This window comes from Lissotriton vulgaris, chromosome 2_1 (assembly GCF_964263255.1).
Source record: "Lissotriton vulgaris chromosome 2_1, aLisVul1.2, whole genome shotgun sequence".
NCBI lineage: Eukaryota > Metazoa > Chordata > Amphibia > Caudata > Salamandridae > Lissotriton > Lissotriton vulgaris.
This window is the reverse complement of record NC_141687.1, coordinates 1,280,397,998-1,280,470,086: the sequence shown is the minus strand read 5'-3', so window position 1 is coordinate 1,280,470,086 and position 72,089 is coordinate 1,280,397,998. Positions and strand designations below refer to the sequence as shown.

At 48.0% G+C, this 72,089-nt stretch overlaps 1 protein-coding gene across 1 annotated transcript; it reads left to right on the top strand.

Annotated features, from left to right (window-relative positions):
- The first annotated feature begins 37,252 nt into the window (after positions 1-37,252).
- On the top strand, positions 37,253-44,537 carry LOC147732500 (uncharacterized). Its single transcript, XM_086954270.1, has 3 exons — positions 37,253-37,602; positions 43,158-43,250; positions 43,850-44,537. Exons 1-3 carry the CDS (start codon positions 37,253-37,255, stop codon positions 44,535-44,537), a joined length of 1,131 nt encoding a protein of 376 aa, XP_086810396.1.
- Positions 44,538-72,089: the final 27,552 nt, after the last annotated feature.

Here is a 72,089-nt window from a genome sequence, read left to right as displayed (position 1 = left end):
GGGCTGAGCAAAACAAAGTGCTCAGGAACCAGTTGCATCTGGTTCGCCTCTTGTCTGTACCTTTGGAGACAAAGGATTGCTGTGTATAAAAAGAGGCTGTGACCTCATGTTAAATGTTCTTGTGTTCCTACTTGAATCTACCAGGGGCTTGCTGCTGCTGGGGCCATTGAAAGTGATTCAGGTGAGACGTCCCCGAATATGCTTTGAGAAACCTTTAAGGTGGTCTTTAGAGGTCATTGTATAGTAGAAAGGGTGAAAATATGTTTAACTTAAAAAAACCTTTAGAAGTAGAAGTGAAAACTGCAAATGAGCAACATAGGCTTATGGGCTCCCTGAGGGCCATGCAAAAGACGACCTAACTGAAAGTCCAGATCAATCTTCTGGCAATGGAGAAATCATTCTTAGTAAGATACAGACACATCAAGAGCTCTCAGGGAATAATATGCGGCTCTCTGACATGAAGAGTTAGTTCCTGAAGAAGTAGTGATTATGTGATGTGTCTCGATGGGGTCTCTCCCGAAAGGTGACCCAGCAAACAGAGCGGTAATAGAAGAAGAACTAATCACTTTGGAAGAAGTCTTGAAGGCGCTATCTGGCATGTGCACTTATAGCACAGTGGGAAAGGATGGCGTAACTATTACAAGCAGTTTAAATCTGAGCTGGCCCAAAGCCTAGTGACACTGTTTTATTCTGTCCTGCACTCTTGGACGATCACGCCGTCATAGGCCAGGCAAACCTGCTAATAATTTGAGGTTTATCATCCTACCGCTCTCTTAAATACTGAAGCAAAAACTGTTACAAAAGTGCTGACTAGAAGGCTGAAGTCACATCTCAGTATCTTATAGAACCTGATGTGTCAGGTTTTATACCACAGAGGCAGACTGCAGACAACATTTGATTGAAAAAACAAACTTCAGGAGGATCCCCTTGGCTATCCTTTCAATAGATGCTTTGTTAGAGTCAAGTGAGTGTTTCTTTTCCAGATGTTGGAGGCAATAGTCTTGCACTCCACTATGATTTCGTGGATACTGTTAGCTATAAGAAACCCACATAGAAAGTGCTGGTCAATGGATGCCCCCTTGCATCGCAATCAAGCCATTTGCAGGCATAAGTAAGAACACCCAGATGCAGAGGGAGTGCTTTTTAGGAGTGAGCGGAATAAAATACACCTGTTTGCAGACAATGTCCTACTCATGCTAGTGGAACCAGCACACTCAACACTCAGGGTCAGAGTGATTCTGGAAACTTACTAGAAGCTGGCTGGCTTTCAAGTGCATCTCAAAAAGTCAGAGAAGCTGGGTGGGAGCATATCCCGGTAGGTTAAAGAAAGACTCTCAGCGGTGACTAACTTGCATTGGGCCTATGCTAAAATTTAATTTTTGGGTATATACATAGTGCCTTCACATGGATTTCTATATACATCAAACCGACCTCTGCTGCTCAGTGCCATTACTAATAGTCTACATAATGGTGCAACTTATTCATCTCTTGGTTGGTCAGAATAGCACCGGTTAAGCAGAACGGACTGCCTAGGTTGCCCTACCTTTTTTGGAGCTTCTGGTGAGAAGAGATATAGTAGCCCGTCAGAAAGCTTTTGACACGTTGAAATGGGCAGGTTGGAAAGCAGAGGTGTCAAGGAAAATCCAGAAAGTGAACAGATACATAGTGGGCTGGAACTGCCGGACATTAAGGAATATTATCAGAAATCAAAGCTCTGAATTCTATTTGCTTGGTCACTATATGAAACTAAGCACCACTTGACTCAGAAATCTTAGTGTACATTCTAAAAGTGTGACATTTGATTATGAGAAAGCCCAAGCTGACCACCTTCCCCTCCCCGTACACATCACTTGCAGGCAATTTGGATTTTATTAAAACTGAATGCGATTTCTGAATTTGCAGGCCCCAAATGGAATTTATCCAGGGAATTACAAAGAAGGATTTTGAGGGGTGGACAGAAGATAATGCAGGATGTTGAGGGACTTGTTTTAAGTCTCTCAACATCCTTCATTAAGTCTTTAATCAGTGTAAACAGAAGTATAAGCTGCAGGAAACTAACCTACGAAATATTTCCAGCACTACGCCCTCCACCCTGAGAATACAGGGGTGTCAACCAGACCTTTAACACCCTTGGATAAACTCTTCCCTACTTAGGAAGGTCCCAAAGGACTTATAACTAATATTTACCATATATTTAACAGTGGTTTATATGAGGAAGTGGCAGGTTGCTTTAGGTACACACATTTCTGTTAACCAATGGCAAAAGCTTTTAGGTTCAATACACTCTCTCCATAAAAGCGTGAAGAATGGAGAACGTTGTATGAAATATTGATGGGTTGGTATGTCACACTGAGAAGTTGAAATATATTTATGGTAAGACAGATGGGCTCTGCTGGCAGGGTGTGGGCATATGGGAAATATGCTGCATTTATGGTGGGCTTCCCTGGACTAACAATAAGAATATTTTCTGGAAAGAAATCCTCAGCTGTATGAAGGGGTGGTGTGATATCCACTACGACCAGTGACCATTACACTTGACATCAGATCGCCTGAGATCAGATTCTTGCAAAATTTGGATTGGAGATGGATAACAAATATTACTTTGGCAGCAAAACAACTTATAGCACTCAAATGAAAACTCACAATTATTCCAACTATGCAAGAATGGGTGGGCAAGCCCTGGATGTTGCTAGGCATGGAAAAGCTAACCTATAGGCTTAATGTTATGTTATGTTATGTTAATATAAATTTATTAAGCGCTCGTACGCCCGGGGGCTTCATGGCACTATAGGAAGGGAACACAACACAACAGTTAAAAGTGAAATACAACTCAGCAATAGGCCTGCAAGAACAGCCAGGTTTTAAGAGAATGTCTGAAGCTAAGAAGGTCTCCACTCAATTTCAGTTGTAAGGGAAGCGAGTTCCAAAAGGTGGCTGCAAGATGGTCGAAGCAGCTGCCACCAAGACGCTTCCTTTTGTAAGATGGAACAATCAATAAAGATTTTTGAGCAGAGCGAAGAATTAAAGATGGGTTATATCTAGAGACAAGATCTTTTATAAACTTCGGGGCTGAGTTTTGTAAGGTTTTAAAAATAATACACCCGGTTTTAAATGCAATTTGCTGCGCAACAGGTAGCCAGTGTAGTTGTTTCAAACCAGGTCTAATAGATTGCCACTTTGTAAGTCCCAGAATAAGCCTGGCGGCTTGATTCTGGGCCAACTGAAGTCGTTTTAACTCTCCCGCTTGGAGCCCCAAGTAGAGACTGTTAGAAAAATCCAGTCGGGATAGGACAAGGGCAATTATGACCTGGGTGAGAGCGGCCTGCGTAAGAAAGTGAGCTATTTTCCTTATTTTTTTAAGTTGAAAGAAACTGGACGACACTACAGTACCTACTTGTCTTTTCAAAGAAAGGTCCTTACTAATTGTTACTCCCAAGCTTTTAACTGAGGACGATCTCGTAGGTGGGGCCCCCATGCTAGAAGGCCAAAAGCATGGGCTCCAACTTAGTTCACTTTGCCCAGGCAAGACCAATTCAGTCTTGCCTGGGTTAAGTTTCAGATGGTTACGACTCATCCATCCCTGAATGTGTGTCATGGTGTTATAAAATTCTTCCACAGAGTCCTTGGTATTCAAAGGGAAGATGAGTTGTAGATCGTCCGCGTAGTTAAAGATAGTAACTTTAGCATTTCTTAGGGAGTACAGTAGTGGGCGCAGGTACAAATTAAAAAGCAGAGGTGACAAAGATGAGCCCTGGGGTACTCCGCATGTGGTGGAAATAGTGGAAGCTGTAAAAGGGCCCAATCTTACTGATTGAGTGCGGCCTGTGATAAAGGAGTGGATCCAGCTCAAAGCGGGCCCCCTTGAGGCCAGCTTGTTCGACACGGTTGACCAGAATGGTATAGTCAACCGTGTCGAATGCTGCCGAAAGATCGAGTAGTACCAGGGCCTGGTGGATTCCTTTATCCGCATTCCGCCTCAAAGTATTTTGTACCGCCAATATGACAGCTTCTGTTGAGTGACACGAACGGAAGCCTGCCTGATTGGGTTCAAGATATTCCGTTTGTTCTATGAAATTAGACACGTTTGCACAGACGTGGGCTTCCAGTAACTTAGAGCTATAAGGCAACAGTGATATTATAGGCCTATAGTTTAACGGATCAAGCGGATCTGCTCCCACTTTCTTGATCAGAGGGATAAGCAAGGCCTTCTTAAGGCTGTTGTGAACTTTACCCTGTAAAAGTGATCCATTTAGCAATTTAGCATTTAGCATTTAATGAACAGACATATAGTTATAAAGAGATGTGGCATCCTCAGGTTAGCTACCTGAAAGAAAAGGACTTTCTGTACGGCTGTCCCAAATCTCTAAAGCCCCTCTGATTCACTACCTAGATAAGAGGACTAGATTGTGAAAACCAATCAGTTTAATAAGGGATAGATCATGTGTTCTGTTTCATAGTGGAAAGTATATGTGGTCAATGGGCTCTGTGTGGATATCTACCTGGATAGGAAGGGAGGAATAATGGTTAAGGGAAAATGTGGCTCACAGATTTTGTTGTGAGCCGATTTCTCAACTGTGGCTGGCTGGCCCTGTTGGGTTGCTGTTATCTCAAAATCATTAACATTTTGGAGAACAATGAATTGGGGGAAATTGCCAATTGTACTATTAATGAAGATAGTGTGCTATCTCACAATGAAGAAGAGTTGAGATGCGTTAGTGAAAAAGCAGCAAGTCGTGTGTGTGATGCATATGTTGGGGCGGGGACCCCTTAAATATTACACCCCAAAAGACACCTCAGCAACATGCCCACAGATGGGTGGTATGAGGACGGGGTTCAATCTCAATTTCACGAGACAATGTGTCTCAAGATAAGGTGCAAAACAGCATACAAAAAAACTGTCAATTAAGGAAGGACAGACTCAGTAATTGGGTTCTAGGACAGAATTGGAAAATACAGAAAGATTTTATTTTAAAACATTTCTAAAGGTACAATACCAAAATCACAAAAGGCAGATTAATAAAGTAATTGCCTTGAAGGAAGTTAGCAACAGGGCAATAAAGAGTTATAGGAAAAATAAACAAATATTCTAAGTTCCAAATGAGCAGTAAAATCAGAAAGAAATCAGACAGCATACCAAGTTGCATCAGAAAGGTCTCCGGCTCATCCCCAAATTCAAGAATTTAAATGGGAAATCTTTTCATTGAATATAATAGAAACTGCAGATTCCTCATGATGTGAGCAAATGAATTACAATTTCAGCAAATCAGAGCATAGACATAATAGGCATCATCCTTACTACCTAAGCACTATCTCGCTACATGAATCTTGATTTAGCCCCATTGATGCTACTGTCATCAGGAAAAGGCACAGCAAACTAGTTACAAAACAACAGTGAACTATTATGAATAAATGTAATGCAGCAAACAGGTGCACCATCCAAGGAAAGCTCAAAACCTTCTGACTACTGTTCATAAGTGTAACTACAGTGCCATTGTACCCCTTCCTCGATGGCTGAAGCCTACGTAAATTTAATTGTGAAATCAAGCACACCAGCTGCCATATCGATGGAACAAATTGTCACTGCCACGAGTCAAGCTAGTGCCATGTTAAAACTAAAAGACATTATTACACATCAGTCTTGGAACCGGCACACTTGACCTCTTACCATTAACAGTAAATACCAGAAGTTTAGAAATTTCAAATATTAACTATCTGTGATGCAAGATTGTGTTATCCTGAGAGTTTTGAGAATTGGTATTACGGAGAGTCTACTACAATAGATAATTGAAGTGGCCTATGAAGGACATAGTGGAATCATTGCCACAAAACAAGCTCTCTGAATCTGGTTTCTCATCTCAATGAGAGAGTTAAAAGAGAATTTAAGGCCTGTTATCTAAGCAACTGCCTTTCATAGAAAACCACTCAACACACTTTAAACATGTCAGAGTTACCAAAGTACATATGGGAAATCATTTCCATTAACAACTTCAGCCCTCTTGACAATGGACACCACCTGATGTTGATTGTTGATGAATACTCATTTTTTACATTTATAGAACATCTCTCATCTATCACTCAAGAAAGAGTCATTGGGAGATTAAATGGCATCTTCGTGTCATGGGATGCTCCTGCGATCTGAAAATCTGACAATTGCCCACTTTTCAACAGTCGAGAATTCAAAGACTTTCTCAGTTATCTTAATGTGAAGCATCAGAAGAGCACACCTCTTTAGCCAATGGCCTTGTCAAATGTTTAATAAGTACTCTCAAGAAAGCTGTTCAGTTTGCTGTATTGGAAAAGCTTGAACTTAAAACTGTCTTGAATTTTACTCTTCAAGCTTACCATTCGAACCCTCACTCAACCATAGGTGAAAGCCCTGCAACCTTGATGTTCTGGGGAGCCATGACGACCATGTTACCTCAATGGACCAACAGAAGAGCAAGTACTGAGGAAGAAACCGGTATAAAAGACTTGTATTCTTAAAGAAAAATGCAGGCCTATGTCGACGAGCCCTGACATGTAAAAGAGGTTACCTTTACTACAAGAGATCGAGTGCCAGTCGATCAGCTTGGAAAATGTTGATCTGATGCTCCCTTCGATGCTGAGCCGTTTCATGTTGTGACCAGCAAAGAACACATGGTGGCTGCCTAACTTCTTGGGAAGTCCATTACGCAAAATTCCTTGCATTTCCGGCATGTGGCTTATCACTTGTCATGCACTGATGTCAATGTAGAAACTGGGTCTGAAAGGATCATTGAAGACCCCTGACTGCTGTTGTTCCTACATCACCAACGCAGATACTGGGCACTTCGACTGCCTGTCCCCAGTTTCTGAAGACACAGTCACGACGTGTGATCAGAGTGCCATGAATACTCAGTGAAAAGAAATATGATTGTATATACTTAGCAATGATGGTGCCTTTTTGGCTCCTGATGGTCTCCGTAGAACTGTGACATAAGTGTTAGAGCGTAGTGAAGTGGATGCAGGTTTAGAATGTAGAATTTGCAATTGCATGCAGATGAATAAAGACATTTTATTATTTTTTTTTTTTTTTTTTTTTTTGGAAAACCTTTATTTTTGAGAACACAGTACACAGCGTCAGCCTACAACCACTGCGGGCCGGCCGCTATGACAACATACAACCATTCCGGGGAACCTTGCGATGCAACAAGTAAAAGGTAAAAACACTACTATGGATTAGCAAGGAGTCACAGGAAAAGGATAGAGAGGGTTTCATTTTATGTTTTTGACGAATCACCCTAAAGTCAGACAGGGTGGCCGAGCGGGCGAGCCACGTGAAGGAGATCTACCAATTATACATCGCTAACAAAGGATTGGCGTGAATCGTTTACAGTAAGGACACACAAGCACAGGAATAGATGTCGCCCCAATTGGCGCCCGCCCAGTCAATATATCACAACAGGATTTACAATCTAGATTGCCTGCAGTATGATAGGATATGGAAGGGTTCATTATATAGCAACTAGAAAGGATCCGAGGACACATAAGAGGGACACTCGTTACATGGGAAAAGTCATGACAGGATATGCGCCCTCAGACGATAGTGGAAAAAGGAAGGAAAAGCAAGTTCTGTAAGCATTCAATGAAGATGCAGTAAATCAAAATCTTAATAATGGAATCAATAAACCATGTGATACAGACTTAGACGCAAACCACAAAGAACATCCCGTGAGGAACCAAACCCAACCTCCCGTCTGACCCGAGATATATAGAAAGAGAGAGAAAATAAGAGTGAAGATAAGAAGAAGGCCATAGAAACAAAAAGAGAAAGTAAAAACCCAAACCCCCCACCCTGCACGTCGAAGAGGCTACGGCCCACCCCCCCCTACTAACGTGCCTGTCGCCCCAAGAGAACCCACATAAGGAATAGAGAGTAAGAAAAGACTAATCTAATCTGAAACTCTCATCGAGAAAGAAAAAGGGAAGGGAAAGTGGGGAGGAGCCCACTAAATACCAAATCTCCCGAACTCCGCCAGCCGAAGAGCATCACCCCCCCCATACACAGTAGCAAGGATAGGTTCATGATTACCGGAGGGGGGCCAAATCCAATGTACCCAAGAATCCCCAATCAGCATTACACTGTACCATCCCATACATGAATAATCACAATAAGCTAGAATCACAACTCGAGATGAGAAGGGATATTGCTGTAGCATATGCAGAGGAAGCGCCAAAGTCCGAGACTCCACTAGACAGTCCAACACCGTGCAGAAAAACAGAGAACAATACCAGAAAGTATGAATTAAAGTGGGGAAAAAGGAGCACGTTCAATACAGACAGCATATCAAAACGCAGTTCAGTCCGGGTCTCCATCGTCCATCTGAGCGAAACCAACGAGGGAACATCTTCAGCCCTGTCCTGAACGGCAAAGCCCCGTCAGGGCTGGCCATCGCTCCGGGCACTCCCCGGATAGAGCAATAGGGCAAAATGGCCGCTCCAGATCAGAAGAAAACAAAGGAGACGGATAAGGGCGTCCCCGGTCACCATCAGGTCCAGCAACAAGTCTGTGGAGCATCCTCGCCAGTCCCCGACAGCACACACTCCACCACCGCAGAAAAACGGCACCGAAGGCAAGTAACTCAGGGGAGGGCAGGGACTGGAAGATCGATGTACAGAGCTCTTGTGGGGACAGAGTCGCTGTTCTCAAAGTGGGGGGCAACACTGTATCAGGATCCACGCCAAGGAGAAAACCAACAACAATGTTGCCAGGGACACTGCGCACCTCAGCCCTCTCATGCTGTAACTGTGTAACTCTGCCAGGATACATTGGGGGCAGCAGGGGGCCGGCCGGCCCCGGTCGCGTTGCACCAGAGGACGCTCCCTCGATCTTCTCCAGTAGTGTTTGAGCGTTACGTCGCCATATTGTCCCCATGTCCACAAGGGCGTTAAGGATATCCCCATATGTCGGAGTGTTCCGAGATAGCAGCAGATCCGCTGCATGCGGCGCTGCCCTGGGGTCCGCCCCCAGTCCGGACGCAGACAGGGCAGCGCGCGACAGGAGTGGTGAAGCAGCCCTCTCCTCGTCCCTAGGGACGAGCACCATTGTTGCCCCTTAGGAAGTCTGTAATAAGGAGAGGGGGGCGATCTCGCTATAGAGAGAGCAAGCGGTTAGAGCTCCAGTGAAATGCAGCTCACAGCAAGGGGTTCGCCATGATCAAGAATCGCCTCACCGCCTTCCTCAATGCGGGCGTGAAGCAGTCGGGAATCGCCCCAAGATGGCGATTGTCCAGGCGGTGGGCAGCGGAGCGGGGGGAAGCGCTGCGTGGATGGCTATAACTACACACAGACACGCACCTCAGCAAAGGGGAGTCACTCTGCACCGGGAGAGATATACGCTGGTCATTTCAGCGGTCGCCATGCTCCCGTAGTCAACTGCACCTCCCCCTCTCCTCTGCCGGCCAGGTCCTGCGTTGTCCTGCGGTGGCGATCGGCACAGCTATCCGGGCAGCTCCGGAGGTCGGCGAACTCAGCGAGTTCCGCTCCAAATTAGACGGCGGAGGTCGCAAAAGAAAGCAGCCCGCTTCTGGGCATTCTTTCCCTCAATTCAAACACGGTGTGAGATCGGATAAAGGACAGGATAGTGCTGCAAGGCAGACGGCTTGCGGAGCCGGGAGCTCACACGTCCGTCCCGTCCGCCATCTTGGCTCCTCCCCCGAATAAAGACATTTTAAACTAAGCTCTGTGTATGGTGTAGTCATTAGCAGGTACCCTGCCTGGGGAGGATGCTACAAACACAAGAACGTGCTTGTAGCACGACATCTACTAGTTGGACAGAGTGTTAAGCCACCAGTGCTGTAATTGACTGCCCAGTAGTAAACATTGTAAGTGCACATCCACTGAAAAATAATCAGATGGGAGCATTACAGAAGAGAGAGTTTTAGGTGCCACTGAGGGCAACATCCGTGGTGTTGCAAATATGATCAATTACAGAGGAACCATAGTAATTAGTCATACCCTACCACATGGGATGCCTAACTCTGTCCCCTATTGGGCATATGACATATGGTGCTCATGCATTTATTTATTTACAGCAATGGTATCTCCGTTTCCAGCAGTCATGAGTTGGTCAGCTTCTATGCGTGGGCACGCCACAGCCCAGTCATAGCTCTAGCCAGCAACCGCAACACGGCGCCTTGGATGTGGGTGGGGTCCTGGACCCAGGCTCCAGTAAACCCTGTCACAGCCAGGTCTCCAGGCGTCGCACACCTCGTGTGTACCACTCAGATCCACCTGTTCCCTACGCAGTCAATATTGCATTAAGATTGCTCTTTCTGGCACGTGCTTGTTGATTTGTGAGCGTGTTATTTTTGAAAGGATGGTTTGATGAATGGAAGAACGAGTAGATAAATGAATGTATAAATGCAAGGATGAGGTGACAAAAATGTACTTTATGTACTCTATATGATGTGCGATTTAGTTCTTAAGTTCGCCAGTATCATGAAAAAGCACTTTCAGTTAGAAGACCTGTTGTCTTGGACAAAGCTTTTTCCTTTTCTTGGGTGGTAAATGTCTTAACAACAAAATGTCTTTACAACAAATGTGTTAGTGCAGCACCTATCTACGTAGAATATGTTTGGAGACCGTAAAAAACCAAGGACTGCAGGACATTAAAAAGCAATGTTCTTTTCTGCACTGCCAGTCCATAAAAGGAGATTCAATGTCATAAGAGTGAGGGGATTGGCGCATAGAGGCAGCAGTCCTTAGGGAAAAGGGCAGACCCGCAGAAAAGGCTAAAACGTTACATTCACAACAATAACAAACCAGGGGGGCTTGTTTACAAGCCCCTGTGCCGCCGCTGTGTCACTTTTAACACAACTTAAAGTGAGGTGCGGGCGGCACAAAGGGCTTGTAAATAAGCCCCCAGCTCTCACTTTCCTTCCCTTAGTAAAGAATGTTTACTGCATCAGTAAACTACTGAGGGGCATATTAACAAGGCGGCGCTATAAAATTATTGCTGCTTTTGCGGCCGTTTTCGGCCGAAAAGCGGCGATAATTTTATCGCCTTATCAGCAAAGACAGCTATTGCGTGTTTTGCTGACTTAGCGCCCGTTTCCAGCACGCCTAACTTTGCATCGCTAATGAGATGCAAAGTAGGCGTGGCTGTGAAACAAACCAGGGAAAATATTGCGAAGGCAGCTTCGCGATATTAACAAGGAAGGGTAGCGATTATTTAAATAGCGTTAAGTATGCCTTAACGCAGGAATTTAACGTCTGTAAAATTACTGACTAAGGCATACTTAACATGGGGGGGATTCTGTGGGTAAGACCACAGACCCTATCATTTAGGATATCGTCGTTTTCCACCATGGAAAACGGCGATATCCACACTATCTCTGGATTTTTTATCACCTTGGCGATGCGCGTTGTTGATAACGCGCTAAACGGGCAATAAATTCCAGAGATAGTCGGCGATAAATATGGAAGCGCTAAGCGCGCTTTGCGATGTTTATTGCCGGCCCTTGTTAATATGCCCCCTGAGTGACGAAATATGAACACGAGAACACCCTGCGGTGTGCTTCAGGCAGTAAAGTGCCTGGTTGACATTGCACAGCAGCGGTCAGTTGGAGCAGGTCACATGACAAGGCACCGGGCTCCCCAGCTGTCTCTTGTCACTTGGGCATCTAGGATTGAGTGCCAGGCCTGACCTTATATATGGTCCATTCAGATTTCACTAGCCATGGGGCTTTAACCAAGTTTGATGCTCTCATCTTTTGGGGCTAGAACCAACTTTGGTGAAGCACTTACATTAGTTTTCGTCCATAAATGTAATTATTTGCTTCACTCAAAGATATGCTGTGAAAATTGAACATCAAAAAAGCAACAATCATAACATTTGTTTAGACTCTATCAATTGAAAAAACATGAATGGCTTGAGAACACCATGTGCTCCAATATAAGAAGTGACTCATCTACAATAATTGCAAAAATTGCCAAGGTGATCTTTGGTTGTCATTGTGGTTGGTGAAATCAGTGTATGCGGTGTATTATTTAGTGGTTGTTTGGATTGGATGATGAGTGGAATGCAAATCTTTTAACGATGCGACCCTGCAAGGGATCATGCATCTGTAGTGCTTAATTGGAGCCTTCGGTTTCAGGTGGGGCCTACTGGCAATATTGTTTTAATCATCAGACTTTTACATAGAAGAAGAAAACAAAAAAAAAGCAGCAAAGGGGAAAGGAAGCAGAGTAAATACCCTGAAAATGAGTGAAAAATGGAGCCAGCAAGGATGAAAAATAACCTGCAAGAGTGAGTTAAAGGGGCAGGGAGTGTATGCTCGTGGAAGTAAGAGGCTTGAGACAAAACAGCCTTGGTATTCGAAAACTGAGAAAAACAAGCATTGGCAAAGCCAATGGGTCTCACCTAAGGTGGAGCTATTGACTTTGGAAATGTATTTTAACCATTATGTACACCAGTGTGGCTGGTGTTTAACATGGCTAAAAGTTACTGGCATGGAATGGCGTGGAGTAGATTGGGGTAGAGCGCAATGGGGTAGGTCGGGCAGAGTGGAGTGGGGTAGATTGGCATAGAGCAGATTGGTGCGAAGTAGGGTGAATTAGGGTTAATTGGAGTGGGGTGGAGTGGAATGGGGTAGTTTGGAGTGGGGGAGTTTGCTTGAGTGGTGTGGTATATAGGAGTGGGGTAGATTGAATTGAAGTAGATTGGGGTGGTGTAGGGTAGACGGGTAAGTAAATTGGGTTAGGTTAGAGTGGGGTAGATTGGAGTGGGGCATATTGGAGTTGGTAGATTGGGGTAGAGTGGAGTAGGATATAGTAGAGTGTAGTGGGGTAGATTTGAGTGGAGTAGATTAGAGTGGAGTGGGTAGGAGTAGATTGGTGTGGAGAAGATTGGGGTTGAGTGGGGTAGATTTGAGTGGAGTGGGAGATTGGATTGAGATAGATAGGTCTGGGGTACTTTGGAGCAGGTAGATTGTAGTGGAGTAGATTGAAGTGGAGTTGGATAGAGTGGTGTGGAGTAGATTGGAGTGGGGTAGATTGGGTTAGGGTGGGGTAGATTGAGTGGAGTACATTAGGGTAGACTAAGTGGGGTAGATTGCGGTAAGGTAGTTTGGGATGGAGTGGGGTAGGGCAAATTGGGAAGGGATGGAGTGGGGTGGATTGGAGTGAAAAGGGTTAGATTGGACTGGATTGGGGCAGATTTGGGTAGCATGTGGTAGAGTGAAGTAAAATGAAGTGGAGTGGATTGGGTAGAGTGGAATGGATTGTGGTAGATTGGGGTAGAATGGAATGAGGCACATTGGGGTGGAGTGGGGTAGATTGGAGTGGAGTGGAGTTGAATAGATTGGAGTGGTGTTGAGACTGGATTGAAGTGAAATAGACTGGGGTAGAGTGTAGAGGTGTAGATTATGGTGGTGTGGAGTGGGGTAGATTGGTTGGATTAGGGTAGGGTAAATTGGAATTGATTGGCATAGATTAGAGTGGGGTAGATTGAAGAGGGATGATTTGGAGTGGGGTGGGTCGGAGCAGGCAGTTTGGAGTGGGCTAGATTGGAATAGGTGGTATAGATTAGAGTGGAGTGGGGTAGACCTGAGTGGAGTGGGGGTAGATTGAAGTGGAGTGGATTGGATCAGGGATGTGTGGGGGTGGTGTCGAGTAGAGTGGGGTAGAGTTAGGTGGGATAGATTGGAGTGGAATAGATTGGGGTGGAGTAGATAGGGACAGATTAGAGTGGGGCAGATTGAGGTGCGGTAGATTGGAGTAGGGTAGACATGGGGTTGAGTGAGTTAGACTGGAGTGGTTTGGTTTTGATTTGGGTGGAGTGCGGTAGTTTGGGGCGGGTAGATTGGAGTGAAGTAGAGGGGGGTAGATTTGGCTAGAATGGAGTGGGGTAGATTGTGGTAGACTGGAATGGGGCAGATTGTGATGTAGTGGGGTATATTGAAATGGAGTGGATAGATTAGAGTGGGGAGGAGTTGTATTGTAGTGGGGTAGATTGGATTGTACTGGAGTGGATTGGAGTAGATCGGAATGGGGTAGATTGGGTTAGAGGATGGTAGATTGAAATTGTCAGGCCTTGAACTCGTGAAGCGCCTACAGCACAGCGACCAGAACGATGTCTGACTGGAAGTGGAAGGCTTATCAACCTTGCCAGCGTAGGAAACGTTGTACGTGATTCTATCATATCAAGAATTTTTCGTGCAGAGCGGCTGCTCTGCAGGTCTATGGATTTGTGTTTGACAGCCCAGGATTTCCTTTCTCGTGTCCGCTGCCGGTGACACGGACATTTCTTTTGTCTGGTGGATGCAAGGGTTTTCTTTTGTTTCCCTTGGAGAGAAGCTGCATTACTGCCGGAGGGATGGCTCGTGTGGAGAGCATTCTGTTCTCTGTTGCCCAGGACCCTTCTGCTTGCGACCGCAACAGGAGGTTTGCTTTGGGTGTTTATTCCTGAGAAGCTGGAGCGCGGAGGTGCGCTGGCTTCTATTTTACTGTTTGCTACCCGGAGGCTCTCGGCATTCCGGTAAAGATCTGTTTCCCGCATTCTCAACATTCCCGACGGGTGCGGGGTTCCCTCTCAGTTTTTTCCTTGCCTGTGGATGTCTGAGGGAATCCTCTGTGCTATCGTCTAAGGATCATTTTCAGACATTCTACAGAGCCGTGGATACCCAGGTCTGGGGTTCACTGCTGCAAGAACAGTTGAGGTACCGTTTTTTTCATTGTTTCTTTTTACGTGACTTTGTGCCTATTCCTCTGCTGTTTCCAAGAGGATTGTGGTCTCTGAAGTTCGTGACTGTCGAAAGAAATTCTACTGAATTTCTCCTGGTTATCTCAGCTCAGTTTATTTTTTCATTTGTGATCTGGAGTTGGCTTTTCACCTCATCTATTCCTTTTTTGTTGCTGCATGACTTAGGGTATGTATGAGCCTTAATGTTTGTGGTGTATTCCAAGGGTGGCAATTGAATAAATCACTGATGTATTTGTGTTTGGTTTATAGGGTGCCTACAGAACTGTTCCAGGGTGAGAGAATCATCTTACTACTGAGAAGTTTTCTTATCGTCAGCACAGAAGTGTTCAAGGTATAGGAGTGTTATTAGTGAGACCACATTGACAGTAGTCAGTCTGGTATGCAATACTAATTCCATGTTCCTCTCCCTCGCTTGATCGCCTCACTACTCTGGATATATTTCAGTCAGAGTTGGGTATGTCAGGAGGTGGACCCCTTTGAGCATCGTACAGATCCCGAGGAGTTCCTGTGGTCATTACAGAATCAGGTACCCACGAATATACACTCCTCCTGGTCTGGGCAATTCTCAAAGATGGCATCTCTGGATGATGTGTTACAGGCTTTGGTATTAGTTCAGCAGAAATTGGCCACTTCCCGAGCTTAGACAGCTGCTTTATGTGAGAGTGTCGACAGACAAGCTAGAAATCCATCTGATGTGTCCACAGTTACCCCACAGATACAAGTGACGGTTCCCCCTCCCATTCCTTTTGCCAATCCAGAGAGGTATTCAGACAACCATCACAAAATTCAAGCTTTTCTGACCCAGATAGCGCTTCACTTTTGGCTGCAAACCTGCCTCTTTTCCCACTAATCTTTCTAGGGTGGCTTTTGCCATATCGTATCTGACGGGAGACGCTGCCAATTGGGCGGTTCCTTTAGTCAGAAAGGACGATCCATTGCTCATGGATTGGACAGCGTTTAGGAAGGAGTTTGAGGGAGTATTTGATCACCGGGCTACAACTTTTAGTGCTGACAGAGAATTGTTGGAACTTCGGCAGGGTAAAAAAGACCTGGTTTCTTACATTTTTCTTTAAACAAACTTTATTGCCATTTTTTCAAATCAGTAGTATACATACATACATACATAAGGTCCTCCAGCATGTCCAGCCCAGCCGGGCATCATGTCTCCCCTCCATACCTCCTCCCTCTCCATGATTGCCTGCCGCACTATGCGGAGCAAGCTGTTTGTGATTCTCAGCCACGTTAACAACTTAACAATTCCCCCCCCCTCCATTCCCCCCCCCACCCCCCTCCCCTGCTGCTGCCGACCAACCTGCTAAGTTGCCTCTCTCTGTATACATGGTCTGGGTCTCATTCATAGCTGTCTGTGCCATGTGTCGTGCTCATGGAACCCACCATGTACGTGGATGTTAGGATGCTATGGCCCGCTCATGCCTCCCCCTCATTACCACCTTGATCCAATCCCCCAGGGCTAGCCAGTTGAGATCCCACCTGTGGCGTGCTACAGGACTCCTGGTCCTCATTCTTCAGGTCGTCCTCTCCAGTCGCCCTATGCCTCTCATTGCATTCCGAAGCAGTATTCTATGTTCACAGCTTGCCTACTTCACTAGCTCCCTTTTCCAGTTGCCCACCCCCGGTCCTGCCGGGGCCTTCCACTTGCTGGTGAGTTCACGTTTTGCCAGTATATATGCCAGATCTTGGAACCTGGCCATGACCTTGGTTTTAGCGGAGTGGGGGAATAGGTTGAGCAGCACATGACTGGGGGTGCATGGGATCTCCTTCTCAATAACGCACGCTGTCTCCCGAACCACTTCTTACCAGTATCCCTCTATCTTAGGGCAACTCAACACCATAGGAATGTAACTAGCCCCTACCTCCTGGCAGCGGGGGCAGCTCGCATCCTTCCAATTAAAATAGCGGGTAATTCAGTCAGGTGTAATATATGCCTATGCAGAGTGTAAAAACTGATTAATTGGAATCGTGCATTGCGGGATACTTTGGTGGCCCGGAGCAGCGTATTCTCCCAGTCCTTATCCGTTAAAGGACTCCCAATGTCTGCCTCCCATTTATCTTTCAGGCTCTCCTGTGGCCCTGTGGAGTCCCGCTGAATGGCTCTATAGATACAAGAGACCGCTTTAATGACACCCCCTGCTAGACTTGTGTATTCGCATGTAGAGTGTGTTGGTGGTTCTGTTGCCCCCTGATCCCAGTGCCTGCGCATAGCCCCAGTGACCGCCCCACATAACAGGAAATGGCCCTGTGGAATGTCCAAATTTGCTTGGAAGGCCTCGAATGTGAGAAGCTCCCTGTCACTGTATAGGTCTCCTATATTAGTGACTCCCGCTTGTGCCCATTCCTCCAACCCTCTCCACTGACCCCCATGCGGGAGCGCCTCCAATAACGCCATGGACATCTCTGGGGAGTAAGGTGAGTAGTTTTGGTTTTCTGAAGACATCTGACCCAGCAATGTCTTATTACCCTGTGTTCAGAGGAGTTAATTGTGCGCTGTTTAATGGTGCCCATGAGTGTACTCGGGACATCTGTTCTATTCCGGATGAAGGGGGGTGTCCTCCTGTCCCGATCTAGACTTCCTGCCACCCAATATGTGAAGCGTTGGAGCTGTCCCGCTAGATAATAATTCTCCATATCCTGCACCGCTAGGCCCCCATCTGCTTGTGCTCTGCGCAACACAACCAACGCCACTCGCTCCCTCGCTTGATCGCCTCACTACTCTGGATATATTTCAGTCAGAGTTGGGTATGTCAGGAGGTGGACCCCTTTGAGCATCGTACAGATCCCGAGGAGTTCCTGTGGTCATTACAGAATCAGGTACCCACGAATATACACTCCTCCTGGTCTGGGCAATTCTCAAAGATGGCATCTCTGGATGATGTGTTACATGCTTTGGTATTAGTTCAGCAGAAATTGGCCACTTCCCGAGCATAGACAGCTGCTTTATGTGAGAGTGTCGACAGACAAGCTAGAAATCCATCTGATGTGTCCACAGTTACCCCACAGATACAAGTGACGGTTCCCCCTCCCATTCCTTTTGCCAATCCAGAGAGGTATTCAGACAACCATCACAAAATTCAAGCTTTTCTGACCCAGATAGCGCTTCACTTTTGGCTGCAAACCTGCCTCTTTTTCCACTAATCTTTCTAGGGTGGCTTTTGCCATATCGTATCTGACGGGAGACGCTGCCAATTGGGCGGTTCCTTTAGTCAGAAAGGACAATCCATTGCTCATGGATTGGACAGCGTTTAGGAAGGAGTTTGAGGGAGTATTTGATCACCGGGCTACCACTTTTAGTGCTGACAGAGAATTGTTGGAACTTCGGCAGGGTAAAAAAGACCTGGTTTCTTACATTTTTTTTAAACAAACTTTATTGCCATTTTTTCAAATCAGTAGTATACATACATAGATACATAAGGTCCTCCAGCATGTCCAGCCCAGCCGGGCATCATGTCTCCCCTCCATACCTCCTCCCTCTCCATGATTGCCTGCCGCACTATGCGGAGCAAGCTGTATGTGATTCTCAGCCACGTTAACAACTTAACAATTCCCCCCCCTCCATTCCCCCCCCCACCCACCCTCCTCCCCTGCTGCTGCCGACCAACCTGCTAAGTTGCCTCTCTCTGTATACATGGTCTGGGTCTCATTCATAGCTGTCTGTGCCATGTGTCGTGCTCATGGAACCCACCATGTACGTGGATGTTAGGATGCTATGGCCCGCTCATGCCTCCCCCTCATTCCCACCTTGATCCAATCCCCCAGGGCTAGCCAGTTGAGATCCCACCTGTGGCGTGCTACAGGACTCCTGGTCCTCATTCTTCAGGTCGTCCTCTCCAGTCGCCCTATGCCTCTCATTGCATTCCGAAGCAGTATTCTATGTTCACAGCTTGCCTACTTCACTAGCTCCCTTTTCCAGTTGCCCACCCACGGTCCTGCCGAGGCCTTCCACTTGCTGGTGAGTTCGCGTTGTGCCAGTATATATGCCAGATCTTGGAACCTGGCCATGACCTTGGTTTTAGCGGAGTGGGGGAATAGGTTGAGCAGCACATGACTGGGGGTGCATGGGATCTCCTTCTCAATAACGCACGCTGTCTCCCGAACCACTTCTTACCAGTATCCCTCTATCTTAGGGCAACTCAACACCATAGGAATGTAACTAGCCCCTACCTCCTGGAAGCGGGGGCAGCTCGCATCCTTCCAATTAAAATAGCGGTTAATTCAGTCAGGTGTAATATATGCCTATGCAGAGTGTAAAAACGGATTAATTGGAATCGTGCATTGCGGGATACCTTGGTGGCCCGGAGCAGCGTATTCTCCCAGTCCTTATCCGTTAAAGGACTCCCAATGTCTGCCTCCCATTTATCTTTCAGGCTCTCCTGTGGCCCTGTGGAGTCCCGCTGAATGGCTCTATAGATACAAGAGACCGCTTTAATGACACCCCCTGCTAGACTTGTGTATTCGCATGTAGAGTGTGTTGGTGGTTCTGTTGCCCCCTGATCCCAGTGCCTGCGCATAAACCCAGTGACCGCCGCACATAACAGGAAATGGCCCTGTGGAATGTCCAAATTTGCTTGGAAGGCCTCGAATGTGAGAAGCTCCCTGTCACTGTATAAGTCTCCTATCTTAGTGACTCCCGCTTGTGCCCATTCCTCCAACCCTCTCCACTGACCCCCATGCGGGAGCGCCTCCAATAACGCCATGGACATCTCTGGGGAGTAAGGTGAGTAGTTTTGGTTTTCTGAAGACATCTGACCCAGCAATTTCTTATTACCCTGTGTTCAGAGGAGTTAATTGTGCGCTGTTTAATGGTGCCCATGAGTGTACTCGGGACATCTGTTCTATTCTGGATGAATGGGGGTGTCCTCCTGTCCCGATCTAGACTTCCTGCCACCCAATGTGTGAAGCGTTGGAGCTGTCCCGCTAGATAATAATTCTCCATATCCGGCACCGCTAGGCCCCCATCTGCTTGTGCTCTGCGCAACACAACCAACGCCACTCGCTCCCTCGCTTGATCGCCTCACTACTCTGGATATATTTCAGTCAGAATTGGGTATGTCAGGAGGTGGACCCCTTTGAGCATCGTACAGATCCCGAGGAGTTCCTGTGGTCATTACAGAATCAGGTACCCACGAATATACACTCCTCCTGGTCTGGGCAATTCTCAAAGATGGCATCTCTGGATGATGTGTTACAGGCTTTGGTATTAGTTCAGCAGAAATTGGCCACTTCCCGAGCTTAGACAGCTGGTTTATGTGAGAATGTCGACAGACAAGCTAGAAATCCATCTGATGTGTCCACAGTTACCCCACAGATACAAGTGACGGTTCCCCCTCCCATTCCTTTTGCCAATCCAGAGAGGTATTCAGACAACCATCACAAAATTCAAGCTTTTCTGACCCAGATAGCGCTTCACTTTTGGCTGCAAACCTGCCTCTTTTCCCACTAATCTTTCTAGGGTGGCTTTTGCCATATCGTATCTGACGGGAGACGCTGCCAATTGGGCGGTTCCTTTAGTCAGAAAGGACGATCCATTGCTCATGGATTGGACAGCGTTTAGGAAGGAGTTTGAGGGAGTATTTGATCGCCGGGCTACCACTTTTAGTGCTGACAGAGAATTGTTGGAACTTTGGCAGGGTAAAAAAGACCTGGTTTCTTACATATTTTTTAAACAAACTTTATTGCCATTTGTTCAAATCAGTAGTATACATACATAGATACATAAGGTCCTCCAGCATGTCCAGCCCAGCCGGGCATCATGTCTCCCCTCCATACCTCCTCCCTCTCCATGATTGCCTGCCGCACTATGCGGAGCAAGCTGTATGTGATTCTCAGCCACGTTAACAACTTAACAATTCCCCCCCCTCCATTCCCCCCCCCCCCACCCCCCTCCCCTGCTGCTGCCGACCAACCTGCTAAGTTGCCTCTCTCTGTATACATGGTCTGGGTCTCATTCATAGCTGTCTGTGCCATGTGTCGTGCTCATGGAACCCACCATGTACGTGGATGTTAGGATGCTATGGCCCGCTCATGCCTCCCCCTCATTACCACCTTGATCCAATCCCCCAGGGCTAGCCAGTTGAGATCCCACCTGTGGCGTGCTACAGGACTCCTGGTCCTCATTCTTCAGGTCGTCCTCGCCAGTCGCCCTATGCCTCTCTTTGCATTCCGAAGCAGTATTCTATGTTCACAGCTTGCCTACTTAACTAGCTCCCTTTTCCAGTTGCCCACCCCCGGTCCTGCCGGGGCCTTCCACTTGCTGGTGAGTTCGCGTTTTGCCAGTATATATGCCAGATCTTGGAACCTGGCCATGACCTTGGTTTTAGCGGAGAGGGGGAATAGGTTGAGCAGCACATGACTGGGGGTGCATGGGATCTCCTTCTCAATAACGCACGCTGTCTCCCGAACCACTTCTTACCAGTATCCCTCTATCTTAGGGCAACTCAACACCATAGGAATGTAACTAGCCCCTACCTCCTGGCAGCGGGGGCAGCTCGCATCCTTCCAATTAAAATAGCGGTTAATTCAGTCAGGTGTAATATATGCCTATGCACAGTGTAAAAACGGATTAATTGGAATCGTGCATTGCGGGATACCTTGGTGGCCCGGAGCAGTGTATTCTCCCAGTCCTTATCCGTTATAGGACTCCCAATGTCTGCCTCCCATTTATCTTTCAGGCTCTCCTCCTGTCCCGATCTAGACTTCCTGCCACCCAATGTGTGAAGCGTTGGAGCTGTCCCGCTAGATAATAATTCTCCATATCCGGCACCGCTAGGCCCCCATCTGCTTGTGCTCTGCGCAACACAACCAACGCCACTCTGTGCCTGCTGGGACCCCAAATAAAAGTGGCCAGAAGAGAGTCGAGTGATCGGAACCATGTCTTGGGGATCCACACTGGGAGCGTGGTAAACAAATATAACAATTGGGGTAGCGCCACCCTTTTCAGCAATGACATTCGCCCCGCCACTGACAGGGGCAACGTCCCCCAAAACGCCATACTGCCTTTTAGTGATCGGAGACCCTCCCCCTATATTTCCCTCCTGGACATCAGAGAGATCATGAAACACTCTGACCCCCAGGTATCTAAAACAACGTGCTTCCCACTAGAGGTCCCCCAGGCCCGCAGGCGGCAGAGCCTCCCTTGCTATCAGAAAAAGTTGTGACTTCTGCCAGTTGACGCAGAGTCCAGATAGTGTTCAAAACTCATCCAGCATGTGCTGGGCTCTCTCCAACACCGTGACTGAGTCCTTCAGGAAAAGCAGTAAGTCATCCGCATATAATACGATGTGGTGCGTCTGCTCTGCCAGCCTAATCCCCTCATACGGAGTCCCCGATCTTGCCACATACGCCATTGGTTCTATCGCCAGCGCGAAGAGAAGGGGGGAGAGGGGACACCCCTGCCATTTATTTATTTATTTATTTATTTATGCAATTTTTAAAGCGCTGCAATTACCCATGGGTGTCTCAGCGCTGTGAGCTAAGTCTAGTCCCAGTATTTTAAAGATTTTAGTGCAGTAATTTTATGTTGGCCGTTGCTAATGAGTCACTGAGAAAACAACCATGTCTTTAGTTGTTTTCTGAAGATGATCAGTGTAGGACTGGTTTTTATTTTAAGAGGAAGAGAATTCCATAGCTTTGCAGCTGCAATGGTGAAACGTCTGTCTCCCCAGTTAACTTTCCTTGTTCTGGGGATTTGAATCAGGGGAGCAGTATTCAAACGTAAATTTCTGGGGGTTGGAAGAGGCTTGAGGGAGTCACTGAGAAATTTTGGTCCTATATTATTTACTGCCTTGTAAACAATGCATAAGGCCTTAAACTTGGTTTGACTCCTGACCGGGAGCCAGTGCAGTTGAGCCAGGTGTTTGGAAACAGAGGTGAATTTTGGAATGCCCAATAGTATTCTTGCCAAGGCGTTCTGAATCATTTGGAGTTTTGAAATAACTTTCTCTTGCGCACTGAGGAGGAGGGCATTACAATAGTCGGTGCGAGAAAACACCAACGTTGAAATTAGGGTTTTGCCTGTAGTGGTGGGAAGATAAGGCAGAAGTTTCTTAATTTTTCGTAAAATGTTAAAAGATGATGAGACAACGGAGTTCACATGGTGATGAAAAAGGAGTTTGTCGTCAAATATTACTCCTAAGTTTCTAACTTTGCTGACCGGTTCAGGTGGAGTGCCCATTTCATCTGGCCACCATGAGGGAGACCAAACAGGCTGAACCTTACCAAACAACATTAATTCGGTTTTTGAAGAGTTCAATTTAAGACAGTTGGAGGCCATCCAACTGCTGATGGCCCGCATGCCATCCTTGAAGTTTGCCGCTATGGTGGAACCGTTTTTATGTATGGATAGTACCAACTGTGTATCGTCAGCATATGTGGTTTGGTTGATGTTGTATGCTTTTATTACCCTCGCCAAGTCCGAAACATAGATATTAAAGAGAGTCGGACTTAGCGAGGAACCTTGTGGGACACCACAGGGGAGGGTAAACGTCGGAGAGGTGAATGAGCCCAACTTAACTGCCTGTTTGCAGTCGGCCAGGAAGGATGCAATGAGGTCCTTGGCCTTGTGTTTGATACCAATGGCCTCGACACGGCCGATCAGAGTAGAGTGATCGACCGTGTCGAAAGCCGCCGATAGGTCCAGCAGAATCAGGACAGCCTGTCCATCATTGTCCATTGTTGTTCTTATTTCATCAGCGGCCTTAATCAGAGCAGTTTCAGTTCCATGTCCTTGTCGGAAACCGAACTGTGTATCATCTAATAGGTCATTGTTTTGAATATAGTCAGACAGTTGTTCGTTCATGACAGATTCAAAGATCTTAGCTGGAAATGGCAATGATGCAATAGGACGGTAGCTGGAGGGCATGGATGGATCAAGCGTTGGTTTCTTTAGGAGTGGTTTGATTATGATGTTCTTCCAGATATTGGGATATGTCCCAGTTGAAAACATGATGTTACAGATGTGTGTCAATGGTACAGTAATGGTATCTGAGACGGTGTGTAATATGGAAGGGTGGCAAGGGTCCAGAGGGGAGCCCGACTTGATTGCCGGGATAAGCTTGTGAATACGTTGAGGATCTACCTTGGTGAATTCCGTAAGTGTTGATGAATTCGGGTTTGATTGCATGTTCGTGGATGAAATGCCATGAAGGTTGGGAGTGAAATCGTTGAATATGGATGTCACCTTGTCAGAAAAAAACTCAGCTAATGTGTTGCATAGAGTTTGTGATGATTCAATCGGTGGATTTGTGGGTTCTGCAAGGTGGTTGACAACTTCAAACAGTTTTTTCGTGCTGCATTTTGCCTGGTTTATTTGGGTGGTATAGTAGATGTTTTTTCCTATGGCTATTTTCTGCTTATAGACTAGGAGTGCAGCTTTGTATGTTGTTTTATCTGATGGATTGTAGTGTTTGCGCCAGTGACGTTCTAGATTGCGGCAATGTTGACGCCATGTGCCCCTCTCCACCCTGTATTGCATGGAAATGGTGCGGCCCGTACGTACCCACGCCACTGGGTCCTTTCATAGTAATTTGACCCATTGGATGAATCCCTGCCCCAACCCCATCCTCGCCAGGACTGCATATAAGAAATCCCACTCAAGACTATCGAACGCTTTCTCGATATCAATGGCGAAAATTGCCCCCTCCGGCGCCTCCACCGCACCCTGTTATAACACCGCGAACAGCCATCCAATGAGGGTGGTGTTTCTGCTAGGGATGAATATAGATGATTCCCGCTCGGTCGGCATGCACCAAGGAGGTCATATGTGGCAGTATCTTACTGAGAATATTTAAATCGAGATTTAGTATCGATAGTGGTCGATATGCAGAGCACTCTGTCGGGTTCTTAACAGGCTTGAGCAGGGGAACCATTACCGCCTCTCTCGTTGTGTGTGGCAACCTCCCACTCTCCCACATGTCCGCGTATAGTTCCACTAACCTGGGAGCCAGCTCCACCAAGTATGTGGCATAGAACTCCTGGGGCAGTCCATCTGTGCCCGGAGTTTTCCCTCGCGTCATAGCTTTGACTGCCCCCTGATCTCCTGTTCCGTAATTGCTGCTCCTAGTAACTCCGCCTCCTCTGCTTCCAGTGTATGGAGCGGAAGAGGTGCCAAGTATTCTGCGATTCTGTCTATGTCACGGTTGCCTGTATTTCTATATAGGCGGGCGTAGTACTCCCTTAACCTGAAACTAATCTCCTCTTGTGTATGTAATGGGCGCTCTCCCTGGGCATGTATAATCAGTATAGTACTTCCCCGCCGGGACGGGATTAGCAAGCCCTGCCAGTAATCGCCCAGCTTTATCCCGCTCATCATGTGTCCTATCCATATATTTCTGGAATTCAAACCATCGTAGACGCTCTACCTGCACTGCACCTCCTCCTTAGCCTCCAGGAGTTCCTGCTTCAGTTCCGGGTGCTCCGGCCGCCTCTTCTCTATGTCCCTGAGTGCCTCCTCTGCTCCTACGTAGTGTCCTACGTACCCCAATAAATGTAGTCATGCATCTCCCCCTGATCACAGCCTTGAAGGCCTCCCATTCCGTAATTCTAGAGTCAGTGGTGCCCGTATTGTCAACAAAATATTGTATGATGTGTTCCCTAGTCTCCTGTTAAAAGACCTGGTCTTCGAGTGCTTCCGGTTTGAGGCGCCATGTGGGGATGGGTTGCAGAATCTTTCCCCCCATATCGAATCATGAGTGGGTTATGGTTCGAGACCGTTCTGGTCAGGTACTCTGTCCCCCCAGCTGAGTGTAGAGGCCCGGCGTGCTTAAAAAGGTGTCTAGTCAGACGTGTAAATCGTAGGTGTGGGATAAGTGCGAGTAGTCCCTATCTGTCGGATGTGCTCTGTGCCAGGCATCCACGAGCCCCCAGCGAGCCTGCCAGTCTCTAAAAGCCCGAGCCACTGCATGTACTGGAGATTCCCGAAGAGGTGGGTGCGATCGGTCCATCTCGGGATCTGCAACACAATTAAAATCCCCCCCTTTTAAAACCGCCCCAGCCATGTACGATGCCAGAGTCCATGCCAGCTGCTCCAGAAACCTAACGTGATCCACATTCGGGCCATATACATTAACCAGGGTGACATCCTGCCCGTCAAGCCTTCCGGCGACAACCACGTATCTTCCCTCTGGATCTATTTTATGCTCAATAGGTTGGAAGGGGACTCCCGCCCGCACCCAGATCAGGACTCCCCAGGCAAATTATTATATTATTCTGAGTTTTGTATAGCGCCTGGTTACCAATAGGCATCCCCGCGCTTATCAGAAAATAACACAGCTACAAGAATGCAAGGATTAAACAGAGAACAAAAAAGTTTTTAAAAGTTTACGAAACCTGAAGAGACTGGCTTCGGAGCGCTGTTGTAAGGGCAGTGAGTTCCACAAGGAGGCCAGTATGACGTGTAAAACGTGTAAAACGCCTGCCCTCTCCAGCGCATGCGCAATGCCTCACCCTCCTTGTCCAATGTGTGAGTCTCCTGGAGCACCGCTATTTGCACCCCTCTCCTATTTAGTTGTGAGAATATGTTATACCTTTTACTCATGGAGTGCATGCCCCTAACATTCCACAACATTATAGTATAGGTGTTCTGCGTCTGCTGCATGAGTACCCATGTTTACCCCCTTGGATGACCGGAGACCCAGAACCTCCTTGCGTAACATGCAAGCATCTCTTACAGAGTAGCCTGCCTTGGCCTCTCCCCCCATCGACAGCAGCATCCCTCCCTGTTAACCATAATACCAGTCCCTTCCTAAAATTAAAAGAATCATCCCAACTCCCCCTCCCCAGGACTAGTGAGAACATCTCCCCCATCCATACTGCGCACTTCCGTGCTCAAACAAACAAGGTTCAGAGGTGGTGGTTAGACCAAAGTCCACCTGGAGGATTGCTGTCCTCTCTGCCCATCCGGATCCCCCCCCCCACCAGGCTTACATATCTCAGGTAGGCATCAGGAAACCCCCCCCAAGTGAGGTTCAGGGCTATATTACCAACAGCCCCCTTTTCGCCCCCGAACATAGTCCCGGGCATACTTGCGCTCGAGGTCCATCTCCACATCAGGTCATCTGCTAGTCTGGGAGTCACATGTGGCAGGATCTAGCTGGTGTCTCCAACCGAACTCAAGCTGGCTTCTGAGTCTGAGGCGACAGTGATTCCCGGGCGTCTGCCGCACTCAGAGAGGCCACAGCGGCGATCGCACTGGCCCTAGCTCGGTTCGCCTCCTCCGCCGTCAGGTGGGTCTTTGAAGCTGGCCCTCTGTCAGAGGAGCGCTGCAAGGCTTTGTCAGCTGGGCCATTTGCTCCTCCTTGTTGTCCTCTGGGATCTTGTTCCTCAATCCAGCCCCATACATCTTGGTGGGTGGTAAAGAAGGCAGTCCCTCCATTATGCACTATGCGTAGTTTGGCCGGGAAAACCATAGAGTAGGACACCTCCATCAGGCGCAGTTTTCGCTTGACCATCATAAAGGATGCTCTTTGTTGTTGCACCTCCCGTGAAAAGTCTGGGATGATCCGTACCACACGGTTGTCAATTTTAAGCTGCCCCTTAAGGAGCGCCTGCCCCAGCACATGATCTTTATCCTTGTAGAACAAGAGACGGGCCACCACTGGCCTTAGTGGCCTGCCAGGTTGCGGGGCTTGAGCTGGAATCCTGTGCGCCCGTTCTAGGGCATAGAATATGGACAACCCCTCCACTGCAACTTCCGTTTGCAGCCAGCGCTCAAGGTACGCCACCATTTTGTTCCCTTTGACCTTTTCAGGAAGGTCGTGACTCTAATGTTATTACGGCTGGCTCTATTTTCCGCATCCTCAGCTCGCTGTTTCAGTATCTGTACTATTTTCTCTATGGCTGTGAGTTTGCTTGTCGTCACCGTGACTGGTGGCCGCAAGCTCTCTATCTCCGCTTCTGTGGCCATGACACGGTACGCCAGTTTTCCATGGTCCGCTCGGAGGAGGCCCAAGTCCTCCCTGATGGTGTCTATCTTAGTTTCCACCACCAGATGAGAGCGTTCTATGGCCTGCAGAATATCATGGAGGGAGAGTTCTTCTTGGGACATCCCCCCTTCTTTCCTGGGCCCCAGGCGTGAATTAGAGTCTCCGCGGTCCTCGCTCGCCCCCTCTTGCTGCTCAGTGTCCCGCCTCTTGGTGTTCCGGCCCATGACGCTCTCAAGTCCGAAATTCTCACTCCCGGCTTGAGCTATGACAGGATGATGGTGGTTGCAGTCCTACTTGCTACCCCTGCAGGGTGAGTGGAGACTGGCCACTCGAAGGCACACTCCTGTCGTCATGCGATAGTCAAGCCACAGTCCCGTCCACAGCAGAATTTAGTGCCGGTGCAATAACAATGTTCGTATGCCATGTCCGCTCCCAACCCCTCCGCTTTTGGACCTCCACCTCCGACCCCGCCTTCCCCGTGTCTCTGACAGATGTGAAGTCCCAGCCACTACCACTGGAGCACCCACAGCTCAGAAGATCCACAAACAGTTGGCCCGTGGTCCAGGTTGCCCATTCACGCTGCCCCAGCTCCTCTGACTAGTGTCAAAAGTCACGGCAGCCACACCGTCCACCACCCATGCTCGGTCCACTGTCCGTCGACTCTGGGCACTATCTGTATCTCAAGCTCCGCTGTGTCTAGTCCGAGAAGCTATGTGGCCAGCGACCCTGCTCCAACTCCTGCTCACTCCACCAGCCACAACACAGCAGTACCAGCAGTAGAGGTTGCACTCTGGGCACTTCTCCTGCCTGGCACTTCACTACCCCACCATAGCCGTTGTCCCGCCGCTCCGCCCAGCAATTGCCCCTCTGCGTCGGCCCGTCTCTTCACTGTCCCTGGGCGTCCAGGATCACCCCTGGACACCTGGCCTTCGCTGTCGTGCCCCGCCGTGAATCCGTCTTCAGCCCCAGTAATGGCCAGCACAAGTGTCTCTCGTAGCCCTGCCCCCTACATTGCGATCTCGCTGCGTTCAGTTCCGTGGAGGGGGCCTCACAAGGCAGCTCGTAGACAGTCCCTCTGCCCCCACAATACCTCTCTCAGCCAGGGGCCGCTGTCGCCGCGGCAGTCCGACCGCAGGCCTTGCCCAGCACCAGAGTCCTCCGGTACTTGCTCCTCACACTCTTCTGCTTCCCGCTGCGTGGAGCTATATCCTCCGCCCCGCAGCGCTGCCTCCTCTCTCATCACTCAGCGCGGCTGTTCGCCCTCCCCCCGATCCCTCCACCATGGGGGGGGCACCAGCCGACGTGTGTTGCCGGCTGCACCAGCCGTATTGGGGATCAGAGTCTGTGCCGCAGCCGCTGCCCTCTAAGCCCTGTTCCCGCTTCTGGGCACTCCCCAGGTCCCAGGGTCCACTGCAGCTCCTCCCCGCGCCTCCTCCTTACCAGCAGTAGTTTCTGCTCCTGCCACCGCTGATATCACACGTCCCGCTCCCAGGGCATCAGTGTAGGGCAATCACTCTGCAGGCCTCGAGCCCCTCTGTACTCCAGGAGCCATTAGGACCGCACGGCCGCCATTTTATTCAGTCCGCAGGTCTCCGGGCCCACCTAGGCTCCTTCATGTGCCCCCTCCACACCAGTGACCGTCTCGGCCCCCGCCTCTGCCCTGGTCACCTTTCTAGCCTCCAAAATTGCAGCACAGGCCGGCCCCCAAGCAGGTACACAGCTCTTCTGTACACCAGGAACCGTCACTGCCGCGCCGCCGCCATCTTGCGCTGTCCGCAGCCTCGCCGGCTCATCAGCCTCTATGTCTCCTGGAGAGAGCTATCTACCCCCCCTCAGCAAATGCCCCCGCCGCTCCGATGCTTCCGACACCCCCGGGGCCTGTCTCCTTGGTCGTTGCTCCTCGGTAGCCGGCAGGATGGTACCAGAGAGGGGATCACTGGCGGGAGCTCCGATTCAGGCTCCCGTCTCCATCGACGTCAGACCACGCCCCTCACCTGGTTTCTTACATGACGGCGTTTAACCGTCTAGTGGCAGAAACCTCCTGGCTGGAGGAGAAAAGTATGTCGCTTTATTATCAAGGTCTGGGGGAGGAAATGAAGGACGTCCTGGCTCAAATCCGTTCTCAACCCACTACGTGTACCGATCTTATCAATCTAACTCTACGGTTAGACCATCGAATGGCAGAGAGGGGAGGAGAATGTAGGAGAGTAGAGAAGGTGTGGGCTGGAAGGGAGCAGGAAGGCCATTCTTCTTTTCTCCCTAAGGAAGCTGGTGCTAAACCTATGGATGTGGGAGAAATACGGCCCCTGTTATCCAAAACGGAAAGGAAGAGTCGCAGGGCACAGGGTCTCTGTATGTATTGTGGAAAGAAGGGGCACTACATAAGGGACTGCCCTGCAAAACCCAAGAAAAGAAATACGTATTATTCTGGGAAAAAGGTAGCTATCATAACGGTAGGATCCACAGAGAACAGTGATCTTCCAGATTTAGAGAAAAATCCAGACTCTCCATTAAAGATATGGAGATTGCCTTCTTTAGCGGTTACCGAGGTCAAAAGCACTGAGTCACACATAGTGCTAACAATGATCCTTAGGACAGGACAACGGGAATTTCAGGTGCGGACCATGATCGATTCAGGGGCCAATGGAAACTTTATTGACTATGGTCTGGTACAAAGACTGGGATTGACAAGGGTACCAAGCATAAAGCCCGAGCCAGTATTAGCAGTAGATGGCACGTCGCTTTAATCAGGTCCTATCACAGAACATACGGAGGTGATGGAATTGGTTCTCAGCTGGGATCCTAAGGATCACGTGGAAGACATCAGGTTAAACATCATATAAGCACCTCAATACGAGGTCATATTGGGCATGCCATGGATATGGTGACATAACCCGACCATGGATTGGAGACAAAAAAACATTAGTTTTCAATCACCAGAATGTTTTGTTGACTGCATGAAAGACAACCGTTCAACACTTTGGCTCTGGCACAGATCTATCAGATATCTACGGCAGCAGAAAAAAAGGTTGATATACCTGTGGAATATTCCCTGTACAGAGGTGTTCAGTGAAGTCAAGGCCAAGGCATTGCCACCGCATCGCGAATATGATTGTCGGATAGACTTAGTGGATGGGGCAGTCATTCCATCATGTAGGGTCTATGCCCTATCAGAACCCAAAACTATACACCTGCAGGAATACTTTCATCATTTTGTCGCCATTGGTGTTATCAGACCTTCTCGATCCCTTGCCGCCTCTCCTCTTTTCTTTACGGCGAAGGCCAATGGCGAGTTGAAAGCTTGCATTGATTACCGCGTGTTGAACCGTAATACTATGAGAAACCGATACCTGCTTCCACTCATTCCAGTGCTGTTGGACCAGGTGAGGGAAGCCTCAAACTACACCTGTCTCGATCTGAGAGGGGCCAATCACTTGGTTCATATTCTCGAAGGGGATGAGTGGAAGACGGCATACAAAATGCGGTATGTGCTGTTCGAATACTTGGTAATGCCGTTCGGGCTATGCAACCCCCAGGCGGCATTCCAATATTTCCTCAATGATGTACTCAAGGACTACATAGATTGTATAGCGATCGTGTACATCGATGATATCCTGGTCTTTTCCGTCTCACAGGAAGAACACATCAGCCATGTGGCCTTGATCCTCAAAAGACTACAAGAAAATAGCTTATTTTGTAAATTAAGCAAATGTGAATTCAGTTTGACCGAGGTTGAGTTCTTAGGGGTCGTGTTGAGTCCTAAAGGGTTTAGAATGGCTGAGAGAAAAGTGAAAGCAGTGCAGAACTGGCCTGTTCAAAAGAGTGTGAGAGAGGTACAATGTTTTCTAGGGTTCGTCAATTACTATCGGAGATTCAACTCTCATTTTTCTCAGTTGGCTGCTCCAGTGACCCGATTATTGAGGAAAGGAATGCCTATTCTCTGGAACACCGAAGCCATGGAGGCTTTTACTCAACTAAAGAAAGCCTTCTGTACCGCTCCCATCTTGTGACACCCGCAAATTGACATTCTGTTTAACGTAGAAGCAGATGCGTCTGATGTAGCAGTGGGAGCGGTATTGTCACAAAGGGCTAGACATTCTGGACAGCTGCATCCAGTAGCTTTCCTAAGAAACTAAATCCAGCCGAAGCCACCTATACGGTGGCAGAAAAAAAACTATTGGCCATCAAAAGGGCCTTTCAAGAGTGGAGACACTATCGATGGGGGGCAGGACATCCCATAACAGTCTAAACAGACCATCGAAACCTGCAATTCATGAAAACCGCCCATCACCTTTACCAAAGACAGATGCGTTGGATGCGGTTCTTCACGGAATATGATTTCCTAATCACCTTTCGGCCTGGGTCCGACAACAGAAAAGCCGACCCTTTGTCCAGACAAGGAGAGGACGTGCCCAGCAACAAAATCATCCAGAAGCCATAGTCCATCCAGACAAAGTATTATGTGCGGTGACAGTGGAACAGTTTCTTGAGCAAGTCAAGAATCACCAGTCTCTTGACTTATGGCAGCAATGGGTTGATCAAAGTGCTTTGCGGGTTCTACACCATGGGGTGCCTTTACATGACAAAAATAGTTTCTGCCTACGCATCCTCTCGGGCTGAAGGCCTTCAACTGGTGTCACAATGTTGTACTGGATGGTCATCCAGGACATAAGAAAAACGCTACATCTAGTCCAGCTTACTTTTGGTGGGAGAAAATGGCAATGGACGTGGAACAATGGGTATCACAACATCGTGCCAAAGGGGATCACAGCAAAACTAAGGGGAAACTGATCCCTATGCCCACGCCTTCCCAACCCTGGCAAACGATCAGTTTGGACTTCGTTCTAGGGTTACCTATGGATCTGGGGTATAACGCCATACTGGTTGTCATAGACAGTCTAACTAAAATGGGCCACTTTGTTCCCTGCAAAAACGTACCCACAGCGGGACAGGCAGCACAGCTGCTTTTTTCACATGTGGTGAGGTTACATTGTCTCTCGAGAGTCATTGTCTCTGATGGGGAGCTACAATTCATTGCTAGATTCTGGCATATGCGGTGCAAGGCACTCCACGTAGAAGCCGCCCTTTCCACCAGCTTCCATCCGCAGACTGATGGACAAACAGAGAGGTTGAATCAACCTTGAAGAAAGATCTGAGGTGTTATTCGAAAGAAGCAACAGATTCCTGGGTATCCCTGTTATGGCTAGAAGAACTGTCGTATAACAACACTTGGCACAGTTCCAAAAAGGAAACACCATTCAGAGCAAACACAGGTTTCCATGCCACCACCCTGCCTCTGGTTATTCCAAGTGAAGTACAGAATCATCCAACGGTACTGGCACAAGTTGAGTCTCTCCTGAAAATGCACAAGCGGATACAGGCGACACTGGACCAGGCCAAAAAGACATAAAAAACTTGGGCGGATCGACACCGCCAGGAAGAGCCTACGTATCAGGTGGGGGATCGAGTATGGCTCTCCACTAAGAACATCCGCTTTCATTTTTGTAGCATCTTTCATCCTCGATTTATTGGTCCATTCTGTGTTCTCCGTCGGATCAACCTGGTGTCATACAAGCAGGGGTGGGCGGATGTCGCGTAAGGGACTTTCGCGGAGAGGCACTGAGATTGAAACAATCTCCGTGCCTCGCCGCAAATTTCCGTTACGTGACACCCGCCTGCCGCCCACCCGCCGCCCGCTGCCTGCCCACCTTTGCCCGCAATATTAAACATTAATTAAAGCCTGAAATAAGATTTAATAACACTTACCTTATCGCTGGGTCATCTTCCTGGTCTATCGCGCCTTCTTCTTGAAACTGCGCATGCGCGGTAGCCTGTGCATGCGCATTCCTGGCGGGCGGCCAATTTCAGTTCCGCCCCGAGTGTGTGGAGATTTGCCCCATTTCTCCAACTTCTTAGCGGAAGGCGGAAGGGGCAAATCTGCGCCCATTCCGTGGGCGGAACGGAAATGTCCGCCCACCCCTACGTACAAGCTGAAGCTTCCGGCGTCTCTGAGGATTCACACTGTTTTCCATTGTGGTCTGTTGAAGCCTGCCCGATGTGCACGACATCAGGCCACTCCTCTGGTGGTGAGGGATGGTCAGCTGGAGTATGAGGTACGTCGCATCCTGGACTTCAGATACTGGCAGGGTCGTCTTTGCTCTGCAGGTCTATGGATTTGTGCTTGACAGCCCAGGATTTCCTTTCTCGTGTCTGCTGCCGGTGACACAGACATTTCTTTTGCCTGGCGGATGCAAGGGTTTTCTCTTTGTTGCCCTCTGAGAGAAGCTGCATTACTGCTGGAGGGATCGCTTGTGAGGAAATCGTTCTGTTCACTGTTGCCCAGGACACTTCCGGCCACAACGGGAGGTTTGCTTTGGGTGTTTATTCCTGAGAAGCTGGAGCGCGGAGGTGCGATGGCTTCTATTTTACCGTTTGCTACCCGGAGGTTCTCGGCATTTTGGTAAAGATCTGTTTCCGGCTTTCTCTACATTCTCGACGAGTGCGGGGTTCCCTCTCAGGATTTTCCTTCCCTGTGGATGTCTGAGGGAATCCTCCATGCTATCGTCTAAGAATCATTTCCAGACATTCTACAGAGCCGTGGATTCCCAGGTCTGGGGGTTCACCGTTGCACTAAAGAACAGTTGCGATACCATTTTTTTCATTGTTTCTTTTTACGTGACTTTGTGCCTATTTCTCTGCTGTTTCCAAGAAAATTGTGATCTCTGAAGTTCGTGACTGTCGAAAGAAATTCTACTGAATTTCTCCTGGTTATCTCAGCTCTGTTTATTTTTTCCTTTGTAATCTGGAGTTGGCTTTTCACCCCATCTATTCCTTTTTTGTTGCTGCATGACTTAGGGTATGTATGAGCCTTAATGTTTGTGGTGTATTTGCAAGGGGGGCAATTAAATGAATCACTGATGTATTTGTGCTTGGTTTGAGAGGCCACCCCCGCGGCTAGGGGAGGGGGGCCTTTAGTGGGATTCCGTGCCTGTAGGAGAGTTTCGATTCTCCAGGATACTGTGGAGAGTTTCGATTCTCCAGGCTACTGTCATGGGGAGGGTCTCACAGTAATGCGAGATGCCAGGTGGGCGTCTGGGAGCCCTCCCCTCCCCAAGGTATTAAATTTGCAGTGCCCCAGGGAGTAGCCCTCTTTGTCTCTCGCCTTCAGCACAGGGAGGCCAGCCGGAGCACCAGTTGCTGTGCAGCGAAAGGACAGGCCCGGCGGCGCTGGTGCAATCCGAAGGTGAGAGGCCATAGCGTGGCAAATATAGTGGTGTGGATGCTGGCGGGCCGTCTGGCATACAATGAGAGTCTCCGGTCTTCGGGCAGGAGAGAGCAGGGTTCGAGGCCGGCCAATAACGTAATAAAAAATGTGTGAATGGGTGGGGCGGGTTATTTGTTTATTTTATACAGGGAAGCGCGGCCCGATTGCACACAGGTGGCGTTGTATCCTGCTTTGTAGGTAGTTTGTCTCTGGTGGCGCTATTTAATAGATGTATAGTGGAATGACCGGTTACTCACCGGTAATATTCATTACTCCGAGTCGTAGCCCTCCCCGTCCCAGTCCTTACTAATGAGCATAGCTCCTCCCACCAGAAACTCCCAAGCAACTAAAAACCCATCCCTTCCCTCCAGGCCACACCCACACCCTAAGGCATATAATCATGTGACCCGCCCATCCACATCCTGTACTACCAAGCACAAGAAGCCGAACAGGGAGGGAGGGATGGGAACCAGGACTGGGACGGGGAGGGCTACGACTCGGAGTAATGAATATTACCGGTGAGTAACCGGTCATTACCTCCTCGTCAGCCCTCCCTGTCCCAGTCCTTACTAATGAGCAGATACCAAAGCAAGAATCGGCTTCACATAGCAGAAAAGCAGACTCAAGCCGCACAAGCAGAAAGTCACACAACCCGAGCAGAACGCAAGCCAGCATTCCCAAACCCAGGAGACACAGTCCCACATATCACTCAACGACCACAGGACATAAAAGCACGAGGAGAACACCCAGCAGCATCCACACAGAACACGGCCAGGGAGCCCCATCCCAGAAGCAAGCCCAATGAGCAGCTACCCCAGAGGCGAGGAACCTCAAACCGACCCAGGCGTCAACACACCACAAGCCCAACAGCAGGCCGCACAGCCAACACAGCCACTGAAGGAGAGCAGCCACAGAAGGCCCCAGAACACGACCAGCCAGCCTAAAGGCAACAAAAAGGGAACACCACCCCACAAAAAAAGGCACAGCAGGAAGGAGGCACACCGCCAGAGCCCGCACAACCGCCAAACAGAGCAGCAGCACCCAAACCCCAGTAAGAGGAACAGGACAGAAAATAGGCAGAACCAGAAACTCCAACAAGGAGCAAAGGAACGAAAGAACAGCGCCAGGAGGAAACAACCCCACAACCACCCGGACACCAAGGGGCGCACCAGCCCAACGCCCGAACCCCGAAAGGCCAACCATCCACCCATAGAGCTCGCAGGGAGGATACAGTCCGACCCAAGTCGAAGCCAACCACCCAGAAACCCAAGACAAGCCCCGGAATCCAATGCAGACACACCCAGTGTCGGACAGCAATCCAGGAAAGAAAACCCCATGACAGGCACAGGACAGGAGAGGCGAAGGGCTCCTGAACTGAGAAAAAACTCAGCCAGAACACCCCAAAGCCAGGAGGTCCATACACACCACAGCCAACCCGCAAGTGGACCAGACACCCCGAGACAGAGGGGAAACAACAAGGGACCACCGGCAAACACCAGCAAGGCCCAATGCCAACCACAACAGAGGGAGCCAAGGCCACCCAGACCAAACCGGAGCCACCAGGACAAACGAGGCCCGACCCAGTCCAACCCGCAGCAGGACCCACGGAACCAGCGCAAATGGGGGAAAAGCACACAGCAGGCCCCAGTACAACAGAAGGACAGGGCAACCACCCCGCAGACAGTGCCTGACCAAACCAGAGAACAACCTCAACCCAAGGCAATCCCCGGAGAAGCAAAACAGGCCCAACCACGAGACTCTGAACCAGGACAGCAAGAGGCACAACTCGGACAGGGAGGGAAACACCCCACGCAGGAGAGCCGCCCCGGGAAGAAAAACCCCCCGGTAGACGAAAAGTCCAAGGGGCCACAAGGAAGAAAACGCCCCCCCCCCCCCCCCCCCCTCCTGGCCGAACAGCCGAACCATCAAGTGAAGCCATCCCAGCACAACAAAGGCGGACGACCAAACACACCACCAGCACACAGTCCGACTAGACCATCACGAACCTCAGGAGGAACCAAGGCAGAAAGAGGCCAGGACAACCGAACCGACCATGGGACAGACTGAAAGCACAGGCAATCAGGATTCAACCCCAGACCAGAGCGAGCCAGCGCCACCAGAGGCACAAGAGCAGCAACAGCACCCCGGTCCAAATGAAAGCACCACATGAACTCAACAGCACCCGGCATACCCAGGCGACCTCCCAACCAGGCACCAACCAGGCCAGAAACTGCAGAACCCCAGATCCTTTAAACAAGATCAGGTGCACCCAGGCAAGCAAGGCCATAGGCACAAAACCCCCATGGGACAACAAGAAAGCAGAGGCAGGAAATGAACCCACCGTCCAGCGGGAGCCTGCGACAGCAGAGGCACAAAACACTCCACAGAGCAGTAGAGCCCAGGTCAGAGAACCAACCCCTCCCAGGACCCAAATGGATAGCCCCGCAAGAGGCCCAGTGCAAGACACGCCAGGGGGAACAAGAGCCAACGGGCCCAAGGACAAACCTCACAGCAGCAGGAAACAGCCGCCAAACATGGAGCCGCCGGGGAGTAGAGGAAGACCGAGCCCCCAACCACCACCGTAGTCTGCGGGGCACCGTCAGGAAAACCCCACCAACTGAGGTGCCGAAACCACCCCACGAACAGCAGCACATGAGTGATGCAAAGAAGGAAGACATCAAGTAAAGAAACCCCAAACCGACGCAGGAGTCAGCAAACACCCAGTAAAAGGGCCTAAACCGGAAGGAAAGAAGAGGAAGAATCAACCTACCGAACAAGGCAGGGAACACCCGGAACCCCCTAGTAGGCAAAGAAGCCACGGGAACCGGTATAAGAAGAATGCGTCCCGGAGAACCCGAAGGATAGACGAGGGAGACACAAGCGTGCAGCTGCCATAACCAGCACCGGACGGCAGACCCCAGAAGGGCCCCTGAACAGAAACAGGAGCGAGTACACCCCCCGACCCTGCCGAAACACTTGCACCCACAACACCGCCCCCTCAGAAACGAGACCCGAGCCCTGAGCAAAGAGCCCGCCACAGCGCCTGAGAAATGGGAAAAAGGGGCAGCACAGAACATGGATCTATGACAGAATTTCGACAGACAGAATTTCGACCTACACAAATATCGGCGTAATTATATCGATAGCAAAAATATCGACGCCCTATGTACAACATGGTAAGTACCAAAATATCGAAAAATTAATATCGATGTTAAAAATATCGTTGTTAAATATATCGATTTTTTTAAAATTTAAAATAACATAAAAAAAACTGTAAATAATACTTATTAATTACTTAAACATATTTAAATATATGTAATAATTGTTAAAAAAAATAATAATACATATTTAATTAAAAAATAAAATGATAAATCATATATAATATATAATTACTTAACAATAATTACTATTCCCACTCCAGTGGGTGCAACAGTAGGGAAAACTGACCCTGAACACTAAAAATACCCCTTTACCCAAAAACCTAAAACTGACCCTGAACCCTAAAAATACCCCTTTACCCATAAACTGAAAACTGACCCTGAACCCTAAAAATACCCCTTTACCCAAAAACTGAAAACTGACCCTGAACCCTAAAAATACCCATTTACCCAAAAACTGAAAACTGACCCTGAACCCTAAAAATACCCCTTTACCAAAGAACTGAAAACTGACCCTGAACCCTAAAAATACCCCTTTACCCAAAAACTGAAAACTGACCCTGAACCCTAAAAATACCCCTTTACCCAAAAACTGAAAACTGACCCTGAACCCTAAAAATACCCCTTTACCCAAAAACTGAAAACTGACCCTGGACCCTAAAAATACCCCTTTACCCAAGAACTGAAAACTGACCCTGAACCCTAAAAATACCCCTTTACCCAAAAACTGAAAACTGACCCTGAACCCTAAAAATACCCCTTTACCCAAAAACTGAAAACTGACCCTGAACACTAAAAATACCCCTTTACCCAAAATTAATTAATATTACAAATAAATTACTTCCCACCCTATTCCCCTATAAACCCACAACCCGCTCCAGTAGTAAAACATATAATTTAGTTAAAAATATACATAAATTATCAATTAATTAATCAATTAATCAATTTAAATAAATCATTGCCAATTAATATTTTTTTTGCAAAATAAATTAATCATTGAAAAATAATTATTTAATTACAAATAAATTACTTCCCACCCTATTCCCCTATAAACCCACAACCCGCTGTGGTAGTAAAACATATAATTTAGTTAAAAATATACATAAATTATCAATTAATTAATCAATTAATCAATTAAAATAAATCATTGCCAATTAATATTTAATTGCAAAATAAATTAATAATTGAAAAATAATTATTTAATTACAAATAAATTACTTCCCACCCTATTCCCCTATAAACCCACAACCCGCTGTGGTAGTAAAACATATTATTTACTTTTATATATTTTTAAATTATAAAAACATATTAAACACATATTATAACAATTAATTTAAATACTTAACTAATATTTCTAACACATATTAGTAAATCGAAATTACTTACATCGATATATATGCTATCGATATTAGTAATTTCGATATTACTTACCTTAGGGTCGATATTCTGGCCATCGATATTCTGGACATCGATATTCTGTCCCATCGATATTAGCAACTCGATATAAGTGTAGGTCGAAATTAAAAACTCGATATTTTGACTGTTTACCACAGAACATAGCCAGTAGCCCAGCCCAACAAGGAGGGAAAAGAAGAAGAGGAAGCACTCCGTAGACCCTGGGACAAGAGGAAGGAAGGGACACCCCGGCCCCATTCCATACCACCAAAGGGCAGGGCCACCAAAGTAGAATGAAACGCCGCCCAAAAGCAGGCCCACAATCCCACGGATCCCAAAATAGTAAAGAGCCCGCGAAGGGAAGCACCATCATGGGAGTCCCCCAAGCAGTACCGTCCTCCAAGGCAAAACCCAGCGAGCAGACACAGAGGACCCAGCCACCGTCGCCACCGCACCAAGGGTTTCAAAGGAAAAAATCTGCCCAGAAATGCAACTGCAGTCCCAAATCGGAAAAAGAGTCAGAGGGACCCACAACCAGCAAACCAGCACAGAAAAAACGGACAGTCACACGAAGCAACCGAACCCAAAAGCCAGGGCAAGACGCAGCCCGGACCGCAAAACCAGAGGTAGCAAAAGCCAGCTTCAAGGTCCCCCATCCCGCCTGACCACAGGAGAAGAAGGAACCGCAACCACGGACACCACCAGGCACCGAGCTGCCACACCAGCCACCGGGATCCACTCGCTACACAGCCAGGATACCCCAGCGAACCACCGTAAAGGAAACCCCAATCGTCCAGAAACCGGGGAAAGGCATGTCCGCCAAACATCCCCCACACCCCCTCCTGCACAGCATACACAGAGATCGAGGAAAGGGGAGGCCCACAAGCCCCAACAACAGGTGAATGGTGAAAAAGTCTACAGACTGTCCACCCACCCAGGGCCTATGGAACCAAAAAGCAACCCGAACACGGAGCAGAAAACCACGAAGGCTCGCCCCCCGGACCCAACCAATCCAAGACAGGAACCACGTGGCAGAAGCAACCCGACCATGCCCAAAGGAAGGAGCAGCGGAAGACCCAGCGACCACCACCTCCCCGTGACAGCAGAGCCCATACAAGCCAAAACCACACATCTCTAACAGGGGCACAGAACAGAGAAAGTAGCGCCCAGACCAAGCAATGCAAGAACCACAAGGGCCAATCAGGGAATGCCACACCCCCCCAGGCCAGCAGGCCAGTCCAAACAAGACAGAAAGAGGGAGTCCCGGACTCCCCCAAAGCAGTAACACAAATGTACCCGAAACAACAGGCATCCAAGGGGAATAAAAAAACTGTTGCCAAGCAGACCGACACACACGTACCTGAAAGGAGGCCAGACCGCCATGCCACTGGCGAGCAGAGAAGCCAGTTGTGCACAACACACCTCCCCTCCCACCCTAGGTGAACTCGCCAGGGCAGGGAACCAACCCGGAAGAGGGGAGGCCCCAGCAGGAAGACAAGTTGCGCTACCACCACAGGTCACCGCCTTAAACAAAAGCAATGCCCCCAAAAAAGGGGCAGAGAGCGACCCACGGCAGGAGAAAGAGGCCAGGGGAGGAACCAAGGACACGCAGCCTCAGCACACAGAGTCCCGACCCCCAAAAGTACCAGCCCCATGCATGTGTCACGAGGCGCAGCCCAAAATATCCGGAACACCAGGGCGCCCCCAAACTTAAGGATAAACGGAACGCACCCTAGAAAGAACAGGCAGCCCAAAACAGGACAGAAAGAGAGAGCAGCATCCACTTGCAAAGTAACCTGCCTCCAAACAGACACGGGAACACGAACTCCCGGACATTCCAAAGGAAGCATACAGGCACAGTATTGCAACCACGGCCCACTGTGTGAACCAAAGCAACGCCCCTTAAAAAGGGGCAGGGAGCGACCCGCGGCCAGAGACCACGAAGCCCCGGTAGACAGAGCCCCGTCCATTTAAATGTCCAAAGCGATTTCCCGCAGGGATATTGCAGAGTCTGTTCTTGCGGCCGCTTCTTACAATTCCCTGTGCGCATCCATTTCGATCTTCAGCAGAAGCATCTTGTACTGCCTCCCAGGTAACAAAAACAAAAAAGGGAAACACGGGCCCGAGACGAGCACCGAGCCCCCAAACACACCTCCAAGGAGGAGCCAAACCGCCACGCTACTGGCGAGCAGAGAAGCAAGCCGCGCCCAACACACCTCCCCTCCCTCCCCGGGTGTACCCGCTAGGGCAGGGAACATACCCGGAAGAGAGGAGGCCGCAGCATGGAGACACCACCCCACACCAGGCAGTCAAGGCCCCCCAACCCCACGGTCCCGCTAAAGCAGGGACTCAAAAGTACATGACAAAAACAGGTACAACAGGGGAACAAACGGCCGCCCAGCAGGCCGTTTCACACTCACCCGAAAGGAGGCACAGGTCCAGTACCCCCACGACGAAGTTGCCAGGAAACGAATTCCGCAGAAAAAACAAACAGGATGTGGATGGGCGGGTCACATGATTATATGCCTTAGGGTGTGGGTGTGGCCTGGAGGGAAGGGATGGGTTTTTAGTTGCTTAGGAGTTTCTGGTGGGAGGAGCTATGCTCATTAGTAAGGACTGGGACGGGGAGGGCTGACGAGGAGGTAATGGTGTCAGGGCGCTTTCATAATAGGCACGGCTGTGGGCCCGGGCACGGAGGGGCGAAGGTGTCTGAGCGTGTTATAATAGGCGCAGCTGTGAAGGCGGGGCCCGTTGTGCGGAGTGACTGCCTTCGATTTGCCCATTCCGTGTGTCAATTTGAAATTAAACATTTACAGCTTCATCCATCACGAGCTTAGTAAAGTGCAGATTTTAGCGCAAGCGGTCCAGCAGTTCTTCAAACTGTCAGGGACAGAGCTGCAGGGCGGAACCCTGAGTTTGTCTGTGTGCAGAAGTTAACTGGCCATAGTTGTGCTGTTTATTGCGTCATGTTTGCATGTAAGGAGGCGACCAAGGGAAGCGGGGCCCGAGCACAGATGTGGCGCTTGATTTTCTTCTATAGAGTGCGGACTCTAGCCAAAGGTGTCAGAGCGTGTCACAATAGCCACAGTGTAGGGAGCGCGGCAGGTTGCACAAAGGTGGCTCTGCATGCGATTTAGATAGCGCCGATTGGATCGGAAAGTGTCAGAGCGCTTCACATATGGCACAGTAATGATTAAAGTGGACAAAATAGGATAAAAAGAAAACGTTACGTTGCATGAGGTAAAAGTTACAATAGGTAGACTTCCAGCATAATGCCGCTAGTGAGTCAACATGGTTTTCAATTAACAAAAAGACGCATTATGGCAACAAACGTTAATAACAGTGGGGGGCCTGATGGGGAGCGCGTCAATGGTGGATATGCAGAATGGGTGAGCAAGCATGCTGGCCTGGGAGGGGGGGCATGAAACCGAATTTGATCTGCTGGCATGCCAAAAGGGGATTAATAGGCATGGAAGGTTACGTCATGGTCTGGGGGGGGGCGAGCGCGATACCCCTGGGGAACTTAACCAGTAGACGGGGGGCACTAGGGCGGTAAGTATCTCTGGTGCACGGTTAAATGGGGCATGGCTGGCATGGGAAAAAGAGGCGCGCCGGCGCGAGGCCTGTTGAAGGGGCATGGAAGTTTTGACCAGTGAATAATTGTGTTTTCTTTTTCTTAGTAGACGGGATGCCGCCCAAAAGGACACGGGGGGCCCCAGCATCAACGGAGGAATTCCGCTCATTGGCGGCATTGTGGGAGGTCGCAAAAAAAGGAGGTATCGATTGGGCCCTGAAGACCCTATCTCAGGATGCAGGAACAAGCGGGCAGCAGGAGCCTCCCCTGCCAAAACGCGTACGTCGGACGCCTATTCGCTTTAAAGACTCGCATCAGGAGAAGACCAAGCGGGTCTCGGAACCGCGAGCGACCCTTCCAGGTGAGGCAATGGCAGTGGGCCAGCACCTGGTGGTCACGGACAATATGCGGGTGACTGATGTGGGCGCGCAAACAGGCTCAGAAGATGGCGGGTTGTCCCTTATGGGGGGGCCTACACAGAGTGCGGGAATGACAACAGGGTCAGCCAGGGGGCTGGTAGTCAGGCAAATACGGGGGTGCAGGGGGAGGGGGGAGCCGCGTCGGGTACGACATCGCGGACTCCGGTGGAAACAATACAGGCCCCTGTGGTGGCGACACAAGGTGGAGGGGTGGCTCAGGTGTGGGTCCAGTCAGGCGGAGCGTTGCAATCGCCAATGGTGGTGGCTACCACGGCTCAGGGCCCAGTGAGTAACGCAGGGGCTGTGGGGGCAGGGCTAGTTGCGGTGGCACCACCGCCCCCCCGGCGAGGGTGGCATCGGTGCACACTCCTCTACTACATAGCCCGGTGTTATACGGTTCAGCTTCATTGGCAGTTTCACCGTCAGCAAGTATAACTTGGCATGTGCCCGCAGATACAAGGGAGAAGATCTTTAAAGGGGAATATGTGGATGTCTTTGATTTGATTAATGCAGGTGTGGTCCCGGGGAAGTCCAGGTCAGGTAAAGATGGGGAACTGAAACAAAAGAAGGTTTGGGTGGAATGGTCACTGAAGAACTGGGTGACTGGGTTTGCTATTTACGCAGCGATTATGGTCGAGAGGTTCCCTGCTTTGGCAGCTCAATTGATAAGCTACATGTCATTGATTCATGGGGCAGCTTCAGAATTTCAGGGGACGGCCTGGTTGCAATATGACACAAAGTTCAGGCAGATGAAAGCAGTGAGGCCTGAAGTAGCATGGGACCAGCGGGAGATCAATATATGGCATGGGGAGTTTTATTCGGCGGTGCCAGTTAGCAAACCAACACATTCCTTTCGGGGAGACAGGGGAGCCGGGGACAAAAAGCAAGCATGTTGGCAATTCAACAAAAATGAATGTAATAGAGAAACAGCATGTAAGTTCAAGCACATTTGCTCCTTCTGTGGGATGTTCGGGCACCCAGAGATTAAGTGTTTCAAGAAAGGGGGAAAGCCCAAGGAACACCGCCCTCCCACAGCTACCGCTCAACCGAAACCTCGCCCTGCCCAATAAAGATCAGAACTTGCCTACTCCCATACACCTGCCAGTATTAGCACATCTGCTCGCCAGATATGAGAGGGTGGCAGAAGCACAATTTTTGTATGAAGGTTTTAAAACTGGTTTTCACATCCCGTCTGCCGCAGTGCCAAGTGCAGCTCCCCCTCGCAACCAATTGTCAGTGATAAGGACCCCAGAAGCGACCTGGGAAAAAATTGAAAAGGAGATTGCGTTGGGGAGGGTGGCGGGTCCTTTCCAGACATTGCCAAGGCAGGACCTGATCTGCTCACCATTGGGGCTGGTGCAAAAGAAGGAAGTGGGGAAATATCGTCTCATACACAACTTGTCGAGTCCATCGGGCAAGTCAGTCAATGAGGGGCTGGATCCAGATTTGTGTACTGTTCGCTACACCACTTTTGACATTGCGATTAAGAAATTGCAGAGATTGGGAGGGGGGGCACTGATGGCTAAAGCGGATATTGAGTCAGCCTTTTGCCTCCTGCCGGTGCATCCAGATGACACTAGATTGCTAGGCTTTACATTTGATGGTAATTTCTTTGTGGATTTATGTATGCCTATGGGTTGTTCCATTGCATGCGCAATATTTGAAACTTTCAGTCGTTTTTTGGAATGGACAGTGAAGGAAGCAGTGGGCACGCAGGAGATCGTGCATTACTTGGATGATTTCCTTTTTATGGGGCGGGCAGGCTCGTCAGAGTGTCAGGAGGCATTGGTGGGTTTTCAGATGATGGCAGAGGCATTGGGGGTGCCGTTGGCGGCAGGGAAGACAGAGGGTCCAGCAACACAATTGACTTTCTTGGGTATCGAGATAGACACAGTGGAAGGCGTGTGCAGATTACCTCTAGACAAAATTAAGGCTTTTCAAGGGTCTTTGGACCAATGCTTAAGGTCACGCAAGGTTACACTGCATCAATTACAGGTGTTGGTGGGTCAACTTAATTTCGCACTGCGAGTTATACCGATGGGCAGGGTCTTTTCAAGGAATATAGCCAGGGCAATGTCAGGTTTGAGGAAAAAACACCACCACACTAGGCTGACAGCGGAAGTGAAGGAGGATTTGGTCACATGGAGGGATTTCTTGGAGCACTTCAATGGTTCAGTGATATGGCAACAACCGGCACAGGACAATAGAGAATTAGAGCTTTATACAGATGCAGCGGGCAGTGTCGGGTTTGGGGCGGTGCTAGGTACAAGGTGGTGTATGCAGCATTGGCCGGAGGATTGGTTCAGGAGAGGGTTGGTCCGCAATATTACATTCCTGGAGTTATTTTCCATTATTGTGGCGCTTCAGATATGGGGTACATTGCTGGCAAATAAACGAATTGTGTTTTGGTCAGACAGTATGTCAGTGGTTCTGGCGGTAAACAACCAAAGGGCAAAATGCCCGTGGGTACTCCGTTTGTTAAAAGTGTTGGTGCGGGAGTGCCTCAGGCGTAATGTGCATTTTACTGCCAAGCATGTGCCAGGTGTGGTAAACACAGTGGCTGACTCGCTGTCTCGTTTTAAGTTGACAGAATTCAGAGCGCGATGGCCACAAGCAGACGGTCAGATGACGGCATTCCCGGAAAGCCTGTGGAAGCTTGGTGCCCCATTGCTTCAGATCTCATAGCGGCTTCGATTGCGCCCAAGACTAAGAGTAGGTATGAAAGGGCTTGGCAGGTTTACATGGCAGTCTTACAGAGCCAAGGGGGCGCAGGGGAGTTTACACCGCTGGGGGTTCTCAGGTTCATAGTTAACCAAAGAGAGGAGGGAAGGTCCTTGACTCTGGTGCGCAGACAATTGTCGGCAATAGCCTTCTTTGCGGGGATAAAAGGAGTAGCGGATCCCACTAAGGACCTTAGAGTTAGAAGGGCTATGAGAGGTTGGGAACGGCTGGCCCCAAGGGTGAAAGATACCAGGAGACCGATAGATTCCAAAAGGTTGGTAAATATTTTGGGGGTGTTACCACAGGTGTGTTGGTCGCATTATGAGATGCAATTGTTGCGACTAGCCTATTCTTTAGCATTCTTTGAGGCATTCCGGATATCAGAGCTAGTGCCAAGCTCCAAGATGGATAAACATGGGGGAATGTCCGTGGAGGATGTGGTGGTGGCCGCGGAATTACTGCAGGTGAGAGTGCGGAGGTCAAAAACAGATCCGCTGGGGAAAGGTGTATGGGTGCAACTGAGAGCAGTTTAGGGGGCGGGTTACTGCCCGGTGATGTTGATGGGGAGGTTCCTGCAGATTAGGCCACGATGTGATGATGATAGACTGTTGGTGCACGCAGATGGTACGCCTTTGACAAGATTCCAGTTTACACGAATATGTAAGCGGGCTTTGGAATTGTTGGGTGAGGATGTGGCTCATTTCACATCACATTCGTTCCGTATTGGGGCGGCCACTACAGCAGCAGAATTGGGACTCTCATCGAGCGCAATTAAAAAGATGGGCAGGTGGAGTTCATCGTGTTTTGAGCGCTATGTGCGACCACAGCTGGTGTAGGTAGTGTCGGTATTTGCAGCAGATTGAAATTCATGCACCTCTTTCTTTTCTATTCTTTTTTGGCCTCGCACGCAGTGGTGGCAAGTCAGAGGACGCAAGTATGCTGGTGTGGAGATTCGATCATACTCGAAGCAGGGCAATGGTTCGGAGAGTCCGGGGTGGACAAGATGCAAAGGGCCTTGGGAATTGTCCATAATTGGTTAGGGATTGAGGGGCAACGGGCCGAGGATGTTTCTGCACATGTACAGACTGCTCTCGATAATTCCAGACGTGCTGGTTATTCACACTGGGGCGGAAAGCATGATCCCTGGGGGCAGGAGGGGAGCCAAAGAGGCCTTATTCTCTCTATTTACATGGATCAGGATGGTATTGCCGGGCACTATAATTATTTGGTCTGAGGTGCTCACTCGGAGATTTTGGGGGGGTGATGTTCCATCACCCGCTATGAACACGTCGGTGAAGAAAATGAATAGGGAAGTCGAAAAACTGTTGAGGGGGTCACGGATACATGTTGTCAGACATAGCCTGCTGCAGACATTGACCTCAGACAAGTACCGGGCGGTGGGGACACACATGTCCAAGGCAGGGTTGGAAGTGTTTGTGCAAACCATTCTGGGGGCCATTGCCGTACATCTTGGAAGAGTAACAGAGCATTAGTGTGGGGGGAAGGGCAAGAGCACCAGAGGGGCTTCTTGCCCTGTGGCGGGGTCCCGGATAAGAGAAAAGGCCGGGGGACTCTTTTTGGCCGGAAAATGGAGGACCCTGAAACAGGGGAGGCAGTTATGGCGGCTCTGGACTGGCGGGAGAGGGGGCCGTCCTGCTGGTGGTCCTGGACTCTCTGGCCCTACCCTAGTAGCTGGTGCTTGGAAAGGGGGTGGTGTTGTGTCCTGCTGGTACAACACGCCTCTAGAGATGCTGAATTGTAAATACATGTTAACCTGTGGCGCATATGTATGGAGCGCATCATTTATGTGTGAAATTAATAAAAGGTCAATTTAATAAAAGGTCAACGTGGGAGGTTTTATCCACAAGTGAAATGGTGTTTTGGTATAATAATAAAGCTACGCAGTGGACAACAGTCACTTGTAAGTGTTTTACTGGGGTCGGGTGAGCAAAGGGTGATGAGCAAATGGCACGAGATATCCCCACTATGAGAGGCCACCCCCGCGGCTAGGGGAGGGGGGCCTTTAGTGGTATTCGGTGCCTGTAGGAGAGTTTCGATTCTCCAGGCTACTGTGGAGAGTTTTGATTCTCCAGGCTACTGTCATGGGGAGGGTCTCACAGTAATGCGAGATGCCAGGTGGGCGTCTGGGAGCCCTCCCCTCCCCAAGGTATTACATTTGCAGTGCCCCAGGGAGTAGCCCTCTTTGTCTCTCGCCTTCAGCACAGGGAGGCCAGCCGGAGCAACAGTTGCCCACCCACCCATCCCTCAGTTCAATAGTGAGTGGCGGGGTCCCGGATAAGAGAAAAGGCCGGGGGACTCTTTTTGGCCGGAAAATGGAGGACCCTGAAACAGGGGAGGCAGTTATGGCGGCTCTGGGCTGGGGGGAGAGGGGGCCGTCCTGCTGGTGGTCCTGGACTCTCTGGCCCTACCCTAGTAGCTGGTGCTTGGAAAGGGGGTGGTGTTGTGTCCTGCTGGTACAACACGCCTCTAGAGATGCTGAATTGTAAATACATGTTAACCTGTGGCGCATATGTATGGAGCGCATCATTTATGTGTGAAATTAATAAAAGGTCAATTTAATAAAAGGTCAACGTGGGAGGTTTTATCCACAAGTGAAATGGTGTTTTGGTATAATAATAAAGCTACGCAGTGGACAACAGTCACTTGTAAGTGTTTTACTGGGGTCGGGTGAGCAAAGGGTGATGAGCAAATGGCACGAGATATCCCCACTATATAGGATGCCTACAGAACTGTTTCAGGGTGAGAGAAGCATCTTACTACTGAGAGGTTGCCGCTCGTCCTGAGAGTGTTCTGACTCTGAAGCCTTACTGGACCCCGCCGACCTTGCCAACTTCAGGCCTATCTCGCTGTTGCCGGGCCTTAGTAAGATCGCTGAGAAGCTGGTCAACTGCCGCTTGTCGGACTTCTTGGAGGCCAATTCCCTCTTAGATGACTCCCAAACCGGTTTCCGTCCCGGTCAGGGGACTGACACCGCCCTGCTGGCGGTTGTGGAGAACGCTAGGAGCATTTTGGATTCAGGGGGATCAGTGGCAGTGATCCTCCTGGACCTCAGTGCTGCTTTTGACACCGTGGACCATCAGGTGCTTCTCCAACGGCTGGCAGGGGTGGGGATCACCGGTCTGGCCCTCAAGTGGTTTGCTTCCTTCTTGGAAGGTCGCACATTCGAGGTATGGGAAGGCCCTGAAAAATCATCTTCAATCCCTCTCCAGTGTGGTGTGCCACAGGGCTCTTCATTGAGCCCTACGTTATTCAACGTCTACATGGCCCCCCTGGAGAGCGTGGTACTGCCACTGGGTATCAAAATCATCAGTTATGCTGATGATACTCAGTTGGTGGTAGGCCTTTCCCAGTCGGCTCACCATCCTGACCGGCTGCACTCGTGTCTGGAGAAGATCTACACATGGATGTGCAGCTCAGCTTTAAAGCTCAACGGCTCCAAGACGGAGCTGATGCTGCTGGGAAACTCCTCTCCATCTCTGTCTCCCAGCAGCTGGCCCGACTGCCTTGGACCTGTACCCACCCCCAAGCAGGAGATTAAGAGCCTCGGGGTCTGGCTTGAGCAGGACCTGTCGTTTAAAACCCATGCCAAAAAGACTGCTGGCGTGTGCTTTGGCCTGCTCCGCTCGGCTCGGAAGATTCTACCGCTGCTCCCAGCGGCCACTAGGAGACTTCTCATCCAGGGGCTTATCATCTCGCGGCTGGATTTCAGCAACGCGTTGTTCCTGGGTGCTCCAGAATCTACCATGAACAAACTGCAGCAAGTGCAGAATGCGGCCGCCAGGCTTCTGACGGGTATCCCCAGACATCAATCTGCTCGCCCTGCGCTCAAGGCACTGCATTGGCTCCCTGTGAGGGACAGGGTGAAGTTCAAGTCACTCTGTATCGCTCATAAAGTCCTGCAGGGGGCAGGTCCACCTATTCTGGGGAAGATGGTTCAGCCCTACAAAGCCCTCCGCTCTCTCCGGTCTGACCACCAACATCTTTTGCAGGTTGGGAGGGTGAAGAAAGTAAGAACTGGTGGCAGAAGGTTCTCTATAAACGTAGCCACTCTGTGGAATTCTCTTCCCCTACAACTCCGCTCGGAAGCCAGTCTGCTTCGGTTCCGCAAGCTTTTAAAAACTTTTCTGTTTTCTGCTTAAACCCCCGCATTACTCTGTAGTTTCATTCCCTGGTGAGCGCTGGGATGCCTTTCTGGTAACCAGGCGCTATATAAAACTCAGAATAATAATAATAATAATAATACCCTTCGCTACAGGAGTAGCCCAGAACTTTGTGTCAAGCCAGTTTGCCGCGTCACCGTGTGGAAAGGATCACCTGTTTGGCCGCAGCGGAGGTGAGAGGCGCCGCTCCGGGACTGCGAGGACCAGCATTCCCCAACAACAGCTGGTCCTCTTCCAGTGTGAGCCGAGCCCCCTCCCAGTGCCACGCCCCCACCAGCGCGAAGAAAATCTCTCGCGGCCCCCGCTTCGCGGGATCCGCTCGTCCTGAGAGTGTTCTGACTCTGAAGCCTTACCCTTCGCTACAGGAGTAGCCCAGAACTTTGTGTCAAGCCAGTTTGCCGCGTCACCGTGTGGAAAGGATCACCTGTTTGGCCGCAGCGGAGGTGAGAGGCGCCGCTCCGGGACTGTGAGGACCAGCATTCCCCAACAACAGCTGGTCCTCTTCCCGTGTGAGCCGCGCCCCCTCCCACTGCCACGCCCCCACCAGTGCGAAGAAAAACTCTCGCGGCCCCCGCTTCGCGGGAGCCGCTCGTCCTGAGAGTGTTCTGACTCTGAAGCCTTACCCTTCGCTACAGGAGTAGCCCAGAACTTTGTGTCAAGCCAGTTTCCCGCGTCACCGTGTGGAAAGGATCACCTGTTTGGCCGCAGCGGAGGTGAGAGGCGCCGCTTTGGGACTGCGAGGACCAGCATTCCCCAACAACAGCTGGTCCTCTACCCATGTGAGCCGCGCCCTCTTCCAGTGCCACGCCCCCTCTCCGCCAAAGAGAATACTAGTAAGATCAGCGACGCGCACAGCGGGACGCAGCCGGGGCGAAGACCGGGCAAAGAGCGGGCCGTTTGAGGCCGTTCGAGACCGTGAGGAGACCGGGCCGGGCTCTCCCTCTAAGCCCACTCATTCACCTATTTCCATATCATTCTTCTGTATATCAACGAAACAAATTCCTCCTAATCCATCTTTCTGAAAATGAATACCAGGAGTAACAAACAGAAGAAATTAAAAAAGGGAGGGATTGGAGAACAGCTTCTAGGTCCAATGGACGATTTTCTGACCAAGGCTAATACTTTTATCGACCAAAGTATTAGTCTGATAGAGGGAAGAGAATCAACAGAGCTCGCGATTGCGAGGCGATCCTCTATGGGACCACTGGCCACAGCGAGAACTCCAGAGGTGGAAAACGCCGTAGCCGATTCACAACAAGGCAACAAGAGGCGTAGTCTCCCGAATAACGTAGATCTCTCAGCCTCTCAACTCTCCCTCTCACTTACCAACTCAGACTTAGAAAAAACACCTGAACTCCCACGCGAGCAAACGCCATAAGAAGTCAGACAAGCAAGAGGGAGGAGGGAGGGGGCTGTTAAGAAAAGGAAGGATAAGGGAAAAGCAGATATAGTTAACGGAATCGAAACAGCTGAGACAACTGACTTAACTACGCCCCCAAACTTGACTTGCTCACCACCAAGAGCAGTAGACCCTACTAATCATCAGGTTCTAGTACACCATTCTTCACCTAATAACAATATAAATACTACCGTTACAGGTTCACCTGTAATTATTCCCCACAGCATTGAGTCAGGCCCTCCTGACATGGTAAATATAATTACCTCAGCACTAAAGTGCTTACTTCAACCGCTTGAAATGAGACTAATAAATATTGAAACTCAATTGCTAATAATTACCAAATCTCTGCAATCTAACTTAACTAGAGAACCCCAAAAAAAAGGAACAAACAATCAACCTGCTTCTTCCCTACAAAACAAAAAAGTTACGCAAACTTGTCCTGTAACAAAACCACAACCAGCCTCAAAAGACCCCGTAGTGGGCAAATCACTTCCGGCTAAAACTATACCAACCCCTAACCCCAACACATTCCCAAAACCCTCTGACATAAATACAACAAAAGTCACCACTCCAGCCCCTAAAACACCAGCTGTTACAAATATTCCCCAGAACAAACCAAACCCTACGGTAAACAAAGGTACCACGAGAGGAGATTTTGAGGGCAGATCTCATATGCATCTACCACCTGAAGCATCGCCATTCGTGGTCGTTATGACGGGTGTACCAGAATTAGCAGGGGAGACAACAGAGCCTAACTGGTCCTTAAAGAATAAGGTCCAATATTGGCTAAATACAAATCACCCTTCTCCCCCTAACTGGACAAGCAGGATAGCAACAGTCAGTAGGACCCCTTGGGTGGGACATACAAAAAAAGTAATAAAGGGTGATTGTAATCACCTTCGAGGACCTCAAAGTTGTTGACTACATATGCTCTTGGGAACAACATAATCCAAGTGGGGGAATAGACACAAAGAGTCTTTCCTTTTTTTATCCCAAAAAGCATTATAATAGTCATCTCAATGAACAAGATAACTTGTGGCGTAAAGCAGTTCCACAGCCCTGGGATTTTACTAACGCCAGACCCAAAATCCCCCCACAGCAGAATGGTCAAGACCCCTCCTGGTGGTCGGTCGACCCAAATTACCATCAACAGGACGGCCCATGGCAGGTAATGGGACCCCGTAACTGAAGAAGAGATTGGGAACAATGGGGTGCCCCACCACAGCGGCACTTTAGACCCAGATATGAAGAAACTCCTTACTGGGATAACTGGCTGGGTATTCCAACAATGAATCGGTACAGCAGCCTGGAGATGGTCGATTGACCATCACCAGATTCCACCAATGATGAACCAATCATTTTATCTTAGGTCCCGGAAAGGAAAATGACTACAGGACAAGATAACAGGTTACGATCTCTGTCTGTCATTTTCTGGAACATAGCGGGACTTCGCCCTAAAATAGACGATGGCTCAGCAGCCCAATTTTTTGAGGATGGCAAAATAATATGCCTTCAGGAAACATGGGCAACAAAAGAGTTACACGTCGCAGGCTACAAAACTCTTTTTTCCCCAGCCCTTCCTAGCACTGTGGGTAGGCCCAAGGGGGGTTTGATCACCTATATAGCGAATACAATCCCTAGCTTGAAACTGCATATAATCGAAAATATGCCAAATTCCCAACTAATTTCTATTTCAGTTTGGCAAAGACACTATTGTCATCCTAGTAAACTTCTACAATAACCTAGAAGAGGATAATTTTATTAAAATTATTCAGACAATCCAGGAAAAAATCGCTAGAGCTACCAAATTATACAGTAAAAAGGCTACCGTCCATTTACTATGGGGAGGAGACTTCAACATTCATCCCTGCCCATGTCTGAACAACCATAATTGTGGGATAGTGGACGAGCAAGATAATCCCCTCGCTCATTTCACCCATGATGGAAAAGGGGAAGCGATGAACAATCTTCTTACAGACCTGGAACTGTCAATAGCAAATAAGCAAAATCCGGATGATAATACTTTCTATCCCACATACCTAGGGAGGGGTCATGAGACCACTGTCGATTATGTCCTTTCAACGGATGGGCTGAGACAGCTAACCACAGACTTGACCCTATTGGCAAATGATTTAAGCGACCACTCAGCGCTTAGAGTGGACTTGGTCCTCCTAGATCACCCAACACAGACAACCATAATCGCACACACTCTTTCGCAAAATCGGCTAGAACTGGTCAGACCAAATGGTTTCACGGTGAAATGGGGTAAGATAGACCCAATCCAACTAAGCGGTAACATAATAAAGACGCTATACCCTAACATAATAAAATGCCTAGATCTGGAGTCCGACGATAATACCATCCTTGAAAACTTCAAGATTATTCTGGACAAAACCAAACAAATGCTGACCAGGGAAAATAAATCAAACAACCTAACAACTCCAGGCTGGTTCAATCATGAATGTACCGCCGCATTAACCAAGCTAAAAGAGGCTCTCAGGCAATCAAAAAGAGACATACAATTGATTAAACATCTAAGACTCCAGTACAAAAAGGTCAGGAAACAAAGAAAACAGGAGCTGAAACAGTCCTTGTGGAACGACCTACACAAAAGCTCCCTCACAAAGAACAGTGAGTCTTTTTGGCGGATTGTGAAAACCCCTTTTCTCTCTGATTCTAGCAGACCTCAAATCGACGTAGCGATAGAAGAGGAAATATGGGTGAATCATTTCTCCCATATATTCAAACTAACATCACCAAATGAAGAAACAACTCACTCTCATCCTCCCGTCGACTTCCCAATAAACATCCAGTTTGATATTCTTGAGGTACTGCAAGCATTGAATCTAAGCAAAGGGGGCAAAGCCCCAGGACCAGACGGGGTCCCTGTTGATCTTTTTAAACAACATCCAGATCTTTGGGCCCCCATACTCACTAGAGTATGTACTGCAACAGCGAGATTGGGCTTAATGGAGTCTTGGTCCAACTCCATTAGGGTCCCTATTTTCAAAAAAGGGGACCGCCAAGATGTCAAATGTTACCGACCGATTTCCTTACTAGATTCCGTTGGAAAAGTAGTTGGTAGAGTAATTCTGGAACAACTCCAACAATGGGCTGACGACAGAAAGATTTTATCGGACCTTCAATTCGGTTTCAGAGAAGGGTTTGGAACCATAGAACAGGCCCTCAACTTAAGCCTAATTGTATCCAAGTACATCCACGCAAAGCAGGGGACAATGTACATGGTGTACGTAGACTTGTCCTCTGCTTTCGACTGCGTATCTCACTCAAAGTTATGGACTCTTCTGCGAAACATGGGGGTGGATCCCCCACTACTGGAATTCGTAAGGGAATTATATACGGACGCTTCTGCGAGAGTGCGCTACGGGACAAAGAGCGAGCTTACCCCGTCATTCAAGGTAGAGCGAGGAGTCAGGCAGGGGTGCGTCCTTGTCCCCTTCCTCTTCTCCCTATACACAAACGGGCTGGAAGAGAAGATGTTGGAAGGGGGGCAGGATCTCCCAAGACTAAAACAACGCATGATCCCGGCACTGCTCTACGCGGATGACGCGGTAATTCTGGCTCGCACCCCCAGAGAACTTCAGAAGTCCCTAAATAAATACGCTGATTTCATGGGTACACTAGACCTGCATATAAACGTGAAAAAAACGTTCGTAATGGTGGCTGGTGGAGGGAGAAAACGAATAAAGAACATCACTCTTAATAACCAAAACCTTGAGAGAACCCCACAGTATCCCTATCTGGGCATAATGATCGACGAGAAACTAAATTGGAAAGCAGCTATCGAGTCGAGGAGACACCTTTTTAGGAGAGCCAATACTGCCTTGATTAGTTTCTCGCAAAGACTGGGAAGGAGATCACCAGTGGAGATGCTACAAATCTACTCTGCAAAATGCCTAGCCACTGCCCTATACGGGGCTGGCGTTTGGGGACACGTTGACGCTGCATCCCTTCAAACAGCTGAGAACTCATTTATTAGATTCCTCTTATCTGCCCCCAAGTGTTCATCCACATATGCATGTCATATGGAACTGGGAATTCCCTATATAGAGGACCTAATTAAAGTCCAGCCACTGCTACTTTGGAGGCGCATATGGTTATCCGACAAGAACATGCTGACCAAGGCCATTTTAGAGGATTCAATGGCCCTGGATAACGCGCATAGAATAGCCTGGCTTACCTACGTAAAACGATTCTTTACGGACATGGGTTTAGAAAGATATTATTTTTTTCCACTATCTCTGACTGACATAAGCAAGAAGGATCTGAAACAGAAAGCAATGAGCCACCTAGAGTCACTCAGAATTACCTTGCTTTCGAATAAACAATTTGTACAACACGCAAACATGGTACAGTTATCGCCACAAATCCAGCCCTATCTTGCACTGGAAATTAACTCATACGAAAGGATGCTCTTAACCAGACTAAGACTCAATCTGTTCCACAGACTAGTCGCTTTCCCGCAAACGAACACTTGGGAATCAAAATTGACCTTATGCCCCCGTGATGAGACTTCCGCACAAACATGTATGCACACGATACTGTTCTGTAAATACTATCTCCCCCACAGGAAAATCTGGCTATTCCCACTACTAAAAGCATGGGGTCTTAGACAATGTCGTCCGGCCATGATCCTTTTACAGATGTTAGACTCTGAGCGCACCTGTTATCATATACTGAACTTTTTAAAATGTATCATTAGGCACCGAAGGAATCTTTAAAAATCTTTTTGTGTGAATTATTTTATTTTAATGCTGTAAATTTCATATTGCTGCTTTTATGGTTTTATAATGACAAAAACCGAATAAAGAAATTTATATATTACTGAGAGGTTTTCTTATCGTGTTGAAGGTATTGGAGTGTTATTAGTGAGACCACATTGAGAGTAGTCAGTCTGGTATGCAATACTAATTCCATGTTCCTTTTGTTACAGGAATCCCAATTCCCCTGCAGCACTTTCCCCAACCCTATCCCTCGCTTGATCGCCTCACTACTCTGGATATTTTTCAGTCAGAGTTGGGGATGTCAGGAGGTGGACCCCTTTGAGCACTGCACAGATCCAGAGGAGTTCCTGCGGTCATTACAGAAATGGTGTAGATTGAAGAGGGGTAGATTGGAGTAGGGTGGGTAAATGGGATGAGTAGATTGGAGTGGAATGGGGTACATTGGGGTACACTGGATTGGAGTGGGATAGATTAGAGTGGAGTCTGGTCGATAGTAGTGAGGTAGAGTGGGATGAGTGGTGTGGAGTTTAGGGACATAGAGTGAAGTGTTGTTGGATGAAAGGTGTAGGATGGAGGGACATGGAGTCGAGTGTTGTGGTGTGTCGTAGACTGTGTTAGATTGGAGGGGCGTAGAGTGGTACTTGGCATATCATAGAGTTGATAAAGTTGAGTGGTGTAGAATGGAGTGGCGTCACATGGAGTGGAAGGGCATAGGGTAGAGCCTAATGGCGTAGTATGCAGAATGCATGGTGTGGTAACGCACTACCATTACAAACAATACATTTTCAATTGAAATGACCATTACATTTGACCCGAAATACGGTTTTACTGCACACAGATTGATAATGTATGAAAATGTCTTTACCTAGTGTACTGATGTGTTTTGATCGTATTCAAATATTTGTTTTCACCAAACTTCAGAATTACAAACAAATTGTGGCTCAAAAACATCTTATCAAACACAAGGAGATGGATGGAGAACTGAAACTTTTCAGACACTCACCCCCCAGTCACATATCTGGGTTTTGTCAAACATTGTTGTTTAGCTCACTTCTTATACCTTCACCTCTCAACAGGGACACTCAGCAGGATTGTCACATAGTTTCTCTCACTTTGAAGTCAGAGAAAGAAAATTAAACACATAGCTCCCTCTGACGAGAAAGCTTGACATTTGACCTCCGTCTTTGAATGCGCAGCGAATGTGACAAAATAAAAACAAGATTTAAAAGACTGTTTACAGAAAGCGAGTTTGTGGAAGAATCCAGTAAACAAGTTTTGGACGACGGGAGGAACAAACACAAGCTGGGCAGCCTAAAGCAAATAAAACCAGCAATTAGAAAGCCAGACAATGTGAGTTACACACCAAATAGCCAATGCTAAGCAATGGGCAGCATTCATTCCTAGGTCAGCTTTCTGAATGCGCCCAAGATGTCTTTCGCAAACCAGACAGCTGCGCTTTGACCTAATAATGGGCCCTGGCACTTATCCTTTTACAAACTGAGCTCTGTGCATATGTGTGTGCGCTCCAAATGTCTATACATTTACTTGGTTCTTCCCAGCTGCACTGTGTCTGTTTCTGGACCTCAAGAGGCTATTATGGGTGCATGCTGGTGCATGTGAGAGTATAATATGTTTTAGCTTCCTTGTTCTGGAAGATTAATATTTAGGTCTATGAATCACATGAGCATGCTCTTGATGTGTATTGGGTTAGTCTCCTATCTGGCTCTGGTGCCATGTTGTGTGTACAATGGTGCAAGAGGTGTGGAGAATAAAGCACTCTCAGGTTTTGAACTATAGGACTGTGACAGGATGTAAGTGTACTTCTCAGGTGGCAATGCTCAGCCAACTATATGTTTGGATGGTGAGACCAGTTGGAAGTTCAGATGTAGGTGATTATTTTGCATATTAGAACCGTTGCATGTACGGGTGTTGTCCTGTCTTATGTGTCTCTTTGGAGGGACTAGGGTACTAAAGATGATGCGTAGAGCTGGAGTTGAAGTTTCAGCAAAGCTAAGCTTTATTCCAAAGGTGAAGGACCTGCAAATTACCACAGCCAGGCTGGACTAAGGATGCTACTTCTAGCGTTCAAGAAAAGCTTCAATCCATCCCATCCTATCAGGGCACAACACTATTTAACACAACATTCCAAGGACCCTGTGTTTGCATGGCCTGATAAACATGACAGTCAAATCTCCATTTTGGGTGTGGTTGGGAGCTAAAGGCACATTTTTGCAATTTGGGGAGCATTTGAGATATCCACTTAGCATGGTCTCTTAGAAGTTGGGTTCTCTGCAAAAGTCAAATCCTGTGTATGTTGTCTGTTGGTTTAGGATTGAAGGTGGCTTTCCCATCTGGAGCGAGTTTGAGACTCTTTGTAGCCAATATAGTTTTCCACTACTTTACTGACTTTCACCTACTGCTGCAGTTATGGCAAGGTTACTGGATTCTTGCAAGCACACTGGATGAATGTGAAGCTGTCCTCACACACTCTGTCGCACTTACATCTGGCTTTCTGGAGATTAGTATTGGCTTTCTTCACTTACGATTTGACAGCCCCATCATATAGCAACACAGCTAGTGGTTGCAAAGCTGGGGAAAGAATGACACTGGACAATAAAAGTAATCGGAGAGGTCAAACAAGCAGCTCTTATTAACCATAATTGTCAAGCAGCAGGATAAATATTTCTCCTCTAGGACTTTAGACCATCTCTAATGCTTTTAAGGAAAGATTTCCACTTCCCTTGCATGGTCCTCCTGAATGTCAAACTCAACTCAACTCAACTCAACTTATCTTCATAAAAACTGTGCATTGGTGTTCAATTGAAGTGTTACCTGTTCCTTCTGTCTGCTGATTTTACTGCTTACTATTCTATTTATTTGAAGTCATTATATTATTTTGTTAATTAACTCATTGGAAGTAATTAGCTCTAGCAAGTATTTGTGTTTTTTAAATAACATAGGTGCAAATACACATGTTAACCTCTTCTAGGCTAGATTCATAGACGGAATTCTTTTGACGCTCTTTTGACCTTACCAATGTATTTTTTCAAGTTAAAAGTAATTTTACAGCCAGGATTGTGATCAACCCAAAAAGATGGCAAAATTTCTCACTGTGAACTGTAGCCTTGTTCTACAGGAAACTACACACTAGCAATTGAAGGGTAAAAGTATGTCTTTGACTGTCGTTGATTCAGAGTTGGTTCCTTCAATATAGAGCATCCCCATATGAAAGTGGCAATCTTTAAATGCTGTCTACATATGATACCGAGAATTCTTTGGGAAAAAATTGTACATTCTTTTGTACCATTGAGTTGGGTAACAATAAATATCTGTTATTCAGCTCCAAGATACCCTTGGGTGAACGTGCGCTTTACAAATACACGTTATGTTATGCTGTGTATGCCATTCACTCATACCTTGCACTGAGGAAGGTGCCGGTCACATTTCACAACAACGAATCATGTATCCTCCAGCAGCAGCCTAGACCAGAGGCAGATCACTGGCATAGTAGAGAACATTGAATTTGATGGACCTTAATGAGAACCAAGCTAATGTGGTCTAGATTTTTCACAGGCAGTAATAGTATGGACTTCCTTGCGCCAACCTCTTTCAGCCACGTTTAAAACATAGTCATCCTTTCCTTTCTGTGTAAGAAAAAAAAACAAGGCTCCCACGTTTCCACTGTAGTCTTTCTTTCATGGCACTAAGACCCAGCCACACAAAAATGACCTACTCTATTCTAAAGGACTAAGTCGGATTTTTTTATTTTTTATAAATCTATTTTTATTATTAAACCTGCTCATGATACAGTACATAGTTTGAAAGTACATAGCAGGTATACAGCTACAGCACAGCTTGAGTAGCACTCCACGGGGAGGCTCAACCACATCCCTTAACTGCATGAGTGACAACACGTTAGCTCCTATTCCAGAAACAGTTTGTACGCCACCCCCACGCATTCTCCCGAGCAGTGGCCCGCTAAGTCGGCATTGTAATGCACTTATTCTGTCAAGAGTAAGCCGCATGGCCTGCCTGCAGGATGGCTTTGCATGCTGCAGTATAACTGGGTGTTGTTCGTTTGGGATGCCATATCCCCAACGTGACCTGTCAAATGTACTCCCCCAGAATCACCAGAAGCAGGGGACGAACGCCAATATAAACCCCATTGACAACATTGTGGTTAACCTTTCAGATTACCCACTCACGGCAAGTGAAAATGCAGATTTGAACAAAGGTTTAGGTTATGTTCCCACACCCAAACATGATAGTTTTCAATTGAGGGGTGAACTCAACGGCGTAATGCGCAAGATCAAACTTCGAAAATTCTTCGAAGGTAAGGAAATGACATCGACCACCACGTCTTTTAGCACGGATTTACGGCGACCATCTAGCTTCACGCCCCTCAGTCACCAAGTGGGCCCGGAAGTGACGGTCTTTGAGCAAAAGGTCCTTAAAGACATCAATGACCTGGAACAGAAACAACAGACCACGAGACATAGTAATATGTCCAAAACAGACTGGATGACCATTAAATCTTTACAGGACAACAGTTCCATCACCATCAAACCGGCCGATAAGGGCGGGGCGGTGGTGGTGATGAATACCAATGATTATGAGAACGAAATCAGTAGACTGCTAGGAGTGAGAGAACATTACAAACCGCTCACTAAAGATCCTACTGAGGAGCTACAGACCATCATACACTCCATGGTAGCAACTGCCAGAGAGAAGAAATGGTTGACAGCTAAAGAAGCGGAGTTCTTGATTAATCCATCTCCCAGGGTACCAGCATTCTATATTGTGCCAAAGATACACAAAGCACAGCGGCCCCCTCCTGGACGGCCGATAGTTTCAGGTATTAATTCAGTACTTGAAACTCTCTCTCAATTCTCTGATTTTTTCCTCCGTGAATGTGTGGTTTCACAACCATCTTACGTGCAGGATACAACAGACATTTTTAGGCACCTACAGACAGTGACATATGACCCTGATGAACAATTTATAGTGACGACTGACATTGATTCACTATACGCGAACATACCCCAGGAGGCGACGCTGGTGGCAGCAGCCCGCTCCCTGGGGGAATGTGAGTGGTTTTATGACACCGCACGAACATTTGTGCTGCAATGCATAGAGATTGCGTTGACACGCAACTTCTTTGCGTACAAAGACCAGTTGTATCTCCAAACCTCGGGGACCTCGATGGGGGCAACTTTTGCCCCCAGTCTGGCCTGCCTCTATGTCGGCCAGTTTGAGACCAATTACATCTACCATACATCTAATCTCTTCCAGGGGAACATTGTCCTCTGGAAGAGATATATAGATGACATCTTGTGCATTGGAGGGGTTCTGCAGCTGAACTGGATCAGTTCTTGACGTGGCTAAACAGTCTTGACCGTTGTCTCAGATTCACATGGAATGGGGATCACTATAAAGCAACGTATCTTGATTTGGACATACAGGCCACAGACAATAAGCTCACAACGACAGTTCACCAAAAACCGACGGACAAGAATTCCTTGCTGCACAACAGGTCCTTCCACCCCAGAGCCCTGCTGGATAACCTCCCGGTGGGACATTTCCTGAGGTACCGCAGGAATTGCACAACAACAGGAAGCTTTTTGGAACAAACTGAGGAACTAGCCAATAAACTTACTGCAAGAGCCTATCCACAGAAGGTAGTGAAGCAAGCATGCAAGCGGGCACTCAATACCCCGAGGGAAGCCCTACTTGACAGACAGACCAAAGAACAGAAGGAATGCATTCCGGTGGTCACCACGTTTGGTCTTAATTCTACGAACATTTGCCAGATAATTAGGAAGCACTGGCACCTGCTGAGCACCAATACTATGCAAATGCCGCAACCTAGATTTGCCTTCAAACGGTCTTCCAGTCTGAGGGACCGGTTGGCCCACACACGACCAATATCATCGGTGAAAGACTCAACCATCCCCCCGGGTCACTATCCATGTGGGGGGTGCACAGTGTGCGCACTTACCACTAAATCCAAAGCGATCACACGATTCAGTGGAAAGACCTGGCATTTGAATAGTTTTAGTAACTGCAACACTATTAATGTGATCTACAGGCTCTCATTTCCGTGCGGGCTGTACTGTATCGGTCTCACGACTAGAAAGATCAAAGTTAGAATCCAGGAACATCTGAGCACATTAAAAGCAGCCAAACTGACAACAAAACTGGTGCAACACTTCACCACTCAAAAACACCAACCCAGGGACCTGCGGTGGGTTGTAATTGAAAGAGTAGTGGGGGACCAGTTCAATATGGAGAACAGACTCCTCAGGAAGGAGGCGCGCTGGATTTTTGAAGAGGCCACGAACCGCCAAGGTCTTAATGATGTTATTGAATGGAATAGAATAGCCGCCATTTAGCTGACATGAATGCAACATACATATAAAGATAAGCATAAACACACTAATCCCCCACTGAGGCTATGGGGTACCGAGTGAGTTGAGTAATGATAAAGGCACCTACTAGGTATATACAATCCCTTCAGGTGCCTTAGGTTATATGTATAGGGTCCAATGGCATTAGGACAGCTAGCTACACATTAGCCAAGCCCCATCCTACAAAGTCACTAAGATAATTATGCTGGGATCATTATTCACTGATGGCATACATAAATTTCAATTCCCCATCTTGTAACTCCAAGTTTCGCTTGTGCTGAATATGTTTCGTGAAATTAGCCTAAAAAAGGGTACAGTGAACTATTTTAGTAAGAAGACCAGAGCATATACATAGAGCCAGGCTCTGTCAGAATTCGAGCTATTTAAGATCAATAGGCTACATAATACAGATCGCGTTACAAACGGGCTAATTCAAAGACATAGATTGAGAGTTTTTTTCAAGCACTACCCCGTCCAAGATGGCCGCCACGTAGAATTCCAGCGTCGACCACGCCAATTGGGCGTGCCGACGGACGTGACTATCACGTGACCGGTGTGTCGTGTTTAAAATATACACACCAGTGTTATTCGCGATAGTGCAGGGTGAGCGGAGGCCATACCTTTACGCGGAACCGGTAAGGAAACTAATCTTTATTTCATCAGGGCCTAACCTTCGGCTTTGGGACGCATAAAAACCATACGGAGACTAAGTTGGGACGCATAAAAATCATACGGAGATTAAGAAGAGGCCATGAGGGCGGGACAGTTCCTCAGTGATACGCGCCGTGTTACTTTACTGGGCGTTTTGCTTTTGAATTATTTGAACACACTACGGCGCACTTGTTCCATGAGCCAATCTAGCAAACAAAACAACGGGATATTGTAATTGGCAGCATCGGCCGGTCTAGATGAGTTGGGCATAGATTCACAGACGCTTGTAGCAAACTACGATATGGGCAGAGTCGCTGCAGCATTTTATGAGTAGGGTGTATGAGGGGGATATGTAAATGACGAATCCATCATGCTCTTTTCATCTAACCTCATTCATCTTTTTAGATACCAACCAAAGGGCGGTCCATGGAACCTATTATATGTTAAAGGGGCCAACCATCCCAGATTCTTCTACGGGAGTCTGGTAGGCTTGATCACATAAGGCCTCCTGGTAATGTATGAATGATACAAGCATAGCCATGTATGCAGTTGCCAGTCTGTATTTCCAGCGAGACACAGTGAGTAAATGTGTGTGTGTGCGTGATTCTATCTCATGTGTAATCACAGGTACAATAAAGGGAGTATCAAGACGTGCAGGATTCACGCTGACCCAACAAAAACCCTGATGAAATTGCCGGTAAAGGAAATTCGGCTATTTGGTTGTTTTTAATTAGAGCGGGCACACAGCACAGAATAAAGTTTGAGTTGCCAGTGTAGCTCAGCTCTTTTTATGGTGGTGGGAACAGATCTCGAGCACAGGAGGTTTGGTATTCCACAGTGGGTCACTAACACTTAGAACACATATGGTTTTTTCTTTTTCTGCACAGTCTTTATCCCCATTCTTTTACCGGTTGGTAGTTGCTAATGATGAGAACGTGAGGATCCAGGCGAGTACCAGTCTGCCATATCCTCCCCCAGGTGTTGCTCCCATGAGGCTCTGCCAACCTCCCTCCCCCTTTTTTCACAGGAGAAAGGTTTAGTGAGGTGTGGGATTAGCACATGGGTTTCACTCACACACACAACTTGTTTTACAGTTCTTATTTTTTTAAATGGTGACTTTAATTAGCACACATATATAGAAGGTTGTAGTATACCCTCTGTTTAGTTGATCAACATATTAACAACTAGGGGTCGCTGACCCCATAGTGTGTAGGGGCAGGCCATCGATTGTCTAAGATGTATTGAATGGGGGGCGGCCTGTTTTCCCCCCTTTTTCTTTCCCCCTGAGGCTCCTTGTAGTTCAGAGTATTGTTCGTTTAAATCAACCCATGATGCCTTAAGCCCTAAAAAGCGTGTGACTTTTATGCTGCTCTAAAAAACCTCACTGTTTGTTATTTTTGTGTCCCAGTACCCAGAAGCCCGCGGTCGCATCTCACACTGATTCCAGTGAACAAACCCTTAGGGGGGCCCTTGCAGGACAGACTCCTTCAGGGGGCCCTCTGTTATACCCAAGAGCAGGCACTCACCACATGCCTGGCAGATGTTCATGTCCACCCTCCCTTGGCTGGAACGGAAATCAGGCACAATAGTCACGTTAACATGCTCTGCAGTTGTCGATAGAAAGGTATATTGAAAATTGAGTCCAGCAGGGAAAAACGAGGACAGTTAGCAGCAGCACCCCTCCCCCCTCCCTTCCCCCCTCCCCCGAATACCGCTGTCAACCATAACTCCCTAGATGTCCTTCTTCGCCACTGGCAACTCAGCCACTAACAAGCATTTGCAATGCAATAGGTCTCGCATTTACGAGAGTTTGAGCTATTGGCATTGTAAATGGCAATGCCTTTTATTTTTGTGTTGTTTTTAAAACAGATAGATAAAAGGCATTGTCATTTACAATGCCAATAGCTTTAACCCTCGCAAATGCGAGACATATTGCATTGCAAATACCAGCACCCATGCACTTTTTTTTCTAAAAAGTATTAGTAAAGGGCGTGTCCTGCCTGCAACAGCAGGCAAGACAGAGATATTTGAGAAAATAGTGCTCGAAGACTGTAATTAAAGCCTACCGAGTAACAACACACATAAAGTGGTGTTGCCAAGGGAGGTTACAAAATGAGACAAGAGGGTACTAAGGAGGGACTACTAAGCCTATGGACCAATGAACAGCCACAGTATACAATGGACAATTACACAAGCCAATGAAAAATATGGGTGGAGAGTGGGCGGAGCTTCAAGAACCTACCCTAATACAGTGTGCCTCACAGAGCAGCGCATGCGCTGCCCAAGCTAGACCTAAAAAGGGCATGACCTGGCCCACTAACAATGGGAGCAGGAGGGCTTTATTCCAAAGAAGAGTAAAGGCCATCTCTTGGCCAAAACATTCCTCTTGCCTCTGCAAGAAAGGGGTGCCTCTTGTGTTTGCCACAACTTCTACAGAGTCCTGCAGAGCCAGCCCTGGACATGGAATGCTTGAGCTGAGGAAAGGACACTGTTCGGGCTCGGAGGGTCACCCCATATCTCCCTTCCCAGTAGCAGTCACAGTTTTCATGGAAACATCTAATCGACTCATTAGTGTCACCAATGTTATCGCATCTTGCATTGCCTAGGTTATTTGCTCTTTACAGATGGTGTGTTCCTGTAATTTTCTCATGCAATATATGACTCATGTGTAGTGCATACTGTGATGTGAGTCTGACTCATGTGTAGTGCATACTGTGATGTGGGTCACCTCCCAGTGTCTGGGGGAGTTCAGTTTGTGGGTGAGTGCTCACAACGAGACACAAATGGAGAGGTCCTGGGTTCAGGCCGAAGAAGGGGAAGGTTTCTCACAGTGCTTGTCAGTGGTTCATAAAGATTTTCCGAGTGCATGCTCAGCCAATCCTTGGCCTCTGCAGAGCACACAGGCTTATGGTCACATGTGCCAACTGCACTTTCCCTTTTACAAGAAAATGTGTGAATGATGTGCACAGAGTTGTTGAAATACTGAGAGCTCGGAAGGTGAGGTGAGAGAGTGAGAGTGTGAGAGAGAGAGGAGAGAGAGGGTGAGTGGTGGGGCGAGAGACAGAGAGAGAGAGGGTGAAAGAGAGAGAGGATAGAGGGAGGGGAGAGAGATAGCGCAAGGGAGGGGCGAGAGAGGGGGAGAGGGGAGAGAGAGAGGAGAGAGAGAGAGGGAGAGAGACAGAGAGCGAGACCGGAAGAGAGAGAGGGAGATGAGAGAGAAGGGAGAGAGGGTTGAGAGAGGAGGGAGAGAAAAAGGGAAGGAGGGAGAGAGTCCGATGAGTAAGCAGGTCTCGTGTTTTTTTACAGAGTAGACCGCTTGTTCATGCAAGGGTCACTGTGTAATATATGGGATTTTTTTTAAATTCTGTTGTGGTAACAGTCAGTTCTAGAAGTTGTTTTCCATACTTTGTGTTGGCGTGCACATTTGTGAAGCTGTAAATGTTGTGTGGCTGAGTAATGAACTTACATATGTAATTATGTTTGGCAGCTTCAGGAAGATCCCTTTTTGTACCATTCAGGATGTTGTGTGGGCTAATTATGTGGGGTGGTGAGCCAGATTTGTTGTGTGGTGGACCAGTTTTATGTTTTATGTTGTGGTGGTGGGCTAGTTTTGTGACTGTGTGTTGACTGATTTTGTGATGGGGTGGGTCAGTTTTGTGAGGTGATGAGCCAGTTTTGTGGCTGTGTAGGGGCCAGTTTTGTGGCTGTGTGGGGGCAGTTGTGTGGCTGTGTGGGGGTCAGTGTTGTGGCGTGGTGGGTCAGTTTTGAGACCATGTGGCGGGCAGTTTTGTGGGGTGGTGGACCCGTTTTGTGGCTGTGTGTGGCTAGGTTGTAGTGTGGGTCACATTTGTGGCTATGCGGTGACCATGTTTTGTGGCGGTGTGTACTGGTGTTGTAAACATCCTTAATAAAGTGTAGTGTGGCTCACTGGTGTGAAGTAGTGTGGCTCACTGGTTAGAGGTGGCAGACCCGAGAGCAGAGGACGGCCCGGGACCAGGGTTCGATTCCCGGCGCGGCAGGTTTCTGGACCAGGGTCAGCGGACTCGATAATTCTCTCGCCTCGGTGCCCACTCTGATCAGCGATCACACTCGGCAACTCTGGGCATTAGCTTGCCTCATCTTCACTAATGGCCCCACCAGACCGCCGGGGATGCCTGGTCTCACCCTGGAGATACCCATTAAGGGACCATCTCTCAGGGAAGCCAGGAAGGGTTTCGCAGCGGTCGAAGCTTCTTGGGACCCTACGGGTAAGTAGTGCGCTATATAAATGCCTATACAAAGACTTGGGTGCAGTAGCAAGCAGCACTATGCAGGAGTGAATGCTGTCACCTCGTGACAAGCAGTGTGCATGGCCCAATCACAGTTTGTGTGTAGCAGTGCCGGGATGTGTACAATATTTGTAGACTATTACCAAACGCTGAAACCTTAGCACGGGTAAACACACCTGGTCATAAAAAGTCAAGAATTGCTCTATTTACCAACGTGGGTCACTGTTTTTTTCAAACCACCAAGTTCATAAATGTGGGCCACTTTTATTTTAATCCCGGGCATGTTTTGCTCCCCCATCCGATCCTGCTTTTCTCTGTTCCGAGGCGTGCACACATCCCAGCTTTCCACGCTAGATGTGCCCCTTCCTCGCCAAGGCTGGAGACAGGTGAGCCGGCACCTCTCAGATTCCCAAAATCCCGCAGGTTCAAAAAGGCTCAGTTATCAGTTTACGTTGTTATATTAGCATCCCATAATGCACAGCGCTGGCTAAATATTAGCTATTGGCGCCAAGAGGCCGCCTCAAAGTGCTAAGAAAAAGTTTGGAAGTGAGAGAGAACACCAGTGGGGGTCCCCATGTATGTTGAGAACTCTTCGACCGTGCACCTCGAATAGGAGGGTCCCTTTCCTGGAGACCTGTGTGGCTTTGAAGCATTTTCTCAGTGACATTTGGAAGGCTAATACAGTGACACGAGATATGTGGTAGTGAGGGCAAGTCATCAGGCAGAGAGAGGTCACTGGCCTTTCAGGGAGACTCCCGCAAAGTCAGGGAGACTTGCGAGATATGGAGGCTCGTGTTATCAAGCACAAAGATGTCACTGGTCACTCAGGGAGACTCCATCGAAGTCAGGCGAGACCGGTGAGGCCCTCCCTTTCGCCTCACCAGCCTCCTCCTTATGCCTTCGCGATTTGTACTCAGCAGGGAGACCCGGCCCTCAGTGCAAATGATCCCTCTTTCTGAAACAAGCATGTAAACATGTTTTGGTGTGGGCTTGATGGAGTAGAGAGTATTGCAGCATAAAAAGACCAGTCGCACAACTAACCAGGCAACCAACCCCAGATTCAAACGAGCGCAGGCGGGCCCGCGGCCCTTGTACTTTCTACTTCCATGGCCCTGGTCTGCCCGCTGTCCTCGGGCTCGGGTCGTGCGCAGCTGATATTAGACCCGGGTCCTTGTCCGTACTCTCTTTCCGCGGCGGGCGGGCGGGCACGCGCGCGCTCGCTCAGTGCGTAGAAGGGACGCACTGATCCTTGTTCTTTCGCTTTCGCAGCTGTATAGGACGCCGAGAGGGGGCACGCGCCGGCAGTCAGTCAGACAGACGGACGGACCGAGCGCCATGGAGCCGCAGCTGCTGCTCACCGCCTGCCTCCTGCTGCTCGGCGGGGCCCGCGCCGACCTCTCCGGTGAGTGTGAGGAAAGAGGGGGGGGACATCTTGTAATGTTGTGTTTCTTTAACATACATCTCTTTCTTTCAAGGTTCTAGCTTCCCTGCTCATGACACTTCTTAGAATAGGAATGTTGTATAGTTCTTGGAATAGGAATGTAACTTGGATTCTAGGTCAGTTACGACCTGGAGCTGTTGATGGATGAGGCGATTAAACTACACTTGTGAACTATACTTTGTTTCCTGTTTATTTCATTTCGGAAACACCACATTAATATTGGCGACGATCCTACCTCGATGCCTCAACACACAGCCGTCCCTGATTCGATTTTCCTCCCCAGCGGCTGATCTACCTGGAATGGAAGCGTTGTCTTCCCAGCGGCAGATGAAACGAGTCAAACAGACGAAAGAAGACTGCATGGTGCGGTGAGGAGTACTGCGGGAGGTTATTTAAATTAAAAGGGGACTTAAAAAAAGAAAAGGAAAATAGATGGCGCGCAGCGCGTTAAAAAAAAATATACAGTTAGAAGTTGCTCGCGCTGCTCGCGTGATAGAGCGCGATCGGATTTGTATTACGCGGCGCGTTTCAGAGGAAGCCTCTCTGCGGGCCAGTGACGCACTACGCACACGTGCGCTTCTGAGACGTAAGACGCTGTTATCTAACCGCGTTCTTTGCGTTTCACTGACGGAGATAATTAAAAAAAAAAAGAGAACGAGGATTACCTGAACGTTCTGCTTTACAATTCCAAGAAAGGAACAAAGCATTGTTTAAAGAAACAAACGAAAAGAACAATCTTTCTGTATTCATAAGTCTGTTCCTATTATTACATGAACAAAGACAAAAAAAAAGGAAAATAAAGCAGAATACAGGTGAACAGGTCATTGTTACACAACAATACCTATTACAAAGACAATTTTTTTTAAAAGAAAAATTACATTATAAAAGAGAATCTTTGAAGGAGAACAATTTAAAATATTTAAAAAGAAGAATACAGTCTGCATTACAATTCAAGGAAAGAAATAGTGTGTTATATAAAAAGGAAAAATGCAAAATGTAACCCAGCCTGCGTTTTTCTTGATAAGTCCTGGTGAACCAAATGTAAAATGGCAGAAATGGAAGAAAATATTTGCAAATTACGCAAGGGTATGTGGCACAAACTTAAGTGCAGAAAGAAAACACTCATTATTATTACACTGCTTAGGAGGAGAAGGCCAAGATGTACTGGAACATTTACCGGAACTCACAGCGGCAGAACAGAGAAACTTAAATGAGTACGAAATAGCCATAGAACAATTAGATCGTCATTACCTCCCAAGGTTGAGCACAATAATGGAAAGATACCATTTTGGACTAAGAGGTCAAAAAAAGGATGAGTCTGTGGAAGACTATGTATCTGCACTAAGAAAATTGGCTTCTTCATGTAAGTTTGGACAAACGTTGGAGGAAAGAATAAGAGATCAGTTCGTATTGAAATGTGCTCATGACAGTATTCGGAAGGAACTATGGCTAAAGGATGAACCACCTTTGGAAGAAGTTTTGGTAATAGCAAAGCAAGTAGAGCACATGACGAAATGTGTAGATGAACTAAAAGGAGAAAAAGAGAAGATGGTTGAACCAGAGAAGAAATCTGAATCCAAAGTTGAAGAAGTTGTTTGTCAAGTCAAAAAAGAAGATAAGGTAGACAGTGGGAAAAATGACAATGGGATGAATAGATTCAATCCGAGTTTTAATATGTCTAACAAATTTTCTTGTTTCAGATGTGGTAACACTGGTCATTTAGCTAACTCACCAAACTGTCCTGCCTTGAAATCTATTTGCAATGACTGTGGGAGAAGGGGTCATTTTTCAAAATGTTGTAGAACAAAGGGCAACAAAAGAGATAATACTAATAAGAAATGGTCTCAACCACAAGTGAAAACTGTGACTTTCCAGATTAGTAGTGGTCCATTAGAACACCCCACACATTTAGTTAAAGTGGATGATGCCATGATTGAGTTCAAATTTGATTCATGTTCTCAAATCACTATGATTGATGAAGATTTGCTGCATAAAACTTTTGGAAAAAATGTAAAGCTATTTAAAAGTGATATTTTACCCTTAGGTTATGGCAGCAAACCGATTAAGATTTTGGGATATTTTATGGCCACTATGGAATTGGGATGCAGAATTATTCCAGGGAAGATTTATGTTACCAATTTTGGGGATGCCCTAATTAGCTGGAGAGACCAACGTGATCTTGGTGTTACACTTAATCCGAATGCCTCACCTCAGGTGCAAATACTAGAGGTAGAAAACCTGTCTGATATGTTTGCAGAAAAGTTTCCTTCTGTATTTAAAGATAAGTTAGGATGTCTAAAAGGCTACAAGCATTGTATAAAGCTTAAGAAAAATGCAATTCCAATAGTAGCAAAAGTAAGAAGGATTCCACTTGCTTAACAAGTAAAAGTTCAAGAAGAGATTGAAAAATTAATTGCAAATAACATAATTGAACCAGTAGAAGCAACAGAATGGTTGGCTCCTATTGTAGTAGCAAAGAAGCCAACTGGGGAGATTCGTTTATGTATTGACTTAAGAGCATTAAATAAGGAGGTGGTGGTAGACAGATTTCCGTTACCTAATATAGATGAGATCGTAGGTACGTTAGAGGGTGCAAGGTACTTTACCACCCTGGATCTGGCATCTGCCTACCACCAAGTTGAATTGGATACCTCTTGTCAAGATTTAACCGCATTTATAACACCAATGGGTACCTTTAGATTTAAAAGAATGCCTTTTGGATTAATATCAGCGGCCTCTGTATTTCAGAGAATCATGACGCATATACTTAAAGGACTTCAAGGGGTGAAATGTTACCAAGATGATCTTT

Excerpts from the sequence above, each read along its gene's own strand:
- LOC147732500 (XM_086954270.1), top strand. The coding sequence starts at position 37,253 with ATGAACCCACCGTCCAGCGGGAGCCTGCGACAGCAGAGGCACAAAACA. Across the intron at positions 37,603-43,157 it reads GCAAAGAAGGAAGACATCAA|ACGGGATGCCGCCCAAAAGG; the intron begins GTAAAGAAACCC and ends TTTTCTTAGTAG. Across the intron at positions 43,251-43,849 it reads GGAGGTCGCAAAAAAAGGAG|CCCGGTGTTATACGGTTCAG; the intron begins GTATCGATTGGG and ends TCTACTACATAG.